Below are 72,089 nucleotides of genomic sequence, written 5' to 3'. Positions count from 1 at the left end.
CGTCCCAAAACAAAGTTGTACGACAACGGCATCCATAAAGAGCCTCAAATGGTGTCAAGCCAATGCTGCGATGGAAACTATTGTTGTAGGTGAACTCCACCAAGGGTAAATGATCATGCCACGCTGGACCAAAATCCATCACCGCCGCGCGAAGCATATCCTCTAGAGTGTGAATACTACGCTCCGACTGTCCGTCCGTCTCTGGATGATAAGTCGTACTCAAGCTCAAAGTAGTACCAAGGGCTCACTGGAAACTACCCCAAAATCTCGAGGTGAATCTCTGATCTCTATCGCTGACAATGCTCAATAGAATCCCATGCAATAGAACAATCTCCCACACATACAATTGCACCATCCAATCAAAGGTGAAATCATGGTTATAGGGAAGAAAATGCGCTGACTTCGACAACCGATCCACGACAATCCAAATAGCATCACAATTCCTGGAAGACATAGGCAAGTGGGTGACAAAGTCCATCGTCACATGCTCCCACTTCCATTCAGGAATCTCTAAGCTATGAAGTAACCCTCCGGGTTGTCTAAACTCTGCCTTGACTTGCTGACACACAAGGCATTGGGACACAAACTGATAGACACTGCGCTTCATCCCTTTCCACCAAAATCGAGTGCGAAGATACGTATACATCTTCATACTGCCTGGATGTATAGAGAATCGACTGCGGTGAGCTTGCGATAAGATCTCATCCCTCAAAGTAGAATCCTCGGGTACCACAACTCGACCAGAAAGACACAACAGAACGTCTCCCTGCAAATGGAAACCAGAAGTATTATCACCCTCAGCCAAACGGGTTAACTTCTGCGTCTTCAGATCAGAATTCTGAGCTTCCCGGATTCATCGATACAACGCTGGCTCTGCAAGCAAAGAAGAAACACGAATCCCTTGTTGTTCTTTCTTATGACGGAATGTGAATCCTAAAGAACAACACTATTCCACTGCCTTCCGTACCGAATTGGTACGAAGGGAACTCGCATAGACCTTGCGACTAAGCGCATCAGCAACAGGATTTGAAGAACCTGGATGGAACTTGATCTCACAATCGTAATCCTTCAACAGATCCATCCAACGACGCTGCCGCATGTTCAACTCAGCCTGAGTGAACAGATACTTCAAACTCTTATGATCGGTGAAGATCTCAAATTGTTCTCCGTACAAATAGTGACGCCATATCTTAAGAGCAAAGATAATGGCTGCAAGCTCTAAATCATGTACGGGATAGTTCTCCTCGTGAGTCTTCCGCTGTCTGGAGGCATAAGCAATCACGTGGCCATTCTGAGTCAACACACACCCCAAACCCTGGAGAGAAGCATCAGTGAAGGCTACAAAACCACCTGATCCAGACGGTAAAGAAAGAACTGGAGCTTTCGTCAAACGACGTCTCAACTCACAAAAACTGTCTTCACAAGCATCAGACCAAACGAAAGAAACGTCTTTCTTCGTCAACTGAGTCAAAGGCTTAGCTATCTGAGAGAAATTCTCCACAAAACGATGATAGTATCCTACTAAACCAAGGAAACTACGAATCTCAGAAGCTGTAGTCAGACGTGACCAATTCAAAATAGCCTCTGTCTTTCTAGGATCAACAGATACGACCTCCTGAGAAATGACATGACCAAGGAACACAACTCGGTCAATCCAGAAGTCACACTTACTCAGCTTTGCGTACAACTGTCTCTCCTTCAAGACTTGCAGTACAGTATAGAGATGGTAGGCATACTCATCCATGCTGCAAGAATACACCAAAATGTCATCGATGAACACCACCACGAACTTATCCAGAAAGTCGCGGAAAACTCTGTTCATCAGATCCATAAAAACAGCTGGAGCATTCGTCATACCAAACTCATAGTGTCCATACCGCGTACGAAATGCTGTCTTAGGAACATCCTCCTGTCGAACTCGCAACTGATGATACCCAGATCGAAGATCAATCTTCGAATAGACAGAAGTACCCTGCAATTGATCAAAGAGATCATCTATCCACGGAAGTGGATACTTATTCTTCACTGTCACCTGATTTAACTGACGGCAGTCAATACACAACCGCATCGAACCATCCTTCTTCTTGACAAACAGTACTGGGGCTCCCCACGGCGAAACACTAGGTCGAATATAACCCTTATCAAGAAGATCTTGCAATTGCTTCTGCAGCTCTTTCATTTCCGACGGTGCCAATCGGTAAGGAGTTCTGGAAATCGATGCAGTCCCTGGCACTAACTCAATCACCCTTACTGGTGGCAAACCTGGAATCTCCTCCGGAAATACATCTGGAAAGTCACAAACCACTGGTATCTCTCGGATATATGGCTCTCCTAAGGAAGCGTCAATGGAGTAGATAAGATAGCCTTCCCCTCCAGAAGACTCTAAAGCACGCCGAGCCTTCAGAGCTGAAACCACTGGCATCGGGGGTCGCGCTCCCTCACCATAGAAATACCATGACTCGTCATCCTCTGGACGAAACTGAGCAAACCTCTAATAGCAATCCACTATCGCTCGGTAGGTAGTCAATAGATCTATCCCAATGATGCAATCGAAATCCTCCATCGCTAGAATCATCAGGTTAGCACTAAGCTGATGTCCCTCAAAATCCAAAACACAACCCACAACTAGACGCTTGGCTAAAACCTTGCTCCACATAGGAGTAGAAACCACTAGCAACACATCTAAAAGAATAAACGGCAATCTATACTTCTTAGAAAAATGTGCTGAGACAAAATAATGCATGAAAACCACACAAACTACAGGTATCTGCGATCATCCGATCACTGTCAGCCTCTGCCTGTTCCTGATTAAGCGCAAAGACCTGACCCTGGGCACGTGACCTCAAAAAAGAATGACCCCGAGAAGGAGTCTGAGTAGGCTGTCTCTGAGACTGCTGCGGCTGCTGGCGCTGCTGCGAATACTGCTGCTGGAAAGGTGGCTGCTGGTACTGAGGTGGCTGAACAGATGCCGTAGAACCTCCGGAACCACTCACTGCCCCAATCAGCATAGGACAATCTCTCTTCATGTGACCCTCCTGGCCATACTGGAAACATGCAGTGGTCGATCGACCACACTGCCCTGGCGGATGTCTGCGTCTGCACTGACGACAACGGTTCGGCCTTTGACCACCAAAGTTATGCACTACACCAGATCCAGAGGAAGAAGAAGAAGTACCTCCTGGCTTCTTGAAGGACTCCCCCCTAGGGCCCAAAGCACTAGCACTCCTGGCTTCCGAATACTGTCCTCGGCCTGGTGACAACGGTCCACCAAATCCTTGTAAGTCCCATCGCCGCCCACAGCAACCATCCGATGAATATCAGGGTTCAATCCTTGAAGGAAATGATCAAACTTTGCCATAGAACTTTCAACAACATGAGGACAAAAAGGTAGCAGATCAAAGAACTTCTGCTGGTACTCCTCGATCGTCATCGTCCCCTGTCGCAAACTCAACAACTCACTGGCTTTTGCCTGACGAAGAGCTGGAGGAAAATACAGTCTCTGATAAGCAGTACAAAACTCAACCCAAGTAGCTACACCTCTAGCTGCTATGAACGGTGCGGAAGTAGATATCCACCACTTCCTCGCCCTGACCTCAAGCATAAAGGCAAGAATCTCCATCCTATCCTCAGCTGTGCAACGGAACTCCTAGAAGCACTGCTCCATCCTCTCAAGCCAATCCTCCGCCTCTTCAGCTGTCTCACCTCCAGTCAAAGGCTTTGGGCTAACCTCCTTGAATCTGCGCATACTCACTCGCTTGCGCTCCTCTGGCTGACCACGACGACGTCTACGATCATCTGGATCGCCCCAACGACCTTCGCCTCCGCTATCGTGGCTCTCATCGTAATCTGCCATCTGTTGCATAAGAACAGATAATTACTTAATCCGCTTTACGATATTCCCAATGCAATGCGTCGCTCTGATACCAAAAATATAGTGACCCAACCCGGATCCACTACCTAATCAGAGTTACAGTAAAAGCGCACGCAATAAAAGCTTAAAGCGTAATGTGCGGAAAATTAAAATACAACAAATCCAATCGGCAGAATACAACCGACGATATCACAAGTGTATAAGTACTGTTATACAACCAAATCGAAGGTTCAGGGTAAATAAATCCCTACTGTAGTGACCCTTACCCGGATCACCTACTAAACAGAACTTACGCATGCAATAAGCTTAAATAAACAGATATCAGAATAAAACTGCGGAAACTATAAACAATATACAATCCCAAGTAAAGGAATCTGTAATTTATCCAATAATATACAACCAAATCGAATAGCTGTATAAACCCAAACAACAGTAATAAAACCTAGACGAAGCTCCAGCTGGCCAACCACTGACTAGCCCCTCCTGGATCCACCCTCCTCGTCCAAACGCAAACCTGCCCCATGGAATAGGGTGTCCAAAAAAATACTGAGTACGAGACGTGAGCATAAAATGCTCAGTACGAGAGTATGAGTATACATGCATGCAAAGTGAACTCCCTATAGACTCGAGGTCAAGGATCAGATAACAGAGACAGACCGGGCCCTGGTATGTAGCACGCTGTGCCGTCGCTTCAGGAGGTGGCTCCCATACCGAAATAACCGTGGATACGCCGGACCCAAATCGATGAAAGTCCATCCACTAACAGGATAGGGTACAACCCTACTAACAGACATCTCGAAAGAGATACAGCAAGATGCAAATGAATGCAGCATAATATCATGGAATATAAATCATGCAGTCACATAATACATGCATACTCAGTCAGGATATCTCGAACAGTACTTTCTTACCTCAAAACAGTGCAAGCTCTACCAACTCTAGGTCCACTCCTATAGTCTGCTCTACACTGCCAAATGATACTATCAATAAAGTGCTCTAAAAGCCTTAACTAAGCTATTGCATACTCCCAAATATTTATAGGAAGCAAAAGCTATACATTCGTGCGTCGTTAGCCCTTTGATGTCGATGCCTCCAGAACTTGGGCACAACTCCGCTACGACTACCGAACGCCTCGCTGACCTCCGGACCAAGCCTAAGAAGACTAGAACAGCTCCAAAAGGACTAGAATGGAAAGGAGAACTCGGAATTGGCAAATGAAAGTGAAGCCTCTGCCTTCTATTTATAGACAACGATCGGAACGTCCGAACCTCGATCGGAACGTCCGATCCTGCCATCGGAGCTTCCGAAGATACTGATCTGCCACGTGTCAAAATATCACTTGTTGACTCCGGATAGGGGTGATCGGAGCTTCCGGTCCTGATCGGAGCTTCCGATCTTGCCACATGTCATACCTGACGTAATATCGATCGGAGCTTCCGATCCTGTTCGGAGCTTCCAATCCTGATCGGAGCTTCCGAACTCTACCCAAGTAATTATGATTAATTCCTTAATTACTGATTTTGGTTACGGGCTACTACATTCTCCCCCACTTAAGATATTTCGTCCTCGAAATCAGATCTTAAGTACCGAATGCAAAAACAGAAATCGGAAACATTCTTTATTCAAATCAAACGTTTACAGAGTTTGCAACTGAATACAACTTTAAAGAATGAAATCAAAACAACTCAGGATGGTCTTTACGCATCCTGTCCTCAAGCTCCCAAGTAGCTTCCTCAGTGCCTCGGCTCTGCCACTGAACTAAAACCAAAGGAATGACTTTGTTCCGTAAAACCTTATCCTTATAATCCAGGATACGAAGAGGTTTCTCAACATAAGTCAAATCCTTGTCTACCTGAACCTCAGACCGCTGCAGAATATGAGATTCATCCGCCACATACCGTCGCAACAGAGATACGTGGAACACGTCGTGAATACTGGATAGATGCGGTGGCAAGGCTAGTCGATAAGCCAAATCGCCAATGCTCTCCAAGATCTCAAACGGACCGATAAATCTGGGAGACAACTTGCCCTTAAGGCCAAATCTGAGAATCTTGCGAAAAGGTGACACTCTCAGAAACACTTTCTCCCCGACCTCGAACTGCAAGGGCCTACGCTTGATATTAGCATAGCTGGGCTGACGATCCTGTGCAGCCTTAATCCGTTTCTTGATTTGATCTACAATATCTATCGCCTGCTGGATAAACTCCGGCCCCTCAGCCTGTCTCTCCCCCACTTATTTCCAGAAGAGTGGTGTACGACAACGTAGCCCATACAACGCCTCAAAAGGTGCCATCCCAATACTAGTATGATAGCTATTGTTGTAAGCGAACTCGATCAACGGCAAATGATCCTGCCAGGCTGAACCAAAATCCATGACGCACGCTCTAAGCATATCCTCTAAAGCACGGATAGTGCGCTCTGACTGACCATCAGTCTTCGGATGATAGGCAGTACTCAAACTGAGAGTAGTACCCATCGAACGCTGAACACTCCCCCAGAATCTAGAAGTAAACCTGGGGTCCCGATCACTGACAATGCTCACAGGCACTCCATGAAGTCGGACGATCTCCTGAATGTACATCCGTGCCATGCGATCCACAGAGTACTCTCGGCTATAGGCAATGAAATGCGCTGACTTGGTGAGTCGGTCCACCACAACCCAGATAGCATCACAGTTCCTTGGGGATACCGGCAAATGGGTCACAAAGTCCATTGTGATAAACTCCCATTTCCATTCAGGAATAGGCAGACTGTGAAGCAATCCTCTAGGTCGTCGGTGCTCTGCCTTGACCTGTTGACACACCAAACATCTCGAAACAAACTGATAAACACTGCGTTTCATTCCCTTCCACCAGAAACGAGTACGTAGATCCTTGTACATCTTGTTGCTCCCAGGATGAATACTCAACTTAGTGCGATGCGCCTGAGACAAAATCTCCTCTCGCAACTCTTCATCCTGCGGAATCACAAGCCTACCAGACAAACACAGAAGGTCATCTAACTGATAATGAAATCCAGACGAGCTACCCTCGTTAGCTAGACGAGCTAAACACTGGGTCTTCGAATCAGACATCTGAGCATCTCGGATCCGTGAATACAAGGCTGGCTCAGATAATATCGCAAACATCTGGATACTCTGCATACCTTTCTTATGCTTAAAGGTAAAACCTGAAGTACAATAGTCACTGATCGCACTAGACATCGAACAAGTCTGAAGTGCGGATAGTCGCACCTTGCGACTCAAAGCATCAGCGGTGAGATTAGCAGCTCCCGGATGGTACTTAATCTCGCAATCATAGTCCTTAAGCAAGTCCATCCAACGTCTCTGCCTCATGTTCAACTCCGCCTGAGTGAACAAATACTTGAGACTCTTATGGTCGGTGAAGTTCTAAAATTTCTCGCCATACAGATAATGACGCCAGATCTTCAAAGCGAACACAATGGCTGCTAACTCCAAATCATGGACTGGGTAGTTGTCCTCGTGAAGCTTCAGCTGTCTAGAAGCATATGCGATCACATGCCCATTATGAGTCAGGACACAACCTAACCCCTGAATAGAAGCATCTGTATATACCACATACCCTCCAGATCCGGACGGTAATGCCAACACCGGCGCAGAAGTCAACCGCCGTCGAAGCTCACAGAAATTCTCCTCACACTCGGAGGACCACTCGAAATCCACACCCTTGCGGGTAAGCTGCGTCAATGGTCGAGCTAACTGAGAGAAGTTCAGAATGAAGCGACGATAATACCCTGCTAGACCCAGAAAACTACGGATCTCAGCAACTGTCGTCGGACGCGACCAATTAAGTACCACTTCAATCTTGCTTGGATCAACAGAAATCCCCTCCCTGGATATAATATGGCCAAGAAAGACCACTCTATCCATCCTAAACTCACACTTGCTCAGCTTGGCGTACAACTGCTCATCTCGAAGAGTCTGTAGTACCAACCGCAAGTGAGATACATGCTCTTTCGTATTACGTGAATACACCAAGATGTCGTCAATAAAGACCACGACAAACTTGTCCAAGTACTCCCTGAAGACACGGTTCATCAAATCCATGAATATAGCCGGCGCATTAGTCAAACCAAATGGCATCACTAGGAACTCGTAATGCCCATAGCGAGTACGAAATGCAGTCTTGGCTACGTCCTGATCATGGACTCTCAACTGATGATACCCAGATCTCAAGTCAATCTTGGAGTAAACTAATGTGCCCTGCAGCTGGTCAAACAAGTCATCAATACGAGGCAACGGATACTTGTTCTTCACAGTGACTCGATTCAGCTGCCGATAGTCAATGCACAGCCGCATCGACCCATCCTTCTTCTTCACGAAGAGAACAGGAGCTCCCCAAGAAGATACACTAGGACGAATGTACCCCTTGTCCAAAAGATCATGTATCTGATTTTTCAAATCACGCATCTCTGACGGAGCCAGACGATACGGTGCTCTAGAAATAGGCGAAGTACCCGGCATCAACTCTATGCCAAACTCGACTTCCCTAGCAGGAGGAAAACCCGGAATCTCATCAGGAAATACATCTGGAAATTCATCCACAACAGGAATGCTCTCTATCCCAAAACTCTCAGTGGACAAATCAACTGCATAGATAAGGTAGCCTTCCCCGCCAGACTTTAGAGCTCGACAGGCTCTCAAAGCTGATACCAAAGGCATCGGGGGTCGCGCTCCCTCACCATAGAAAAACCAACTCTCACTCCCTTCCGGATGAAAGCGTACTAATCTCTGATAGCAGTCCACTGAAGCTCGATAGGTAGTCAACATATTTATTCCCAGAATGCAATCAAAGTCGTCCATCGCCAGGACCATGAGATTCGCTAACAGAATGTTCCCTTCGAACTCTAAAGGGCAACCCATGACTAGACGCTTAGCCAAAGAAGATTGGCCCGTCGGAGTAGAAACAGACATCACTACGTCTAGTACAATGCATGGTAACTTATTCCTCTTAACAAAACGTGCAAAAATGAAGGAATGAGATGCACCAGTGTCAATAAGTACAAGAGCAGGTATACCATAAAGCAGAAATGTACCTGCGATGACTTTCTCATTCTCCTCCACAGCCTGATCATGTCTCAGGGCAAACACCTGGCCAGAAGCTCGTGGCCTCAAATGAGAACTCCCAGCAGACTGTCCCTGCGACCTCTGCTATACGGTGGCCTGAGAACCCGATCCTGAACCAAATCCAGAACCGCCTCCCCCAGACAGTGGACAATCCCTCCGGATATGAATAGTCTCTCCACAACGGAAACAAGCTCCAGAAGCTCTACGGCACTTGTCGGATGGATAGTTCTTCCCACAGTGATCACACTTGTCCTTCTTACCGTAACGGACAACACCTCCAGAACCAGAGGAAGAAGAAGATCCAGACTTCTTGAAAGTTTGGGCACGGGGACCCAAAGAACTAGAAAGCCTCGACTGAGGGAAAGACCTATTCCGCCGAATGCTGTCCTCCGCCTGGTTACAACGGCTCACCAAACCCTCGTAGGACATGTCGTCACCAACCGCCACACGGTCATGGATCTCAGGGTTAAGGCCCTGAAGGAATAGATTATACTTCATCTCTGAGCTATCAGCAATCTTGGGGCAATAGGATAGCAGATCAAAGAACCTCTGCTGATACTCATCGATAGACATGGCTCCCTATCGCAGACACAGTAGCTCGCCTGCCTTCGACTGTCGGAGTGCATGAGGAAAATACCGTTTTTGGAAAGCTGTGCGGAACTCGGCCCAGGTGGCCACTCCTCTCGCCGCAACAAAAGGTGCAGAAGTAAACCTCCACCACCTGCGCGCATGCCCATCCAGAAGATAGCCAAGGGTCTCCACCTTCTGCTCCTCGGTGCATTGGAAAGTCTGAAAAGTCGTCTCCATGCGGTCCAACCAGTTCTCCGCATCCTCCGGAGATTCACCTCCAAATAAGGGCTTAGGACCCATAGCTAAGAATCGACGCACAGTGAAACGCTCGTCGTCATGATGACGATGACGCCGTTCTCAACGAGGCTCCCGGTCGGCATCACCCCAACGCCCACCAACACTGCCATGAGAACTCCGGTCGTCACGATTTGACATCTACAAAAATACCTCAAGATGAGACTAAATCCCAAGAATTCTTTTGCATACTCTGATACCATAAATGTAGTGACCCTTACCTGGATCACCTACTAAACAGAACTTAGGCATGCAATAAGCTTAAATAAACAGATATCAGAATAAAACTGCGGAAACCATAAAAAATATACAATCCTAAGCAAAGGAATCTGTAATTTATCCAATAATATACAACCAAATCGAATAGCTGTATAAACCCAAACAACAGTAATAAAACCTAGATGAAGCTCCAGCTGGCCAACCACTGACTAGCCCCTCCTGGATCCACCCTCCTCGTCCAAACGCAAACCTGCCCCATGGAATAGGGTGTCCAGAAAAATACAGAGTACGAGACGTGAGCATAAAACGCTCAGTACGAGAGTATGAGTATACATGCATGCAAAGTGAACTCCCTATAGACTCGAGGTCAAGGATCAGATAACAGAGACAGACCGGGCCCTGGTATGTAGCACGCTGTGCCGTCGCTTCAGGAGGTGGCTCCCATACCGAAATAACCGTGGATACGCCGGACCCAAATCGATGGAAGTCCATCCACTAACAGGATAGGGTACAACCCTACTAACAGACATCTCAAAAGAGATACAGCAAGATGTAAATGAATGCAGCATAATATCATGGCATATAAATCATGCAGTCACATAATACATGCATACTCAGTCAGGATATCTCGAACAGTACTTTCGTACCTCAAAATAGTGCAAGCTCTACCAACTCTAGGTCCACGCCTATAGTCTGCTCTACACTGCCAAATGATACTACTATTAATAAAGTGCTCTAAAAGCCTTAACTAAGCTATTGCATACTCCCAAATATTTATAGGAAGCAAAAGTTATACCTTCGTCCATCGTTAGCCCTTTGATGTCGATGCCTCCAGAACTTGGGCACAACTCCACTACGACTACCGAACGCCTCGCTGACCTCCGGACCAAGCCTAAGAAGACTAGAACAGCTCCAAAAGGACTAGAATGGAAAGGAGAACTCGAAATTGACAAATGAAAGTGAAGCCTCGGCCTTCTATTTATAGACAACGATCGGAACTTCCGATCCTTGATCGAAACGTCCGAACCTCGATCGGAACGTCCGATCCTGTCAGCGGAGCTTCCGAAGATCCTGATCTACCACGTGTCAAAATATCACTTGTTGACTCCGGATAGGGGTGATCGGAGCTTCCGGTCCTGATCGGAGCTTCCGATCTTGCCACACGTCATACCTGACGTAATATCGATCGGAGCTTCCGATCCTGTTCGGAGCTTCCGATCCTGATCGGAGCTTCCGAACTCTACCCAAGTAATTATGATTAATTTCTTAATTACTGATTTTGGTTACGGGCTACTACACCTACCCTCTACAACCTCATACCCTCTCAAGCTCAATCCTGCTGAGAACCGCCTGGACCGTCCAGCCTCAAACCTGCCCCACCACAAGGTACACAACGAATACCCAAACACAGGGGCGTGAGCTAGAACGCTCAATACGAAGCAATGATATAAATACAAATATGCGCACACTGATGATTTAAAACTCAAGTGAAAACACTTGCTCATGGCGCCGAGAATATACAGTACCGGCTAGAGAGCGACTCCGCGGGGTACTCGTATACTCCATATTAGGGCTGATCCAACCCCATCCTGACCCAAATCCAAAACAGGATACAAGCCCTATATGAAAACTATCATACGTGACTCGAGTCCAAAAATGAGATCATAGTTCCCTATGGAGACTGTCAATGACTCACATCTCTTCGGATGCAGTCATACGTAAAATCATGCATGTGCTAAGATGATAAAACATGCTAAAACATGATAAAGCATATAGCACATACTCATGCAACATACATGCAAATATATCATGCCGGCTATCTCGGTCAGTACTTACGTACCTCTAACACTGCTGGACAAACCTAGCTCCACTGGCCTATACTCCAAGCCTACTAGTCCAGTCTACTGCTACTACAATGCAAATATCCATGCATCAACAATAAAGCTCTAAAAGCCTTAACTAAGCTAAAGTGTACTCTTAAATATTTTTAGAATGCCAAATCTATACCTGCGTCCGTCGTTAGCCCTTTGCTGTCGATAGCCTCAAAACTAGGCCATAGCTCCGCGATGATGCCTAGATCACTAAGACACTTCCGGATTACCGATAGGACGCCTAGATCTCCCTAGATCTGAGTTAGAAATCTTAGGAATTAGAGAGAAGAGAGGGAAAGGTGCACTCCAAATGAACCCTCGGCCCTCATATTTATAGTGTAGTGACCCTTACCCGGATCACCTACTAAACAGAACTTAGGCATGCAATTAACTTAATAAAACAGATATCAGAATAAAACTGCGGAAACCAATAACATTATACAATCCCAAGTAAAGGAATCTGTAATTATCCAATAATATACAACCAAATCGAATAGCTGTATAAACCCAAAACAACAGTAATAAAGCCTAGACGAAGCTCCAGCTGGCCAACCACTGACTAGCCCCTCCTGGATCCACCCTCCTCGTCCAATCGCAAACCTGCCCCATGGAATAGGGTGTCCAGAAAATACAGAGTACGAGACGTGAGCATAAAACGCTCAGTGCGAGAGTATGAGTATACATGCATGCAAAGTGAACTCCCTATAGACACGAGGTCAAGGATGAGATAACAGAGACAGACCGGGCCCTGGTATGTAGCACGCTGTGCCGTCGCTTCAGGAGGTGGCTCCCATACCGAGATAACTGTGGATACGCCGGACCCAAATCGATGGAAGTCCATCCACTAACAGGATAGGGTACAACCCTACTAACAGACATCTCAAAGGAGATACAGCAAGATGCAAATGAATGCAGCATAATATCATGGCATATAAATCATGCAGTCATATAATACATGCATACTCAGTCAGGATATCTCGAACAGTACTTTCGTACCTCAAATACCAGGTAGGCACTACCAGCTCTAAGTCCAAGCCTAAAGTCCGCCTACACAGCGAAATGATACTACTATCATTACAGTGCTCTAAAAGCCTTAACTAAGCTATTGCATACTCCTAAATATTTATAGGAAGCAAAAGTTATACCTTCGTCCGTCGTTAGCCCTTTGATGTCGATGCCTCCAGAACTTGGGCACAACTCCGCTACGACTATCGAACGCCTCTCCGACCTCCGAACCAAGCCTAAGAAGACTAGAACAGCTCGAATATGACTAGAAATAGGGAGGAAATCCGGAATTGGCAAGGAGAAATGAAGTCTCGGCCTTCTATTTATAGACAACGATCGGAGCCTCCGATCCTCGATCGGAACGTCCGAACCTGGATCGGAACGTCCGATCCTGCCATCGGAGCTTCCGAAGATCCTGATCTGCCACGTGTCAAAATATCATTTGTTGACTTCGGATAGGGGTGATCGGAGCCTCCGGTCCTGATCGGAGCTTCCGATCCAGCCACACGTCATGGATGACGTAATATCATCGGTGCCTCCGATCCTCATCGGAGCTTCCGATCCCAATCGGAGCTTCCGATCGTCCCTTCGGAGCTTCCGATCCGTCCAATCCCCAATTTATTTAATTAGCATTAATCCTTTAATTACTCAATTAGGGTTCGGGCTACTACATTCTCCCCCACTTAAGATATTTCGTCCTCGAAAACAGATCTTAAGTACCGAATGCAAATACAGAAATAAGAAACATTCTTTATTCAAACAAACGTTTACAGAGTTTGCAACTGAATACAACTTAAAGAATGAAATCAAAACAACTCAGGATGGTCTTTACGCATCCTGTCCTCAAGCTCCCAAGTAGCTTCCTCAGTGCCTCGGCGCTGCCACTGAACTAAAACCAAAGGAATGACTTTGTTCCGTAAAACCTTATCCTTAAAATCAAGGATGCGAAGAGGTTTCTCAACATAAGTCAAATCCTTGTCTACCTGAACCTCAGACCGCTGCAGAATATGAGATTCATCCGCCACATACCGTCGCAACAGAGATACGTGGAACACGTCGTGAATACTGGATAGATGCGGTGGCAAAGCTAGTCGATAAGCCAAATCGCCAATGCTCTCCAAGACCTCAAACGGACCGATAAATCTGGGAGACAACTTGCCCTTAAGGCCAAATCTGAGAATCTTGCGGAAAGGTGACACTCTCAGAAACACATTCTCCCCGACCTCGAACTGCAAAGGCCTACGCTTGATATTAGCATAGCTGGCCTGACGATCCTGTGCAGTCTTAATCCGTTTCTTGATCTGATCAACAATATCTATCGCCTGCTGGATAAACTCCGGTCCCTCAGCCTGTCTCTCCCCACTTCTTCCCAGAAGAGTGGAGTACGACAACGTCGCCCATACAACGCCTCAAAAGGTGCCATCCCAATACTAGTGTGATAGCTGTTGTTGTAAGCGAACTCGATCAACGGCAAATGATCCTGCCAGGCTGAACCAAAATCCATGACGCACGCTCTAAGCATATCCTCTAACGTACGGATTGTGCGCTCTGACTGACCATCAGTCTCTGGATGATAGGCTGTACTCAAACTGAGAGTAGTACCCATCGCACGCTGAACACTCCCCCAGAATCTAGAAGTAAACCTGGGGTCCCGATCGCTGACAATGCTCACAGGCACTCCATGAAGTCGAACGATCTCCTGAATGTACAACCGAGCCATACGATCCACATTGTACTCCCGGCTATAGGCAATGAAATGCGCTGACTTGGTGAGTCGGTCCACCACAACCCAGATAGCATCACAGTTCCTCGGGGATACCGGCAAATGGGTCACAAAGTCCATAGTGATAAACTCCCATTTCCATTCAGGAATAGGCAGACTGTGAAGCAATCCTCCAGGTCGTCGGTGCTCTGCCTTGACCTGTTGACACACCAAACATCTCGAAACAAACTGATAAACACTGCGTTTCATTCACTTCCACCAGAAACGAGTACGTAGATCCTTGTACATCTTGTTGCTCCCAGGATGAATACTCAACTTAGTGCGATGTGCCTGAGATAAAATCTCCTCTCGCAACTCTTCATCCTGTGGAATCACAAGCCTACCAGACAAACACAGAAAGCCATCTGACTGATAAAATCCAGATGAGCTACCCTCGTTAGCTAGACGAGCTAAACGCTGGGTCTTCGAATCAGACATCTGAGCATCTCGGATCCGCGAGTACAAGGCTGGCTCAGATAATATCGCAAACATCTGGATACTCTGCATACCTTTCTTATGCTTGAAGGTATAACCTGAAGTACAACAGTCACTAATCGCACTAGACATCGAACAAGTCTGAAGTGCGGATAGTCGCACCTTGCGACTCAAAGCATCAGCGGTGAGATTAGCAGCTCCCAGATGGTACTTAATCTCGCAATCATAGTCCTTAAGCAAATCCATCCAACGTCTCTGCCTCATGTTCAATTCTGCCTGAGTGAACAAATACTTGAGACTCTTATGGTCGGTGAAGATCTCAAATTTCTCGCCATACAGATAATGACGCCAGATCTTCAAAGCGAACACAATGGCTGCTAACTCCAAATCATGGACTGGGTAGTTGTCCTCGTGAAGCTTCAGCTGTCTAGAAGCGTATGCGATCACATGCCCATTCTGAGTCAGGACACAACCTAACCCCTGAAGAGAAGCATCCGTGTAAACTACATACCCTCCAGATCCTGACGGTAATGCTAACACCGGCGCAGAAGTCAACCGCCATCGAAGCTCACGGAAATTCTCCTCACACTCGGAGGACCACTCGAAATCCACACCCTTTCGGGTAAGCTGCGTCAACGGTCGAGCTAACTGAGAGAAATTCAGAATGAAGCGACCATAATACCCTGCTAGACCCAGAAAACTACGGATCTCAGCAACTGTCGTCGGAAGCGACCAATTAAGTACCGCTTCAATCTTGCTTGGATCAACAGAAATCCCCTCCCTGGATATGATATGGCCAAGAAAAACCACTCTATCCATCCAGAACTCACACTTGCTTAGCTTGGCGTACAATTGCTCATCTCGAAGAGTCTGCAGTACCAACCGCAAGTGAGAAACATGCTCTTTCGTATTACGCGAATACACCAAGATGTCGTCAATGAAGACCACGACAAACTTGTCCAAGTACTCCCTGAAGACACGGTTCATCAGATCCATGAATATAGCCGGTGCATTGGTCAAACCAAATGGCATCACTAGGAACTCGTAATGCCCATAGCGGGTACGAAATGCAGTCTTGGCTACGTCCTGATCACGGACTCTCAACTGATGATACCCAGATCTCAAGTCAATCTTGGAGTAAATTGATGTGCCCTGCAGCTGGTCAAACAAGTCATCAACACGAGGCAACGGATACTTGTTCTTCACAGTCACTCGATTCAGCTGCCGATAGTCAATGCACAGCCGCATCGATCCATCCTTCTTCTTCACGAAGAGTACAGGAGCTCCCCAAGGAGATACACTAGGACGAATGTACCCCTTGTCCAAAAGATCCTGTAGCTGATTCTTCAACTCACGCATCTCTGACGGAGCCAGACGATACGGTGCTCTAGAAATAGGCGAAGTACCCGGCATCAACTCTATGCCAAACTCGACTTCCCTAGCAGGAGGAAAACCCGGAATCTCATCAGGAAACACATCTGGAAATTCATCCACAACAGGAATGCTCTCTATCCCAATACTCTCAGCGGACAAATCAACTGCATAGATAAGGTAGCCTTCCCCGCCAGACTCTAGAGCTCGACAGGCTCTCAAAGCTGATACCAAAGGCATCGGGGGTCGCGCTCCCTCACCATAGAAAAACCAACTCTCACTCCCTTCCGGATGAAAGCGTACTAATCTCTGATAGCAGTCCACTGAAGCTCGATAGGTAGTCAGCACATCTATTCCCAGAATTCAATCAAAGTCGTCCATCGCCAGGACCATGAGATTCGCCAACAGAACGTTCCCTTTGAACTCTAAAGGGCAACCCATCACTAGACGCTTAGCCAAAGCAGATTGGCCCGTCGGAGTAGAAACAGACATCACTACGTCTAGTGCAATGCATGATAATTTATGCCACTTAACAAAACGTGCAGAAATGAAGGAATGAGATGCACCAGTGTCAATAAGTACAAGAGCAGGTATACCATAAAGCATAAATGTACCTGCGATGACTTTCTCATTCTCCTCCACAGCCTGATCATGTCTCAGGGCAAACACCTGGCCAGAAGCTCGTGGCCTCAAATGAGAACTCCCAGCAGACTGTCCCTGTGACCTCTGCTGTACGGTAGCCTGAGAACCCGATCCTGTACCAGAACCAGAACCACCTCCCCCAGACAGTGGACAATCCCTCCGGATATGACCAATCTCTCCACAACGGAAACAAGCTCCAGAAGCTCTACGACACTTGTCGGATGGATGGTTCTTCCCACAGTGATCACACTTGTCCTTCTTACCGAAACGGACAATACCTCCAGAACCAGAGGAAGAAGAAGATCCAGACTTCTTGAAAGTTTGGGCACGGGGACCCAAAGAACTAGCAGGCCTCGACTGAGAGAAAGACCTGTTCCGCCGGATGCTGTCCTCTGCCTGATGACAACGGCTCACCAAACCCTCGTAGGACATGTCGTCACCAACCGCCACACGGTCATGGATCTCAGGGTTAAGACCCTGAAGGAACAGATTATACTTCATCTCTGAGCTATCAGCAATCTCGGGGCAATAGGATAGCAGATCAAAGAACCTCTGCTGATACTCATCGATAGACATGGTTCCCTGTCGTAGACTCAGTAGCTCGCCTGCCTTCGACTGTCGGAGTGCAGGAGGAAAATACCGCTTTTGGAAAGCTGTGCGAAACTCGGCCCAGGTGGCCACTCCTCTCGCCGCAACAAAAGGTGCAGAAGTAAACCTCCACCACCTGCGCGCACGCCCATCTAGAAGATAGCCAAGGGTCTCTACCTTCTGCTCATCGGTGCATTGGAAAGTCTGAAAAGTCGTCTCCATGCGGTCTAACCAGTTCTCCGCATCCTCCGGAGACTCACCTCCAACTAAGGGCTTAGGACCCATAGCTAAGAATCGACGCACAGTGAAACGCTCGTCGTCATGGTGACGATGACGTCGTTCTCGACGAGGCTCCCGGTCTGCCATGAGAACTCTGGTCGTCACGATTTGACATCTACAAAAATACCTCAAGATGAGACTAAATCCCAAGAAATCTTTTGCATGCTCTGATACCATAAATGTAGTGACCCTTACCCGGATCACCTACTAAACAGAACTTAGGCATGCAATTAACTTAATAAAACAGATATCAGAATAAAACTGCGGAAACCAATAACATTATACAATCCCAAGTAAAGGAATCTGTAATTATCCAATAATATACAACCAAATCGAATAGCTGTATAAACCCAAAACAACAGTAATAAAGCCTAGACGAAGCTCCAGCTGGCCAACCACTGACTAGCCCCTCCTGGATCCACCCTCCTCGTCCAATCGCAAACCTGCCCCATGGAATAGGGTGTCCAGAAAATACAGAGTACGAGACGTGAGCATAAAACGCTCAGTGCGAGAGTATGAGTATACATGCATGCAAAGTGAACTCCCTATAGACACGAGGTCAAGGATCAGATAACAGAGACAGACCGGGCCCTGGTATGTAGCACGCTGTGCCGTCGCTTCAGGAGGTGGCTCCCATACCGAGATAACTGTGGATACGCCGGACCCAAATCGATGGAAGTCCATCCACTAACAGGATAGGGTACAACCCTACTAACAGACATCTCGAAGGAGATACAGCAAGATGCAAATGAATGCAGCATAATATCATGGCATATAAATCATGCAGTCATATAATACATGCATACTCAGTCAGGATATCTCGAACAGTACTTTCGTACCTCAAATACCAGGTAGGCACTACCAGCTCTAAGTCCAAGCCTAAAGTCCGCCTACACAGCGAAATGATACTACTATCATTACAGTGCTCTAAAAGCCTTAACTAAGCTATTGCATACTCCTAAATATTTATAGGAAGCAAAAGCTATACCTTCGTCCGTCGTTAGCCCTTTGATGTCGATGCCTCCAGAACTTGGGCACAACTCCGCTACGACTATCGAACGCCTCTCCGACCTCCGGACCAAGCCTAAGAAGACTAGAACAGCTCGAATATGACTAGAAATAGGGAGGAAATCCGGAATTGGCAAGGAGAAATGAAGTCTCGGCCTTCTATTTATAGACAATGATCGGAGCCTCCGATCCTCGATCGGAACGTCCGAACCTGGATCGGAACGTCCGATCCTGCCATCGGAGCTTCCGAAGATCCTGATCTGCCACGTGTCAAAATATCATTTGTTGACTTCGGATAGGGGTGATCGAAGCCTCCGGTCCTGATCCGAGCTTCCGATCCAGCCACACGTCATGGATGACGTAATATCATCGGTGCCTCCAATCCTCATCGGAGCTTCCGATCCCGATCGGAGCTTCCGATCGTCCCTTCGGAGCTTCCGATCCGTCCAATCCCCAATTTATTTAATTAGCATTAATCCTTTAATTACTCAATTAGGGTTCGCGCTACTACATATAGACAACGTTCGGAGCCTCCAAACCTGGTTCGGAAGGTCCGAACTCGATCGGAACTTCCGATCGCCCCTTCGGAGCTTCCGATCGCCCTATATTACGTCAGCCATGACGTCACCTTGCTGACATAAGCAATGACGTGTACACTGAGTCCGATCGGAGCTTCCGATTTTGCCTACGGAGCTTTCGATCTCGATCGGAGCTTCCGATCCTGGCTTCGGAGCTTCCGATCCACTTCGGATCCTCCGAACTCCTCTTCGGACCGTCCGATCTACCTAAGACTATTTAGGTACATTTTAGTAATTAATTACCTTAATTACCTATATTAATTGCGAGTCACTACACGTACAAAAAAGATAAGAATGCAGAGTTTGCTAACTTAAAGCAAGGCAACTTGAATATAGAAGAATATGTGGCTAAGTTCTCCGCTTTGTTGAAGTTTTCTCCACATGTAGCTGAGAATGAAGAGGCGAAATCTGATCAGTTCATCAATGGACTGAATCCAGATGTATTTATGTTGGTGAACTCTGGGAGGCCTAACAACTTTGCTGATGAACTTGATAGAGCAAAGGGAGCAGATGCTGGTTTGATTAAGCAACGAGGAGAATCGTTTGTTGCACAGCCTCAAAGGCAGCCACAACCCTCAGCTCAGTTTCAACAACCATCCCCCAGATTTGAGGGAGGTAGCGCAGCAGTGGTAAGAAAGATTTTTTGAAAGAAAGAGGAAAGCAATTCAAGAGATTAGGGAGCAGTTTATCTAGCTCTAGTGGACAGAGACAGATGAGTTCAGGTTATTCAGGAATTTATTGCAGCAAATGTGGAGGGAGACATGTAAGGCCCGATCCTCATATAGACGGCGATTGGAGCGTTCGATCCCATGTTCGGAGCATCCGATCCTATTCGGAGCATCCGATCCCTACGTCTGAACCCTCTCAGCCAAACACTTGTCTAGCTTCTAGAGGACGCCTGCCGACAGCTGTTCGGGGCCTCCGATATCCTTTTGGAGCATCCGAATTCCCCACAGTGACGTCATGAATTACGTAATATTTCCGACAGCTGACCCTGAATGATCGGAGCCTCCGGTCTGAGTTCGGAGCCTTCCAACTCATCAGAGCTTCCGATCTTGGCTCTTGGCTCCGATCCTGGTTCAAACCCTCCGAACCTTGTTCGGAGCCTCCGATCCCTCTGAGGACTCGAAACCTTCCCGGCTATTTTTTAGTGTTCCGGATCCATTTTTGAATTTCTCAGACCCTTTTGGAAATTCCTTAATCATGTTTTACTTAATTCAACGTGATCACTTGATTAATTATTCACTAATCATTAATTCTGGAGACAAGTTACTACAAGATTAGTGGAGACTGGAGAAGTAACCACTTCCTGTATCTGTTTTCTGTTATAAACGTTTCTGCGACTCGTAACTGATTCTTGATTTCAGTCGGACTGAACCTTTCTACCAACTGAACTAACATTTGACTTACTGTTAAACTGGTTGACTTCTAGTCAAAGTGAAGCTCTTAGCCGTTTCCTAACTTCTAGTCAAGCTGTGACTTCTAGTTGACTGAAGCTTTCACTCGACTATTGATTTCTAGTCGTGGTGACGCTCGATTACCTGTGGAGCTCATCCACTCGACTCTTTACTTCCAATTGAGTCTCCCGTTTCAATTTCCTATTAACATCTAATTATCCACTCAGTTCGAGTTAAGGTTTTCAGTATATTTCAACTGAGTGTCTCACTCAGTTAGCTGCGCCAGTGGCACGCTCAGTTCAACAGAAGTGGACCAAGTGAGAGATTGTTTTTCAAAAATTAATCCAAAACGTTAGAACAACCTTTATGTTTGAAAATCTGTGTGGATATACGTAAGAATGTAGATTCTTGAAATTCCTATCTTAATATTTCCAAAGAGTTTAAAGACTGTTGCCTAGACCTGGCCACGGTCCGGGTTCGGGTCGAACCCGCCGGGTTCGGGTTGGCATTTAGCCAACCCTTAACTGGCCCGCCAATGGCCAGTTCCGGTCCGAGTCTGTGAACCGGCGGTTCCGGTCCGGGTCTGGTTAACCGCCGGTTCAGGGTCCGGGCTAAACCGTGCCATTTTTAAGAAATAAAAATAATTGCAGCGCTGGGGCGCTGCTCCTTCGAATTTAATTCGAAGGTTCAGCGCCCCAGCGCTGAATTGGCGGCGCTGGGGCACTGCCCCTTCGATTTAAATTCGAAGGTGCAGTGCCCCAGTGCTTAATTTGCAGCGCTGGGGTGCTAAACCTTCGAATTAAATTCGAAGAGGCAGCGCTAATGCAGTGCTGGGGCACTGCACCTTCGAAATTTAATTTTTTAAAAATTTTTAAACAAATTTTTAATAAGACATATTCTTTAAATAATCTCAATCTAATATTTCATATCTCCATAATGAAAATCTATTACATTTATTAAATAAACAATATATTAAAATTTCAACATCTTAATATCTTATGACTTAATATTACAAATCTATTACATTTTATTCTACTTCACTCACATTTCCGCCCGTCATAGTTCCGGATGTTCCTTCGGTATCATCTTGGTCTTTTTCATCACTTTGAATATGTTGTGTTCGAGTAGCAGCTTTTGACCAATCATTGAGCAAACATTGGGCTTCCAAGTTTTCCGGCCTTAAGCTATAACGCCTCTCGTCCAATGTATTTCCTCCAATACTAAATGCTTGCTCCACTGCAACTGTTGAAACCGGACAAGCTAGAATTGTTTTTGCCATTATAGTCAAAATTGGATATATTTGTGTTTTTTGCGACCACCATTTCAAAATGTCGAAGTTTTCCTCATCTGTATCACTAAAATCAAAAGTAGTGGTAAAATAATTCTCAAGTTCCTGACTGGAACTTGAGGATCCTCGTGGACGTTTCGTCTGTTCCCTTATTAAAAGTTGTGCTTTAGTAAGTTTAGAAGAAACATTACTAGTTGCAGTGGATTGTGTTTCATGTGAAACAATTTGTCCACCATATTTGATGTTATATTCATTATAAATATCAAGTAAATGAGTTTTAATATTAAACAAAATCAATGAGATAGAAGGAATCGTTTCCGCAATAGGCTCCAAAGATTCATAGTATAATGTTAACATGTCGCTTAAGCCATCTAATTTAAGTCTAGGATCTAAAACAAAAGCACATAAAAAAATTTCAGGAATGAGCAAAAATATTTTTCCCATTTTGCTTTCATGACGAGAATACATTGAGATAAAACACTATCATTAGAATTAACATGTTCATGAAAAATACAAGCAATGTTGCAACAATGTGTTAAAACTAAATGTGAAGTAGGGTAATAAACACCGGATAATTGGTCACTAGCATCATTAAAAACTTTTAAAATTTCACAAATACTAGTGCATATGTTCCATTGATTTGAAAACAAATAAATATCACGAGCTTGAACAAATTGATGAAAAAATGTACATAATAAATCTTTATATTCAAAAGAGGATAATAACAATTTATATGTTGAATTCCAACGATTTGGAACATCTCGTGCAAACCGCTTAGGCTTCATACCATTTACTCTACAAAATTTTCCCCATTGCTTCATAACTTGATGATGCGTCCATAAATAATGAATAGCGTTCCTAATTAGTTGAATATGTATGCCTAAACTTTTTAGTCCATCTTGAACACACAAATTTAAAATATGACATGTGCATCTAATATGAAAAAATTTGCCACCTAGTGATGGTTTACATATTTCAAGAAGCTCACTAATACTAAAAGTATTTGCACTAGCATTATCAAAAGATATTGAAAAAACTTTGGTAGTTAGACCATATTATTTTAAAATAACAAATATAAGTTGCGAAATATTTTGTGTCGTGTGTGATTCGTTGAAACATCTATATGCAAGCAACCTTTTTTGAATGTTCTAATTATTATCAATCCAATGACATGTAATACCCATATATGAACAACTTTTCCAATGACCACTCCAAATATCGAAACACAAAGAAACTTTATTATTCAAAGTATAAAATTCCTTAATTAATTCTTTCTTTTGATCAACGACTAACTTTTTCATTGTACGTTTGAGACTATTTCTTGGAATACGTCTAATAGAAGAATTTGCACTTGTAGAAAGCCAATTTTTAAAAGATAATTTATCCCTAAAACTAAAAGAAAGTTGTTCAACCGCACAAAATTTAGTCGTTTCTTCTCTAAATCTAGCTTCGTTATATTTAAATAGTTGAGATTCATTACCCGATTGAGAAGAGAATGCCAGAATTTGAGTTTGACCACGATCAATACCAATTTCCACCGGATGATTTTTCTCGATATGCCGCGTCAAAGTTCCATAACCACCTCATTGTTTAAATTTGTAACATTTTGAACAATATTTGCATTTGGCTTGCAAATCACCGGAGGGAAGCGTCATCTTGTCGAAGTGTTTGGTGAAGATATCGGATGTCGGGCGAGGCAACGCTCGAGTTTGTCTTTGAGAGGCCGCCGGATCGTTCATACTTTCTTGACTTGCATGATGACGTGGTGGTGGTGGTGGTTGTTCAACTTGTTGTCTTTGTTGCGCCTCTTGTCGAATTTCTTGAATTTAATCATCGAAATATTCAAGATCAAATCCATCGACATTGAATTGAGGATACTCGACCTCGGGTGGTATGGTGCTCTTTTCCTTTCCTTTTCCTTTGTCACCCCTACGACTTGATCCTGCTCCGAACATTTGTAATTGTATAAATATGAAAATAAATCAACAATTGACAATAAACCAATAATCGAAACTTGATATTTTTGATAATTCAAGAAATTAAAAGGAATTGAGAATAGAGAGAATGAAGAGAGAATTGTGTAAACAAAATGAAAGGACGTTGGGTGTATTTATAGATAAAATCATAAAAAGTAGGTTTTTTTTAAAAAAAATTAGCCGGTTGACCCGGCGGGTCGACAACGGCCACAAGATCGTGGCCGTTGAATGATCCAACAGCCACTTGCTAGTGGCCGTTGGATCTGAGCGCCCTGATGGGCAGGGCGCCATGTGTCCAACCCACCGGGTTACCGGTTTTCCTAAGGGAAAACCGGGACCGGACCGCCTAGTGGCCTGGTTAACCGGCCCGTTGACCATGGGCCGGTTCCGGGCCCAACCCGGCCCTTGGCCAGGTCTACTGATGCCCCATCTTTTTAAGTTCTTTTGTAAACTATGACTTGGGCAGTGTTCTAACATGAATGGAGTGATGTTTTATCAAAAAATAAAAATAAAAAATCCCATCTTTAAAGTCAAATTCAACGAAGGTTGGCTATAAATATACAACAACAATAATTTATCCTTCTCTCCATATCCCATATTTATCCCACTTCCCTCCTTCCCCAGTTGTTGATTTACTGAATTTAATTATTAAAGTCATATTATAATCAAATCCCGTCAAGAAAATCCACAAATCAAGACCAGGCATTGCGGAAGTCTCCACCCAAAAAAAAAAAAAACAAGTTTAAGAAGAAACAAATAGATCACAATCCAAGCATGAAACAGCTCGTTTCCTCCTTTTGGGAATGCTTTCATCCCTCCCCTCTTTTGGTAATGAACTGTAATGGCGATGATGGCGAAGAAGAAGAAGAAGAAGGACACGGTCGGATTCAAACAATCCAAAGCCCCAATCTTCGTGTGTTTTCTTACAATGAACTCAAAGCTGCCACCCAGGGATTCAAGAACAAGATTGGTCAAGGTGGTTTCGGTTCTGTTTACAAGGTAATAACATATATATATATATATATATATATATATATATATATATATATATATATAAAATAGCAATGAAATCGCATATTACTGTTGTTTCCCAGTTTTGTATGTGATGAATCCTGGAGGTCAACTGTGTGAAAAATCCACAGGGGAGGCTTATAGGTGACAAGTTCGTGGCAGTTAAGGTTTTGGCAGTGGAAGTAGAATCAATGCGTGGGGAGAGGGAGTTTGTGTCTGAGATTGCTGCATTGTCTGATTTAAGACATGAGAATCTCGTTACTCTCAAAGGGTGTTGTGTAGACGGGGCTCAAAGGCTTCTGGTGTATGATTATATGGAAAATAACAGCCTCCACCATACGTTTTTGGGTATAAAATCATATCCCTTTAACTCTTTTCTAGGGATGAATTTGAGATGTGGTGATGATCTATGTGCGTGTGTTTTGGAATCCTTGCTAAATCCTCGTACCTGTGACTCTTGATTTGCACGTGTATGTATGTATTATCCTCGTATATATGCCGAACTCGGTTGATTTGAGCTTCATTCGTTTTGTGCGCATTAGGACTCGTATCTAATCAGATCATGAGGTTCATCTATGTTTTATTGATGAACAGGGAGTGAGAAGAACAGGGTGAAATTTACATGGGAATTGAGGAAACGTGTTACCTTAGGTACTGCGGAAGGACTACATTACCTGCATGAAGAACTCAATCCTCATATCGTGCATCGGGATATCAAGGCGAGTAATATCCTTCTGGATAAGAATTTCACACCAAAACTCGCGGATTTTGGCTTGGCTAAGCTGTTTAGGGACGACATATCGCACATTAGTACTCGTGTGGCTGGCACATTGTGAGTAAGAACTGGAATTAGTTACTATTGGGATGTTTCTTATTGAATGACATTCGATTACTTGTTCGAATTTTGTTGCTGATGGGTGTTTCATCTGTTTTTCTTTTGCGGGAAATTGTTAAAAGAGGGTATCTATCACCAGAATATGCCCACAGCGGTCGTCTTACCCGAAAATCAGACGTTTACAGCTTCGGAGTACTGCTGCTTGAAATTGTCAGTGGCCATCCTGTTATGAATTACCACCTGCAACATGGGGAGCAGTATCTAGTAGACAAGGTACCAAGAAATGAACAAAATTCAATCTCTATACTACAAACTACAATCCTTAGCAGAAATTGAGGAAATGTGTCTCTCTTTTCACACACATGTATCCCTGTTGCAGGCATGGGAACTGTATAATGCCAAGAACCTTGTAGAGCTGGTGGATTCAGTATTAAACAGAGATTTCCCTGAAACAGAAGCGGTGCAGTTTTTGAAAGTTGGGTTGCTTTGTGTGCAAGAGACCACCAGGCACAGGCCTGCCATGTCCACTGCTATCAAGATGTTGAAAAATGAGATTGATGCCGAAATCGTCGCGATATCACGGCCTGGGCGCATAGCTGATCTTATGGATGTTAAGATACAGCAGAAGCATTTGGCACATTCTTCTTCTTCTTCACCGGCATCCATCAGTACAGGGAGTTTTCCGGCAGGATGATGATCGATTCCTAAGACGTGCCAGCATAATCTTGGAGCTGAAAATTCTGGCAATGTAAATGGTACAGATATTGAGGTACGTAAGACTCTCAAATGTGTTGTTCGAGTTTTTCAATTGTTGGTTCATGGTAAAATGTAATATTTTTCCAAGTAGAAATGTTGTATAGAAACATATTATGCATTCTTCTAAAAGAACTTCCTTACAGTTCCCATGATCGAAGCAACTCATTTTTATGAACGAATTCGTGAAATCGTAACATATTAAGATCATATAATCGAGCAATAACAATAGAACTCAAATTTTTAAACCATTCACAGAAAACTACCATGTCTCAATCGCTGTTCTACATAGGCAACTACACGATTTAACACGAGCAACCAGTCCCTCCTATTGCTTAAACTTTACCCTCAGTAAGAACTAGTGAATGGTTCCTATTTGTGGAACATTATTGCACATTTCATAGAAAAATCTAACTAAAACTCTATAAAACAGAAAAACAAGGAGAATATATACGTGATGATTACTAAAACAGCGTGCATAGCTCCTGGCAAGCCATTCGCAAAGGCCACCAGCCCTTCGATGGACTCCACGAATGGCATACAAGGAGCCAGGCACAGCGAACTTTGTAGTTTGATACATGAACGATAATTCAATGGTCGGAATGCCGTGAATCCGGCCTACCATATACATGGACAATCTTAATGAGATAGGATTATAGAAGATGTATTGATATAGATAAATGAGAATGGTTACCTGGAGATGCAAGTGTTGGAATAAAAAGAATAAAAATTAGGGCCCATATGAAATTTTCCTTATCAGTCACTTTTCCTGCCAAAAAGAAAAAAAAGAAGCTTTTGAGTTGGCAGCAATGTATAAAGCTAATTCACTTAACCTGTAACCATCGTTTCTTGTTTCATCTTTTATCACAATATAGGCACTAAAAGGCCCCATGTCCAACAAAGAACCTAGGTCCAATATTTCATTTTTCGATTGAGTTTCGGGTCGTTAAATACTAAGAAATTGTCGAAAATGCCTTGAAAGTATCTTATAATCATGGTTCAAATGAGCACAGTTGTATACAGAAAATCAACTTTCAGTTGTAAGGATGGAAGGGGAGTGTTATTTAGACTCAATATCATGTTAATCTCACTCTATCTTTAATATTTATACTAAAAATTGACAATAATACCCTTTAAATGATTGGTTTTATTTTTGCGTTAATATATATTTGTTTATAAAATTTTCGTAACAAATGATTATTTTAAATTTGTATTACATATCTTCGAATTTTTTTTAATTATATCTTAAAATTTTAAAAATTTTAATTAAGAATAATATCTTCAAAAAAATTACTAATGTGAATTTTTTTTCATATTTAATATATTTGAATATTTAAAATTTTACAAAATAAAACATAAACATAATAATTTAATATTTAATATTTATCTACATAACATAAATAAAATTCAAATGATATCTTTAAGATTAAATCAAGTTGTTAATCAAGGGTATATTAAAAAATAAAAAATATATAATAACATAAAATTCATAAGTTTATCTTATATTTTAAGATACTTTGTATATGATATCAAATATAAATAAAATTTTGGTAAATCAAAATTTTTTTCATCCATTATTTCACATATTTTTGTGAAAAAAATTGTCTAATATTTTGTATAACCATACTAACATTTGGGATAAATTACAATTATTTTATGATCAAAATAAAATATTTTAATTATTTTATTTATACATGATAAAATATTATGAAAAAAATGTAAAAATATTAATCTTTAAGTTGTTGACATATAAAAGTATTGTATTAATTACCTTTAAGGTTAAACAAGTTTTTATTATATAAGAAAATATATTATAAGGGTAATCATGTATATTATTTATGTAAGGTAGAGTATTATTAACAATTTTTAAACTTAAAATAACACTTCTCAAAATATAAATATCTATACTATTCAATAAAACAAGAAATTGAAACATAATACATTTAGTATATTTATATAAACTTCAAAATTTACTCCTATTAAGTGTAATGATTTGAATCGGATCACCTACTAATCAGAAACTTAGGCGTTCATTTAAACTTAAACAGAAAACAATCAGAAAAAATCGCGGAATCTTAAACAAAGGATATTTCGGCAGAATACAACCGAAATAAACTAAAACCCAAAGAAAATTAATATACAACATAACCGAAAAAATATAAATACGAAAATAATAATTTAAGCTAAAACCACAGGCAACCCCCAGTCACCAACTATGTACAGGTCCAACTCCTGAGCCAGCTGCAACTTTTCCGTCGAATGTGGTGTCCATGGTAACAACACAAACGTGACATATAATAACATGCTAGCATTTATAAACACATATTCTAAACCATAAAAATCTCTAGGATAATGCATAAATGCAATGCATGTTTCAAGGAATAGGCTATCAAATCGGATAATAATAAATCTTAGTTATTGGGATCCCAGGGAATAAAATCTTTAACAGACCACCGACTTTCCCAATCGAGGTGACTTCAAATATCTCAATCCCCTAATTTTGGTGCAACGATAGTGAGTCATCTAGCTCTGGAAGTAAATTTTCATTCCCGTGTCACTCAACTATAGCTCTCCAAACGTCATATGCAATCTAGGCCAATCATCCCTCTATGCTTTTCAAGGAAGAGTTCAAGATGAATACAACATAATATTGATGAATTAAATACTGTAAAACATCTTGAACAACCAAATCAACTAATCAAGCAAAGCAACAACAACAATTAAATCTCATAAGAGCATATAAACATTTAAGTATGTGATTTTGGAAAACTCGATAATCATAAACGATCTCGAGTTGTTCTTCCTATCTTATCTAATGTCTTTTCATACCTTTCAATCTCAAATCTGAAATATTCAAACTTGCAAAGCTTTACTCAAACTTGGCTAAATCTGCTTCTTTCAATTCTTGCTTGTTCTATTATCTCTTTGATCTACTTCTTGATTCATCTTCTTGTCGACTTGAATACTTCGACTTGGTTTGATGATCTTCAACTCAAGTCTGAAAGGAAGTATTATACAATTCACAATCAGCTTCCAATCTTATTCAATACATAACAACCTCAAAACTTGATCAAAGAACCAGAATTCAACCGACGACATATCGATTTCGAAACAATAAATCTAACAACTCTGAACTTCATTCCTAAAACATTAATTCAACATTCTATGAATCATATCATCTTCATTTCTTCATAAATATTTCGAAATCAGCGTTTTACAATTTCAAAATTTCATCAAATATAAACCAACGGCGTAACGGTTCGAATTCGGTAATTTCAAATCATTATCAACATCATATCAACTATCTAGACATAATATCATCACAAATTCTTCAGCTCATACACGTGAATGATAGCCCCTAATCTTCAGATTTCTACAAATTCTTCAAATATTCGAAAACATATCGAAACGATGATCTTTTCTCGATCCATCTTAGATATGTTATCGTCGTATATACTAGCACATGTTTATACAATCAAATCTTAATTATAACAACATCTTAAAATTCAAACATGGTAGAACTTCTTAAAACTTACGTCAAAACATAGCACTCTAAGCCGTGATCGCAAATATACGATCGATTTAAAATTCTACCAGGTGAATCGATTTTAAATCAAAATTAGAAATGAAGAAATCAACTTTGGAAGCATTTCTCTCCACCTTTTTGCCGTCTCACTCTTTTGGCTGATGAAGATGGATATACACGCATGCAATATATCTATGCCCAATGTGTAATCCACTTTCTTACCTAAATTGTGGTTTAGTCCCCGAACTTTTCAATATTTGAAATTTAGTCCTTTCTCGAATTTCAAATTCATATTAAATCCTTTTTAAATTCCAACTCAAAATTAAACTCTTAAATATCATAAATAGTCAATTCAAATATTCTAATCTTTTAATTTAAGAATTCCAGAATTTAAATCTTAAAATCCGTAAATCCTCAAATTAAATATTTTCTACCCGAAATTTAAATCTCTAATTCCGAAAATTCTCAAATTCATATTTTCTCATATTCGGAATTTAAATCTCAAAATTTTAAATTATTTATTTAATATTTTTGGGCCTTACAATTCTTCCTTTCTAAGGAATGATTTCGTCCTCGAAATCGTAGTCAATCTTTGTGTTGAATCTCGTCAACTATATTGTTGACTGAAGTAATACTTACTTCAATTCTGTGAGCTTTAGATATCTTTTCTTATATCTTATCTTATTCTTCTTTGTAGCCGCTTCTTCAATCATATTTATTCTCATTGTTCTGTACTCACTGATTCAGTTTACATCTGAGCTGCTCTTACTCTTGATCAAAATCCGCATCAGTTATTCTGTGTAGCTCAACATCTTATCGGCTTCTGCTTCATTTCATCAAATCCACAAGGAATAGTCTAGCTGATGTTCTTCAGCTTATACACAAGGATCATGTCTTATCTGTCTAATTAATATAGACATAGTATTAATCTAAATTGCTAATTCCATCTAGAATGCTCACGATGATCAATTACAAGATCACTTCTGGAATCTCTTCCTGAATCCGATGATGCTCTGGAAAGAACTTTCTCGTTGATCACTCTGTTCAAGCTTCAAAATCGGTATCTGTTATTCATGTGTTAACTCTGTCTATTCTGCTTTGTTCTTGTTCTGTTCAGATCAATCTTTACTTCTCTATATTTTCTCGACTTATATCTGGTCTGATAGCTGATATTTCTGAAATACTATCTCAATATATAGACTATTCTGATTTTCTTATCATCTTATAATCAAAACACTGTCTCTATATCTATCAGATAGCTGTCACAGGAATTACAATAATCAAGTGGCAAAAGTCAATCAGCTAGTACCGAATCTAGTACTACAGTTATAAGTATATCCTCGGAAATCTGGATAATCACATCTGATAGTCCACTAATCGAAAGATGATATAATGAAATCACATACAACCAAACACTCAGAACATCTGACAATCAGTGCCACAATCTATCAAATAAATCTAAAGTTTCTATCTCGACAAAAGATTTCAATAATTCCTGTAATCTCATAACATTACTCATCTCTTAACAGCTATATAATCATACCTGTATCACATCTAATATAGCGTATTCTTGAATCTGTCGAAATCTACCACAATCTAAATCGCAAAATCATGATGATTTGAGTAGTTTTGAACTAAAATCTTTCAAAAATTTTATCTTATTTTGGCTCTGAAGTAATTACACTGTTACATAAATCACTTTGTCTCTTCTTTTCTGTTTCCTTTACTGGAAATTTAGTATTGGAAATTTTCAATTCTGTCGTATCTGTTTTCATTTTCTTTCACCAATACTACTTTTCAAGTAATTCATACATGTAATTCATACATTTTTCAAACAACTTGATGAATAATAAATCTATTGAAATATGTCTCTTTCAGAATCTGATATTCCATTTCTAGAATATCTAACATAATCAGTGTAGCGACCCAACCCGGATCCACTACCTAATCAGAGTTAAGAGCATAATTAAGTATGCATTAAAATAAATCGCTGCGGAAGACTTAAATAAAAGCAGACCGGCAGAATACAACCGGTTAAACAAATTCGATTATACAACCCAATCGAATAAATAAGCCTAAAGAGCAAAACCTACAGCTAATCCTGCTGTCTTCACTGGTCACTGACTACTCCAAGCTCCTGGTGCTCAATCTTGCACCTACACCTGCCCCGTCGAATGGGGTGTCTAGATACACAAAAAAGACTGGATGTGAGCTCTAAGCTCAATACGAAAGCACGGGTAAAACATACAAATATGATGCATGCAAATGAAAGGGTATTCATATCTGGGATAACTGTATACAACTGCTCAGTAATGGCACCTAGGAAATGAGTGGTACAACCCGGGGAGCAAACCCTGTGTACACTGCTCATTCCTATCGGACGTAGACCATGTCTTACAGATGCCAGTGCCGGCTAACCCGTCGGTAGCGGGGCGCTCGACATCAACCATTCGAACAGGGCTGAGCGGCCCTCCATATCTCATCTCAAAGATGTACAGGCACAATATGATATGCACATGCCGCATAATAATATTACACACAAATGCAACATATAAGCATGCAAAACCCGCTGTCTATATCAGTCAGTACTTACGTACCTTTCTACAGGCAGTCCTAGTAGTCCCACTCTAGGTTCCATGTCTACATCAGCCCTACAATGAAAATACCCATGCATCATTAATTAAGCTCTAAAAGCCTAAACTAAGCTATTTCATACTCCTAAATAATTTAAGGAGAACATAGCTATACATGCGTTCGTCGTCAGCCCGCTGATGACAATTGCCTCAAAACTAAGCCACAGCTCTGCTACGATGCCTGGATCGCTATGCCACTTCCGGAATCCCAATAGGATGCCAGGATTTTCCTAGATCTGAGTTAGAAGGCTAAGGAATCGAGAGAGAAGAGAGGAGATGAGCGAGTTGAAATGAATCTCGGCTCCTCTATATATAGACACGGAACGGAACGTCCTTTCCTCAACGTTGCGTCCGTTTTGCCTGACGAACGTTGCTTCCGATCCCCATCGTTGCTTTCGATGTCCCATCAAGTGTGTAAGCAATGACGTAATATTTTTGACGTCATGGGTGACATCACTGCCAGAACGTTGCTTCCATTCATGAACGTTGCTTCCATTCTTGGTCACCCTTCGGGCCATTTCCGATCATTCTGAATCAATTTCTGAAGTCCGTTAATCCAATAGAAACTCCCTTAATCATGTATTAATAATTCAAAACATGATCACATGATTAATTACTCATTAATCATTAATTCTAGATATGGGTTACTACATTCTCCCCCCCTTAAAAGATTTCATCCTTGAAATCTAGGGTAAATCCTCGAGAACGTACTAGAAACCCTTGCTCGAGTGCCTGGTCGAAATATCCTCCGACACACTCAGACTCTTGTCGAATTCCTTCCAAGATCCATTAATGCTGAACCGCATTAACATCCTCCCAACTGAAGATTACTGCGCTGTTGGTTGACATTCAAACTTCCTTGGCACTAACGTATCACAACACTGATATGTCTTCCATACTGACCACGATCTTTCTGACCACAAAGGATACAAACACCCGCTTGATCGAGATCATCATTCCAAGGAATATCTCAGACTGACGAATACCAAATCATAACCTGACTGGTTTACTGCATACGTTGAATCACCAAACTAGATCTAATCATCTAATGGTTCCAAAAAATTTCTCGGTGCTCAACACCTCTAGTCAGGAAACATCATTCCCAACACTGTGCTGACATAACAATGTCCGAATTTCTCCTCAAGAGAATCTAGTTGTCACAAAGTCATACTTCAACATAACTGCTTATCACGATTCCCTAGACTGATCATCCTTCCCATGCCCTACCGAAGAGAACGAGCTTCCAAAGCAATCACTGGGAACTCAGACCATCCAGTCTAGTACCAATTACAGTTCATGTTTCTTAGTATAACTCAGCACTGTGCCCTGATTAAAACTATTATCGCTCGCCAATAATGACGCTAAGTCATCTCCTGGCGATTGGCATGTGGAACCACGTATATACTGCAATGGATATCATCGTATCTATGATTTTTTACATCATATCGACCATAGGTTATTCACCCATGAATTCGATCGATGGACATCCTCCTGATAGTTATACATACTCGCAATCATTGTGCACACTTCAAGACTAAGGCAATCTCCCACCAATATGCTCGACTGGGACATTCCACAGTACACAGACATATGGAAACACTTCCTGTTCCGTCTCGACAATCGACAGTTACATGCGCCTGGTATAACTCAACTCGGAGTCTCTGGTGATACAATCATCGCAATCCCAAACTACTATGGTTGAACATAAAGATCCTGGAAACTAAATTCCAATGGATTCTCAACAGTCAAATCGCTCCTTTTCCTCGAGGCATCAGCCTTAGCGCTGAAGGACTAATTCATCTATTCCTTAGTCACTCCGGGAAAACACTTATGCTCGAAGTAACTTGTCACACAAAACACCTCTGATTGTTGTTCATTGCTAAAGCGCAATATCTTTGACAATCAGTCTGCATGGTTGTGACTCACTGACTCGAAAAAACAAATTCGATCCATCAAGATCCCCAAAGGAAAACCACGTTGATTACTAAGTCGATCAACGACTGCCTCGATCATCTCAATGACCTCACGCACCACACGCTAGAAACTAGTGACACACTCTGCTGGATCTCGAGAACTAGACCCCAGCTAATGTCACGCCTCACGATCAGACAACTAATGTTCCCTTTGCTAATGTCCATTAGCATTTTCAACTACTCGTCGGATCCAAATACAACGGTATACATAGCTGTCCTCACAGGAACACTTCCTCGACATGTCCGGTCGACAACCTTCACTATTGTTGTTCAATGGACAACTCCCACATGAAACAACAACATGATCCTTTCCTGACCATTGCTATCACTAAGTAATTGATTGGATCAATATCGGTTTCCTTCTTAACAAGAATGCAAAAATCGTAGGGAGCCACCAACTCCCTTGCTTGAATCCACTTGTCAAGTTATCGCCTAACTTGACCATACAAGTCCAAATGCAATCGTGCTCGATTACAGAAATCCCCAAATTATTCGTCTTCGGCAATCCTAAAGACTCTAATCATCCAAAGTGCCGAATGCTCTGAGACTGTACCAAGTACTCATCTCCTAAGCACTAAGCGACAAAATACTATCCCGAGTATTTCTCGATTGTTATATCCAAATCTTCACCGATTGGATTTACCCTATTGATCTCGTCGAACTACTGATGCTCGCACACGTCCGATCAGACAACCACAAATCATCTAAACATACGTGGCTCAATCAATAACCATGACTCAGCTGCCACGAAGAACTATTTCCAAACACTTGGAATACCCAAATTGCTCTGGTTTCAACACCCCCATACTTGATAATAAAAATAGCTATTAGCAGCCTATCGACACAATCTCGTGCCTTACTACTGACAGTTGCCTCGTACACTGAACTTAATCAACCTAACTCTGATAGAGTTAGCCAATAGCCACTAGCCCCTAGTAGTCACTAGCACAGATCCCGTGCCACCTTAGCACTACTAATCGTTGTCTTGTTCACTCAAGACAAACACCAAGACAAACTAAGCCCATTTTCATCCCATGGAAAATCCTACGCTCAACATCTGAAAAATATCAGACAGTTCTTAGTGCAAACATTGGACTCACTATCCTTGCCTCATTCATTAGAATGAACACCACGGCTCGTCAAGTCCTAAAATAATAACTAACGAATCCCAAAGATTTTCACAATCTTCGAACACTCTTCTGATTATATCCCTCGTTAAGACTGTGTAACAATTTAATACTAAGGTATCTTACCACGATAACCCACTTGGACAACCACCAAGGCTTCACGATCATAGGCCACATTTTCCTCTCATCTTAAATAGTCTTGTACAATCCTCAACATCTTATATAATCCATCACATATGAAATCAATCATCATGGAGTAGTCCTCGCATTTGAGTTGAAGTTTTAAAACAACATCCCATCCAAGTTCTTGGATGACTCCTATCAGAGGGAAACTCTAACCACAACTCTGATGACAACCTCTAGTTACCGCTGGTAGAAATTCGTCCACCTACTAGATCCACACGTCTAGCAGTAACTTAAAGGTTAAAACTTATCTGCTCAAAATACACACTTGTCAAGGAAATCCCTCCAAGACTGGTTCTCATAGCAGAACACTCAAACTATATCTCTGGCACACTAGACGATATCGAACCATCGATATCAAACCTGATATCTTAATCCAAGGTCATACTTTGTCGTGACTTCTACCAAATCCCTAGAATGAGTAGCCTTTCCACCGCCAATCCTGAAGCACGGAGGCTCCCAGGTACCCTCTGAAGTACAAGGACTCCCAGAGTAACACTGGCATAGGGTCGCGCTCCATCACGTCTAGTCATGGTCATAGCCCACAACTCTCGGCATATACTGGACCTGGCATCTCAATGAAAAACCCATCATCACAAGTCTCAACCTAATGAAGGTCAGACAGCCTACTGTTCTAAGGAAACAACCTAGAACAAAGCACAATGTTCTAAATCGAACAATACTCTTAATGCCTCTAGATGAGTCCACTCATCGCTGGCACTATCTTAGTATTCCGACTAACTAGGTCAATCCTAGGAAAACACTTAGACTAACCACAAGTCAAACAATCACAGTCGGCCCACTCAAATCCCATGAGTTACAATAGTTGAACACTAATCAACTAAAACCACGCCAACCTTTCGCACAATCATGCAATCATCCACGAATTGCTGGATAAATAAAACATGTATCATTTATTTCAAGTTATGTACAATTATCTTTATTACAATCTCATGTAATAAAAACAGTATTCAAAATACAATGAAATGTACAACCGAACTTGAAATGATACAACCATAGTATGATAATTCATTACGACTGAAATACTGTTTACAACTACAACAATACAGTATTTAAATCATCGTACAAGTCTTCGTTCCTTGAGCATGAAGCTTCTAATTGACACACGCATCGATACAAGCATACTACCGACAAATCCTCTCGGTATCCCGTCCTGCCAAGACTTCCAGAGAAATAACTCGAGCTCGCTAACCAGCTATGCTCAGCGTCAGTGCCTGTCAGTCGACCTCTTCTGCTCACGATCTAGCGTCAGCATTCTTCTTGTAACCAAATCATGCTTTTGAACATGAAGTTTCCCGTGTGCCTACCGAACGCATCGATACAAGCATACTGGCAAAACTATGTTCCGCATGAGTTTAATGATCTTACGCTTGAAACCTACTATGCCTTTAGGCACTCGAGGCATTCCTTGGTAAAGGTCTATCTGACAATCTCTCCAACTACGACTGGAGAATCTTCAGAGTAGTGTCATCATGGTAATGACTATATAGATGCAAGCATCAAGTAAGTCTCCACCAATCCTCTGCCACTGCCTCTGGCATTCGGTACTCGATCCAAAGCTAGGATCCACATGAGTAGAAATCTCGAACGCTCGGACATGATCCATTACTCCTGTTCGCACTTGCTGGTATCCCATAAGACAAATCTTCAGAATTCCTGCCGATGATGATAGTCTCTGGGCAAACTAATCGCCGCATCATCACCTCTTCCATGGTCTCATCAATCCTATAAGGATAACCCAAAGTTACATTACTATATCTCAAGTCTCTTGCATGCAATGCGCTCTGATACCAATAAATGTAGCGACTCAACCCAGATCCACTACCTAATCAGAGTTAAGAGCATAATTAAGCATGCATTAAAATAAATCGCTGCGGAAGACTTAAATAAAAGTAGACCAGTAGAATACAACCGGTTAAACAAATTCGATTATACAACCCAATTGAATAAATAAGCCTAAAGGGCAAAACCTACAGCTAATCCTGCTGTCTTCACTGGTCACTGGCTACTCCAAGCTCCTGGTGCTCAATCTTGCACCTACACCTGCCCCGTTGAATGGGGTGTCCAGATACACAGAAGAGACTGGACGTGAGCTCTAAGCTCAATACGAAAGCATGGGTAAAACATACAAATATGATGCATGCAAATGACAGGGTATCCATATCTGGGATAACTGTATACAACTGCTCAGTAATGGCGCCAAGGAAATGAGTGGTACAACCCGGGGAGCAAACCCTGTGTACACTGCTCATTCCTATCGGACGTAGACCGTGTCTTACAGATGCCAGTGCCGGCTAACCCGTCGGTAGCGGGGCGCTCGACATCAACCATCCGAACAGGGCTGAGCGGCCCTCCATAGCTCATCTCAAAGATATACAGACACAATATGATATGCACATGCCGCATAATAATATGACACACAAATGCAACATATAAGCATGAAAAACCCGCTGGCTATCTCAGTCAGTACTTACGTACCTTTCTACAGGCAGTCCTAGCAGTCCCACTCTAGGTTCCAAGTCTACATCAGCTCTACAATGCAAATACCCATGCATCATTAATTAAGCTCTAAAAGCCTAAACTAAGCTATTTCATACTCCTAAATAATTTAAGGAGACCATAGCTATACATGCATCCGTCGTCAGCCCGCTGATGACAATTGCCTCAAAACTAGGCCACAGCTCTGCTACGACGCCTGGATCGCTATGCCACTTCCGGAATCCCAATAGGATGCTTGGATTTCCCTAGATCTGAGTTAGAAGGCTAAGGAATCGAGAGAGAAGAGAGGAGATGAGCGAGTTGAAATGAATCTCGGCTCCTCTATATATAGACATGGAACGGAACGTCCGTTCCTCAACGTTGTGTCCGTTCCGCCTGACAAACGTTGCTTCCGATCCCCATCGTTGCTTTCGATGTCCCAAAAAGTATGTAAGAAAAGACGTAATATTTTTGACGTCACGGGTGACATCACTGCCAGAACGTTGCTTCCATTCATGAACGTTGCTTCCGTTCTTGGTCACCCTTCAGGCCATTTCTGATCATTCTGAATCAATTTCTTAAGTCCGTTAATCCAATAGAAACTCCCTTAATGATCTATTAATAATTCAAAACATGATCACATGATTAATTACTCATTAATTATTAATTCTGGATACGTGTTACTACAATCAGACTACTTATTCACTTCATAATCCATCTACTCTGATCTGCTTTCTTGTCTCATATCTTAATCTAGTGTTCTCAATAGAATTTTCATTTCTTAATGAATGGAAAATCATGTGTGAGGACCTCGATTCTAATCATCTAATACAATCATCCATAAAAAAATGAGTCAAGACAATCAAATTTTTTTTAAAAAACAAAAACAGTGTCTCGCTCGAACAAGAAAATATCATTTAAAACTCGGTCTTAGACATATGTTGATTCTAAAAATAATCGGGGTTTAAAATATATGCAATACAATAAAATCGACAATAAAAGCATGCTTCAAAAATTAACCGAGTTCTAAAAGTTATTCGACTTTTAAATCGACGCCTCACATCTATCATTCGATCCCGAGCTAACCACGTCGGCTCTGACTAGCTCCTGCCCCACCTGTTGTCAAGTACACATACAAAACAAGACAACAGGAGGATAACTCCGGTGAGAATAAAATCCCAGTAAAAACGACGTAACATGTAATATCAAGTAAGTATATTAAAATCATAATATACATTCATATTCTTCAATGAAAATGCAAATGAAATGCATGTGTTTAAAAATCGGGATTATGAAATCAGATAATCAAAAGAATATCGGAAAATCGGTTGGGATCCCGAGGTCAAGATCACGCAACTAACCCACCTACGCTCCCGCTCGGGATGGTGCTACGCGTCTCAAACCTCTAGACTTTGGCGCAACTATAGAAGTATGCTGACACTGGAGGAACTCAACATCCCAGGCCACTCGATATAGCTCCCAAACATCTAATTCGAATCTGGGCAACTTAGCCCTCTAAAAATCAAGGAGTTTGGCTCAAGATGAATGCATATGAACCATATGCAATTTAATCAAATCAAAAATAATAAATATGTATATTCAGACATCAATGTATCGAAGATGCCCACACCTTCAACTCGTATATTCAAACTCATGAATATAATATCAAAAATCATTGAAGTAATTCAAATAAGCAATCTCATACTTTTCAAATCGAATATATACATTACTTCAAACAATTTCATATAGACAAACTCATGTCTTTCAAGTAATATCAAAAATCAATTAAATCATTCAAATTCTCATTCAATATCAAATAATCAAATAAACATGCAAGTATATGATTTTAATCGGTAACTCGGGAATCTCAACTCGCTCGAGTATTTATTCCCTTCGAAATCAACGTCATCTCATACCTCAATTTTCCAAGTCTGGAAAAGTCCAATCCCTAAACTGCTGATCTCTGCCTTTAAATATCCTCTACTAGCTTCCAATCTGCAAAAAATCACATAATATAAAAAAGTCAACCATAGTCAACTCTGGTCAAACTTTGACCAAAAATTCGTCAACTTTATCGCGTTCTCACCGCTTCACTGTTTCGAATCTCGACTCGAAACTTGGATATTTGGATCTATCACGTCGAGACGATCAAAAATGGTTAACTCTCCAGAGGTCACCGAAAAATCGAAGAAGACGGCGGCGACAAGGGGCACGGCGGCGGTGATCCAAACTTCGTCCAAAAATTATGAAATTTTCCAGATATGTAGAGCTCAAAGAGACGATTCCAACCATCTAAGCTACGCCCAGAACGAACGTTTGACGCGCTGGCAATCGGTGAAAAACCAGGCAGTGGCGATACACTTTTTGAGCTTCGATCTACGTCATTTATGCACCAAAATGCTCTCATGAGCTAAGGAAATGTTCCCCACAACTCAAAGAATCGATTACTAGCTTTAAAACCAACAAAAATGAGCTCGAATCATGAATTTCCGACGAAGAAGACGATGAATAGTACCTATGCAGATCTAGTCCGTTCGTCCTCAGTTTCCCGATGATGCAACCGTCCGATCGTTGATTTGTTTATACCAATAGAATCTTCTTGTTCTTAGCTACAATTTGACCGTTCGGATTTTCGATCAGAGCTTCGGTGAGCGGCCGGCGAGGGTAAACATGACGCTGCTACAGTGATAATCAGGAAATTCGAAAATTGGGGCAAAATTTCTTACTCTGTGTTTTCTCTTTATGAGTTTCCCGTGCTTGATTTTCTATTTATAGCAACCCAATATTTTTGGGTCTCGAACTAATTTATTTGATACCCAAATGGTAAAATTAGTCTCAAATCTGATATTTTTTTGATACACACACCCAACATCAATTAATACCAATTTTGAAATTATTGACTTTGACCAGTCAATTGGACTCAAAATTTTCCAAATTAAATACTAAATCCAATTTAGACTCTGACTAGTCCACTCGGTCAAATATTCTTCCAAATTAATTTATCTGACATAAATAATTATTTTTATTTCAATATCTCAATAATTATTCCAAAATGCCAAATATTCCAGATCTCTAAAAATAATCAAACTCATTGATTAATTGACATGTGTATTTTGTAAATACACTCTATAATCTCATTAGCAATAATGATTATTTCATCAACTCAATAATTATTTCAATTGCTAATTAATTCGGTAATTAAATTTTTGGGGCGTTACAATTCTCCCCTCTAAGAATTGATTTCGTCCTCGAAATCGTATGCAATCTGAGCACATCAGATAACGATCTGAAAGAGTCTGTACTCGATCTCATTGCAATAAAGAGATTCGGATTATCTATCCCAAATCTTGTTCTAGCTTCCAAATGACTTCTTCGATTATTATTTTAGTCATCATACTGAAACAACTAGAATGAACTTGTTCTAGAACTACTCTCTTTTGGTACGCAATCTGTATCTTTCATTGGTTATCGATCAATCAAAGTAGTTCAAAATTTCATTCAATTCCGTCTCATCTCTCTAAAGTACAAAGGAACGAATCTTGTTCCCTTATTAAAGTCAGAATCAAGACTTACAATTCTGACACATCTGTCTCGCACTGTTCTGATTCTATTCGGAATCATAATCACTTTCTTTGACATCTATGACAATATCAGGTCAAATCTGACTCTACAGCTGATGTACTCCAGAACATCATTCTCGAAATAAGAAAAATTTGTAGTAATCATCGTACATAGCTTCGAAAAGAGTCATCTCTAAACTCTTTTGATAATAGTTCAAATCGAAACATTCAATCAAAGTCATGAATCTAGCCAACTAGTGCCAAAATCTAGTACTACGTCTCATAGAATGTCCTCTCAAAAGGTATGAATAGTCTGTTCTGACTATCGGGCAGTCTGAAATTAGTATATTGTACTCTGATGAGATGAGTAACATGATCTCTAGAACATTCAATTTTGACTCAATATTAATCATCGGATCATATCTGTCTGTCAGCTGATAAGGAATCGACCAAAATTCTTCGAAAACCTCTAACGAGTCAGTAATCCAATCCTTTATCGATCATCAATCTTAATCTAAACTCAATACACAGTTTGGAATTTAGAGAAAACTTACGTCAATCAGACAGTTCATAACATCTCAAACTCATATACTGAGTTAATCTTAATCAAATCGATATTCCTCTAATGTCTTCAAGTCAAATTCGATCAATCAAACAATTCGCACCATTCCCCAAAAATTCGATATAAGCAAGTTCTTTCTTCGCTATCATTACAAAAGATCGTATAATCATCGGCAATTCACAATCTGTTTTCGCAATCATCGGACAATCCCAATTCAAGAAGTTTTGAAGTTCAACAAATTCTTCCAATATCAATTCAGATATAATGAATCATTCAGTCAAAATCCAAATTCCAAGATCTCTCGTCCGATCAAAATCGAATTAATCTCATCATATATAAGAACAATATTCAGGTATTCATCTGACTACTCTGAAATTCAGTACCAGTTTCACTAATTCAAGTTTCATCTTATTCTTATTCGATCCATCTGATCTCAAGTGTTAGTAATTCCCGCCATCGAGTTCGAATGCTAAAACGAGATTAAACATCTCTACTAACACTAAAATTACTATCTTATTTCTAAATTCAAAATTCTACACTTAGTCCAACAATGAATTTAACCGCAAAATTCCATAAATTCCCGAAACAATCATCACAAAATCCAAATATCAAAAGATAAATCCGATATCACTGATTCATTGAGTGAATCCTGTCAATTGATTCTAAAATATCTGAAATGTTCTTCAAAATCCAAATTCAAATCCGAAGGGTTCGCTAGACTAATTCAATATCATCACAATTCATCTATTCGAATCCACTGCAATTATGATCCAAGGTTTCACCCAAGGTGCCAAAAATTGAACGATCTTCGGACTTAAGTTGTATCTGATATCGGTCCAAAAATAAATTCTAATAGTGCTATAAATCCCTATCAGTTATGAGCCAACCAAATCGTTAATACTGAAGATATACATCGAATAATCGCTGACTCTCAGAGACATGATCAAATTAATATTAAAAAAAATCTCTCAAGTCATGATTATCAAATAGAAGGAATTCTGGACAACAAACTCTGCTAAGTGAAAACAACTCACTTGCATTTCAAAATCGAGGGTGAATACATCAAATCAGGCTCGAAGAATAAGGAAAACGAGTCAATCAATCAATATCAAATCAAGGGATTACGAGGAATCCACACGTACTCATCGATTAGGAATCCGTCCTAAGGCATATTCTAATGTCGCAACAAATAAATCTAGATCATCAAGAAATCAGATAGTCGAAATGAAACGTCCTAAAACTTCTACTGGAATTTTTTTTTGTTATTATAAACTCTCTAACTATAAAATAATGAATATATATATATATGCCCATACATATATATATCATACTTAAAAATAACTTTACTTAATTTAAAATACATGTACATAATAAATACAATAAAAATACACGCATGCAATTAAATACTTAAAATTAATTACTAAATATTCATTTATAAAAATTCCATAATGAAATTTCTAAATAATAATTCTACACCAAAAATCGATGGAAACATTAAAATAAATAATTAAATCTAACAATCATGCATATACTAAAAATCTAAAGTAATTAATCGTGTGCGGAAATACATATTTTAAATCTCAAATGGTCACGGTTACTAGCCGCCTGGATACTTATACGCCCTCGCCACCAGTCGGAAACACATTAACTTCATTAACATTATGCTCACCTGCACCATTTAAATCTAGTGAGCCTAAAACGTTCTATCCTTAAATAACGAGATGAAACCACATACAAGCACACATCATATAAAATACGTGAATAATAATTATACGTGCATGATCTTAAAATTATATGCATATAAACATGAAATAACTAATTATACAGCTTAATCATCATGCAATAACATAAATAATCATTCTTCATAATTCTCATAAAAATGACTTATCATGATTTCTTAGTTCTCAACAGGTCGTATCCATGTCGGTGGCCTCATACTAAGCTATTGATCAATCTAAAAACCAACGTATGCGGCGGTGTGGTTTCCACCTCTGTGCTGCTACTTCACCAACCCTCTCAACTAGATCCATAAGCTCATCATACTTATACATCATTAAGAAGGTCACCGAGCCCAGGTATCCTGCCTCCAACCACATCACTTTCCACCTTCACTTCAAGTTCCATAAAAAATATTTTTCATAACATGCTCTTAAACTTATCATGAAAATTCTTAATGATGCATGAACTTAAAATTCTCATTTATTTCTTTATTTAATGAAAATTTGCCCGTAAATATATACTTAATTTATTTTCTTAAAAATCATACTTATATAACTAATAAAATACATGCATGAATTAAATATATATTTACGGTTCATTTATTTTTCCAATGACCTGTTCGAGCTGCTGACCACTAGACTTAAACTCAAAAATTCTTAGACTATCCCAAAAACCCAAAAGCCCAACCTGATCTGGTCCATTAAGCTTCATGGGCCCCCAGGCCCATGAGAAACTAATGAGCTTGCTTAAAACATAATTTAAGCCCATTAACTAATTAACTTAAAATTTAATTAATAAAATTATTATTTAACTAGTAATTATAAACTAGGCCGATAAAATTATTAAACCCGACTCAACTTGGCCCAATAATTCTCATGGATCACACGGCCCATGACAAATTAGTGGACTCAACTCCATAATTAATAAAGCACATTAAATTAGTCCAATTAATTAATTAACAAGCACAACCCATTAATTAATTACTTAAACTCTTAATTAATAAAAATAAAATACCCCAGCCCAAAAAATAAAACCCGGACCCGGATCAAACTAACTCGACCCATTATATTTTAAACCCGACCCGGACTCGAAAAGTGGAGCCCGGCCTGCCAAAACATAAGACACAACCCTAGCTTACCGCTCCCTAAGCCCAACTCGAGGCAGCCCTGAGCGGCTTCAGAAAATCTGATTGTGCTGCCTGCTCAGGCCACCTTTGGCTGTGAAACCACCTCCCATACTTTTCCAACACCCATACGGTTCTAACCCAACAAATTTGACCTTAAACTGAGCCCTTTAGAAGGAGAACGAACCAATAAAACAGAGCCCCTATGCTGCTGTATGTGCAGAGCGCGACCGCTGCATTCCGGCCATTCGGCCGCCCCTCTCCGGCCACCACCGGCCGGAGAACCACCTGTACTACCTTTCCCTTTATTTTTCAGTTCTAACCCAACTGGAATCAGACCTTAACTCGCCCTGTGGCAAACCTAGTCTTATTTACGGCACATGATGTAATATAAAGATCTGAATCTGCTAATTAATTGAGATTTAATTAACGATACCTTAACTTTCCTCTGATTTTTGCTCAAAACCAGAACACAGAGTTAACAAATGGAAGAAAACCAGAAGGAAAACCAGTTTTAAACAAAACATAACAAAACTCAAATCTTCAAACATAAATCACAATTTACAAAGAACCAAACGCAAATCTAAGAGCACAACTGACGTTGTACAGCGTAAGAAGAAAACAGCAGGGAAACAAAACAGAAGAAGAAAATTGTACGAATATCGGAAGGTCGGCTAGTGAAATCCTAAGCAAAACCCAAGCATGCGTAGAACACAGATAGATCGGAAATTCATTCGAAAAATCTGACCAAGAGTGGCGAGATTTCTATACAAGAGTAAACTATAACCATTAAAAGAAATAGGAATTCAAAAAAATGCATAACCGTATAACACAATTGAATCTAGTAAATCCAATGCAAGGCCAAGAGTTACCTGCAGCAGTTTCTATCGATGAATCCCGCGCTGAAGTGTCTTTGATCGTGCGCTTAAAAGAGAGAAGAGCAGATTAATTTCTCTGCAAAAATGTTGTCTGATAACCCTCAAGAAGCAAGAAATCTTGATTCTCCATCGCTGGCTCCAATGGCTGCAGCAAACTCAGATGAGATTTAATAAAATACATCGCTTTTTACAAAAGCATTGTTTTTAATTGTTGTGTTTGATCATATTTGTTGTAGTGTGATATCCCACACATTAATCAAATACACCATAACAAAGAGCGCAAAGAAGGATCACACACTTGTGCAAGCGCTAGCTGTGGCAGCGCACAAACTGTTGCAGCAAGTGAACCAGCAAGAATCCAACAACCTACTAAGAAATCATCGTCAAAGTGAATTTTTTCTTGATTCAAACAAGCAGCTCGAACACGGTGACCAGATTCTTGATGAGGCTAGCACTTAGCGGTGGCCTACAAAAAAGAAAAAGAGATCAATATGTCAATGTATCCGAGTAATAATAATAGTAAATTATAATATCAAAATTGGACATTGTGGAAAGTGTAAAAATAATTAAAAAAGAGGTACAACTCCAAATTTCAACTATTGCAAAATCTACTTGGCAAATTAATAAGCAGTAATTGCATAAATAATTTTTATTCTTAATACTGAAATGAAAATCAATTATTAGGCAAAATCTTGGTTCACTGCAAGGAAATAATCCTCTTCCATTGACAAAAAAAGTCAAATTCAACACAAGACATTATATTCTTACCACAGAAGGAAGCTACATCATTTACAACAATTTGGAAAACTCTAAGTGATCGATATGGAGATTCGATCAAACCATGATGATCATTTACAACAATTTGGAAGACTCTCTCTCGTCCTCTCTGGTTGCAAGCTACAGTCAGAATAGGTGGTTTCAGCAAGAGGGCGATGGTGGTGACCAGGTCCCATCCAACGAAAACTTTAAATTGTATATGTAAATTTTTTAAAGAAACTTCAAGTTTGATCCCAAATATATAGTTGGTTGACACTCCTAGCCTTGTCTTAACCACTTTTTGGATCCACCCCTACTATGATTATACTTCTATAAAACCTGGAGCCCATTTTTTTGTTATTTAATAGTATGTAACATATTTTAGAACCTCTTATTGAACAGGAAACTGTCGAAGAAAGCCCAGAAAGAAAACAACCTTCAATGGTGTTTGAGTGGATTGCTTTGAGACAATAATCACTTATTTATTATGAAGGTAAAAATAAACGCAGCTGGATTTCTCAGAAAATGCAAGTATACCTGACAAAGAGGCTCAAGCCAGAGAAACCAACCCAGAATAGCTTGCGCATATCGTAGCTTATGCCTGCGAAGATTTAATTGTGCTAAAATCTGAACACCAACAGTTGTGCTAGCCCGAATCCAACATCAAAACGACTCAAAATCAGGAAATAGATGCTCCAAGAACAAAGCCAAACCCCCTACAGATGATTCAAAACAGCCGCCCTGCTCCCAATCAAACCCTAGTAACTCACGACAGACGGGAAATCCATGAAGCAGCAAGTTGAGCGTGGAGCAGATGCGAAATCCTTGAAGAAAAAATCTATCTATGAAGCTAGGAAAATCAGCAAGAATCGAAAGAAAATAGGAAAAGGCAGAGGAAGAAAGGGATTCGAAAAATTTTTAGAAAGTGTAATCCGGAAAGTATGCAAAGAAGCTGGGAGAGCAAAACATATACAAGAGCAGCAAAAATCGACGAATGATGGGAACGCAGCAAGTTGGAATTGAACGAGAGAAAAATGGAGAGGATGAAATCGCGAAGGGTTTGGGAATTTTGGGCCGGACCAAAAATCTAAATAACATGGAATTCATGAATTAGAGGCGAAAATTATATTATGTGACAAACAAGATATTAAATCTAGAAACTCCAACGGGAGGCAGCGGCACAACGCGGCGGAGGTTCAAACCAACAAAGAGACTGATTGAGCGAAGGGGAGAGACGATCGATTGATCAAAGCTGGAAAACCAAGAAACGACCAGAAATAGCTCAAATTCGAGAAAGAACAAGAAGCCGCGTAGCTCCAGTCGCGAACGAGGCGTGACAGTTTGAGCTTTGGTCCGAGATTACTCAATATTTTGGTATTAAATTGAATCCAAGTACGAACGCTTACATTTTCTAGCTTCAATCGATAGCTTTCCGGCGGCTAGGGCGGCGAATCGACGGCATGATGAGGCTGCTAGGGTTTGGGGTGAAATGGGATCGCGAGAATGGCTTTGGGAAGGAGAGAGTGTTGGAAAACGGTGTTCAGATCAATCAGAATTGATACCCGGTGCAGCGGAAGTTTTAAAATTTTATATGGAACTATTCCATCTCATGAATATCAAAACTTTACGATTAAATTGTGCGTGTAAAAATTAAATAACAATTAAATATTTACCTTGAATCTCGAAACGAGATTATGGACACCAACAGATAACTCTACTCTTGTTGTATATCCCAGGAACTGATGAACGAACAATTCTTCAATCAGGTCCACGAATAGAAGTTTAATCCCTCTAATAGACTGCACTAGAAAGTCTATCAAAAGTTTCTGCGAAGAGATAGAACAGATATGATCTGCTAATTCAGACTGCAAATTCGAAATTCGTAGACTAAAAATTCTCTAAGACAGAGAGAGGGGGGGCGGACGAAATTCCTAGACTGGAGGCTAGGGTTTTTCGAAAATTTGATAGTAAGTTGTGTGTAATTTCTGTACTGCAATAACTTATTTATAATGTGGGCTCTTAACAACTTAGGGCCCATTAGTCATAAGTTCAAGCCTGACAAGCAAAGCCCACATGTTCAGAAATTAATATAAAATTCATCGTGACTCAGATTGATAAACAAATTTCACCAATGTGCACAGAAACCATTTCTGCATCTTTTAGAGTCAAGATAAATTTTCTGAATCCGAATTCAGTGGTTTCCAAAAATGTCCATCACTATGTCATTTTAGGAAATCTTACTCCCTCTACTCTTAAATAAGAAGTCCCACTTCTTTATTCACTAAATTTAACTCTTTAAATTTAATTATCTCAACGGGGATTAAAAACCCATTACTTGTGTGACCCTCGATGGTTCAGGGATACAGCTAGCCATGGGCTCACAACTCCTTGTGACTCGGAACAATAATTTCCGACTTGCCCATCGAATCATGGTAAGAGCGCCTAGCAACATCGCCCCATGATTCCCTAGGTATCACTGATAGTGTATGAAAGAACCAATAGATTTTGGTTAGCGTACAGTACGGTCCCTTCATCCATATATCCCGATCGAATCAACAACTATTGGTAAATCGAGAGTCGTTCGAGATTCGATAACTATGCAATGCATCTTGAAGATCAAATAGTGACATCGCATGTGCTACTAAGAAAACATTTCTTAAAACACATCATGTCTCTGGCCAGAGATTCGTCACACTAATATCTCCTCAGATTGCATAGGATATCCACACTAGCAAGTATGTGGTGAATCCTTGACAACAAAGCATCGACTCCTATATGTGTCGTAACTGTACCCAATCCCGACACCTGATGACCCCAATAGAGACGGTAAACGAGTCAAAGTACAGTAATAGCATATAGAGTCTCAATGATGTTTCAAGTAGTAAGGACTAATGGTGTACAAGCAAAACCGCGGACTTTATCCACTCGATAAGTGATAACCACTTGGAATGTCCGGATAGGGTAGTTCGATCATTCATCGTATGTATATCCATTTGCATGCTTTGAACATCTCTATGTTTCATACCAATGAAACGTGGTACTCGGCATCGCAAATGCTAGTCTCAATCTTGAGCGGTCCTTATTCTTATTAACGGACGGCTCAATCGACTAGGAACTGTTTAGAATATACAGTGACTATAAGATGTGTTTCATGATAGCCATCCCCATGTGCCACCACATCTTACATACACTATAGTATATTCAAGGTCTTCATCTAAACATCTTATATTATGTCACAACATAATAATATGATAAAAGATAAAGTAAATGCCATTATAAAAGTGTAAATTATATTAAACAAAAGATTGTTTATACATAGAGTCATAAAAGCTCTTATCCACAAGTTGGCTCACCGGGCACCCACTCTTTCAATCTCCCACTTGCCCTAAATCCATCTAGTCATACTACGTAGTCCCATTGCTTCGCGATGTTTGTCAAATAATGGTCCTGGCAAGGGCTTAGTAAGTGGATGAGCGATATTGTCTGCAGAGGCCACTCTCTCGACAGTGATGTCTCCTCTTTCCACGATCTCCCGGATGATGTGGTATTTCCTCAGTACGTGTTTGGATCTTTGATGAGACCTTGGTTCCTTTGCCTGAGCAACGGCACCCGTGTTGTCACAGTACACAGGAACTGGACCAACAGCTTCAGGAATGACGCCCAACTCTTGGACAAAATTCCTCATCCAAACGGCCTCTTTAGCAGCAGCTGATGCCGCAATGTATTCTGCCTCAGTGGTGGAATCCGCTGTGGTGTCCTGCTTGGAACTCTTCCAAGAGACAGCACCGCCATTGAGCATGAACACAAATCCAGAGGTTGACTTCGAGTCATCCACGTCACTTTGGAAGCTAGAGTCGGTGTAGCTTTCCAATCTCAATTCTCTTCCTCCATATATCATGAACATATTCTTAGTCCTTCGTAAGGACTTAAGAATGTCCTTCACGGCTTTCCAATGCATTTGACCGGGATTGGCTTGATATCTGATCATGACACTCAGAGCAAATGCTACATCCGGTCTGGTAGATATCATCCCATACATGATACTACCTATGGCTGACGCATATGGTACATGTGTCATTTTCTCTATCTCTTCATCAGTCTTGGGACACATGGACTTGGATAGAGAAACTCCATGACATATAGGTAGATGTCCTCTCTTGGACCCATCCATTGAAAACCTTTTCAATATGGTTTCGATGTAAGTTGATTGAGTGAGTCCTATCATTCTTTTAGATCTATCTCTATAGATCTGAATTCCTAGAATATAGGATGCCTCACCTAAATCCTTCATCGAGAATCTACCTGATAACCATATCTTTGTTGACTGCAACATCCCTACATCATTCCCAATGAGTAAGATGTCATAAACATAAAGTACTAAGAATGTCACAGCATCCTTAACTTCTTTCTTGTACACGCACGGTTCCTCCGGGTTCTTGATGAAACCAAAATCCTTTATTGTTTCATCAAATTTCTGGTTCCAACTTCTTGATGCTTGTTTGAGACCATAGATTGATCTCTGAAGCTTGCATACCTTATGCTCGCTTCCCATGGATGTGTATCCCTCAGGCTGCGTCATATAGATCTCTTCCTTAATGTTTTCATTAAGAAATGCAGTCTTCACATCCATTTGCCATATCTCATAGTCATACCAAGCAGCTATGGCAATAAGGATTCTTATGGACTTGAACATTGCAACTGGTGAAAAGGTTTCATCATAGTAAACTCCTTGTCTTTGAGTATAACCTTTCGCCACCAATCGTGCCTTGTAGGTCAATACCTTACCATCAGGCCCAAGCTTTCTCTTGTAGATCCATTTACACCCTATTGGAACAATTCCATCGGGAGGATCTACTAAAGACCAAACTTGGTTTGTATGCATCGAATCTATTTCCGACTGCATAGCTTCAAGCCATAAATTTGAATCCCCATCAGAAATTGCTTCCTTGAAGTTTCTTGGATCACATCCAACGTCGGGTTCATCTTGATCCCCTTCAAGAAGAAGACCATATCGAATAGGAGGTCTAGAAGTCCTCTCGGATCTTCTAGGTATAGGCGTGTCCTCTGAAGATTCTTGAGGTATGGGATCATTATTTTGTATTTCGGGTTCTTCTCGAATTTCTTCGAGTTCCATCATCTCGCCTTTCTTATCCAATAAGAACTCCTTCTCCAAGAAGGTGGCATTCCTTGAAACAAACACTTTTGTTTCAGTAGGATGATAGAAATAATATCCGATTGAATTCTTCGGATACCCTACAAAATAACATAAGGTGGATCGACTATCCAACTTATCTCCCACTGTCTGCTTCACGTAAGCTGGACATCCCCAAATCCTCAAGTACGAATACTTAGGAGTTTTGCCATTCCATAACTCGTATGGTGTTTTATCCACAGCTTTGGTGTGGACGTTGTTCAACAACAACACCGCCGTTTCAAGCGCGTAGCCCCAAAACGAAGGTGAAAGCTCAGTGAAGCTCATCATGGATCGAACCATGTCCAACAAAGTTCGATTACGATGCTCCGATACACCATTCAGCTGAGGTGTCATAGGAGGAGTCCACTGAGAGAGAATCTCATTCTCTTTTAGATAGCTCAAAAACTCGGTACTTAAGTATTCTCCACCTCGATCCGATCGAAGTGCTTTAATACTTTTACCTAGCTTGTTTTCTACTTCAGCCTTGAATTCTTTGAACTTTTCAAATGCTTCAGACTTATATTTCATTAAATATAAATACCCATACATTGAATAATCATCAGTAAAGGTAATGAAGTAGGTGTGACCAAATTTTGTACCAATACTAAATGGTCTGCAAACATCCGTATGGATCAAATCCAATAGATTTTGACTACGCTCAGGTTTTCCTTTGAAAGGAGATTTAGTCATTTTTCCTTTCAGGCAGGACTCACAAGTAGGTAGAGAGTTAATATCAGACATATCAAACATGCCCTCTCCCACTAGCTTGTTCATCCTCCTTGATGAAATATGACCTAGCCTAGCATGCCAAAGGTTTGCCGGGTTTTGACTATCGATTTTCCTTTTGTTCGTTGTTACCGGTTTATCAACATAATTTATTGGAACGTCTTTTAATTTTAAGTTATATAGATCGTTTTCAAGTTGTCCATTTCCAATCAAACATTCATTCTTGTAAATATTGCAAATCTCATTCACAAAATTGCAAGAAAAACCATCTCTATCAAGCATAGAAACAGAAATAATGTTTTTAATCAAGTCTGGAACAAATAAAACATCTCTCCAAAGTAACTTAAAATCGTTCTGCAAAATTAAATAAACGTCTCCCACAGCTTTGGCTTCAACTCTAGAACTATTTCCGAGCCTCAGCTGGGTCTCACCCATTCTAAGCTTGCGACTTCTTTTCATCACCTGCAAATCATTGCAAATGTGAGATCCACATCCGGTATCCAATACCCAAGAAGTAGTATTAAGTGAAACATTTATTTCAATATAAAACATACCCTTCGCAGTTCGCAACTGCTCTAGATACTCCTTGCAGTTACATTTCCAATGACCGGGTTTCTTGCAGTGATGGCAAACATCCTTGGACTTTTCCATGTTTGAAGCCTTTGTCTTGTTCTTCTTCTCGGGTCCGGTTTTCTTGGATGGGGCAGAACGTTTCTTACCCTTTGTACTTGGCCCCTTCTTAGCAGAAGAAGAGGAGCCCACCAAGAGAACCGGTTTATCCTTCTTTAAAGTGGCTTCATAAGTTACAAGCATATTGACCATCTCTTCAAGGGAGGCCTCTATATTGTTCATATTGAAATTCACCACAAAACCGTCAAACGATGAAGGAAGAGAGAGAAGTAATAAGTCCACATTGAGTTCATGCTCCAATACCAAATCAAGCGTTACCAACTTCTGAATTAGCCAAATCACGCGTACCCCATGATCACGGACCGAAGTCCCTTCACGCATGCGACACGTCATTAACTCTTTTACAGTAGCGAACCTTTCAGCTCTCGATTGAGTCCCAAAAAGTTCCTTGAGTTGTACGTGAATGTCAGCAGCATTCACGGTATCCTCAAATCGCCTCTGGAGTTCATCAGACATCGAAGCTTGCATATAGCATTTGGCCTTGATATCATGGTCCCACCATTTATCAAGTTTGGCCAACTCTTCCGGACTTATATCAGCTGGTGCTTCCTTCGGAGAAGATTTTTCTAACGCGTAGAACATCTTCTCCGAGGTCAAGACAATCTTCAACTTACGGAACCATTCCGTATAGTTTGCGCCAGTCAGTTTATTTTGTTCAAGAATAGAGAATAGTGGATTGAGCAAATTCATCTTAATGAAATACTGAAAAGAAACAGACAATAATCAGTGATTGTTTAATTAATTTACTAAGACATAAAATAGGCAAAATTTATTTTATGAATCTCACTCCCACTATTTTAACGATTTCACTACCCTCTAGTGAAAACGGGAAACTGTTTTCCTTAGTGGGAACATGGAGTCCAATTGACAAACTATGGTCCCGAATAATATCAGCCAACCATAATTTTCAAAAGGTAGAGACCAATTGCTTCCAAAGCAACCTCCACGTTTTTACCTCATGTCCAATAAGGGCCCAATAATATGACGCCTTTTATTGTGACATGTCAAGATGACCCATCGATATTAAGTTGTGATGGACGGTCGCCATGTGGATCCCCAATAATATGAGCAAATCCCATGGGAGTTCCATCCAACTTACAACATGTGTCGATCCAATGTACAGCTTTCCGACGAACGGGCTCCCCCAATAATATGAGCCGGACCGTATCCGCGGGTAGCATCTCATACATTGATCGTTGATGGAAGGTAGGAACATTTAAACAATATTTAAATTTCCTTTATTTATCTTGATATCAATTTTAAATCATATTTAAAATGAGGGATTTTAATTTTGAAAATTTGTCTCATCATTTAAAATTTGTATGCTTGCGGGATTAATACAATTTAGTCTAAACATGCATACAACAATAATATCATATATTATTTAGGATGATCGATTCCATTTCTAATCGACCCGTGGTTGCCAATCACGAGTCTAAGTCCAATCCTAGGTAATATGCAAATATGCAATGCAATCCTATTACATTGTGCTTCCAATTTACATTTCTCCAGTCTTTATTGTCTGCTGGGCCCACCTTCGTCTTCAAATCTTCATCTCCCACTAAGTATAATGTATTTACAATAAATAACTATGACAAGTAGGGGATACATTTTAAGGGGTGGGAACGGGCCATAAACCAGGCCCACTTTTATTACTTATGGCAATTCATATTGGGCCATAAACCAGGCCCATTAATAAATCCAACAACAATAAAAACAAATGTAAATTCCCTAACATACACCTACAAAATTGGTCATGGTAATCGATCATCCTTGTCCAATAATATTTAATTCAAAATTAATTTATTGGATAACATGCAATGACAATTAAATTAAAAAGGATAAAATCATATTCCATATATAAAATCTTATTTTACATACAAAATCATATTTTACCTTTTTATCAAATAAAATCATATTTTACATATAAAATCCAATTTTATACATAAAATCATATTTTACACAATATTTCCATAAGATCATATCTTATCATCAATTGTACCATAAATAATTAATATCATAAAATCTGATTTAATGGATAAAATCTATAAATTTTCCAAAAATTCAAATTTATCCAAAAATCAATTTTAAAATTTTCGGACTCGAACAATTCGATCCGACGCCTCGTGGACCAATCAAAAACAATTTTCGATCGGACCAAAAATAGAATTTTAACATATTAAAATTTTAATTAAAAATAAAAATTAATTTTCCCTGGCCGCCCAGGACGATCCCGGGCAGCCCGCGCCCCAAAAGGGGCTCGGGCCGGGCAGCGACGATCGCTGCCCAGGGGCAGCGACGTTCGCTGCCCCAGGTTTGCCCATTAATTTTAAAATTTTAAAATCTTTTGTTTCAAAAACCCAAGGCTTAAAATTTTTTTTTGTACAATCGATTAATTTAATCGCTTGATCTGAGCAACCTGTCTCTGATACCACTGTTGGAAAACGGTGTTCAGATCAATCAGAATTGATACCCGGTGCAGCGAAAGTTTTAAAATTTTATATGGAACGATTCCATATCATGGGTATCAAAACTTTACGATTAAATTGTGCGTGTAAAAATTAAATAACAATTAAATTTTTACCTTGAATCTCGAAACGAGATTATGGACACCAACAGATAACTCTTCTCTTGTTGTATATCCCAGGAACTGATGAATGAACAATTCTTCAATCAGGTCCACGAACAGAAGTTTAATCCCTCTGATAGACTGCAATAGAAAGTCTATCAGAAGTTTCTGCGAAGAGATAGAACAGATATGATCTGCTAATTCAGACTGCAAATTCGAAATTCGCAGACTGAAAATTCTCTAAGACAGAGAGAGGGGGGGCGGCCGAAATTCCTAGACTGGAGGCTAGGGTTTTTCGAATATTTGAGTGTAAGTTGTGTGTAATTTTTGTACTGCAATAACTTATTTATAATGTGGGCTCCTAATAGCTTAGGGCTCATTAGTCATAAGTTCAAGCCTGACAAGCAAAGCCCGCATGTTCAGAAATTAATATAAAATTCATCGTGACTCAGATTGATAAACCAATTTCACCAATGTGCACAGAAACCATTTCTGCATCTTTTAGAGTCAAGATAAATTTTCTGAATCCGAATTCAGTGGTTTCCAAAAATGTCCATCACTATGTCATTTTAGGAAATCTTACTCGCTCTACTTTTAAATAAGAAGTCCCACTTCTTTATTCACTAAATTTAACTCTTTAAATTTAATTATCTCAACGGGGATTAAAAATCCATTACTTGTGTGACCCTCAATGGTTCAGGGATACAGCTAGCCATGGGCTCACAACTCCTTGTGACTCGGAACAATAATTTCCAACTTGCCCATCGAATCATGGTAAGAGCGCCTAGCAACATCGCCCCATGATTCCCTAGGTATCACTGATAGTGCTTGAAAGAACCAATAGATTTTGGTTAGCGTACAGTACGGTCCCTTCATCCATATATCCCGATCGAATCAACAACTATTGGTAAATCTGTAAGAGTGGGTGCCCAGTGAGCCAACTGTGTGGCTATGGGCTTTGTTGACTCTTTGTATAAACAATCTTTTGTTTAATATTATTTACACTTTTATGGCAATGACTTTATATTACTTCATATTGTTATATTGTGATATACTATTGTTGTTTTGATAAAGACCTTGAATATACTATAGTGTATGTAAGATGTGGTAGAACATGGAGATGTCTATCATGAAATACATCTTATAGTCACTGTATATTCTAAAACCGTTCCTAGTCGATTGAGCCGTCCGATAATAAGGATAAGGATCGCTCGAGTTTGAGACTAGCATTTGCGATGCGGAGTACCACGTTTCATTGGTAGGGAACATGGAGATGTTCGAAGCATGCAAATGGATATTCATAGGATGAATAGTCGAACTACCCTATCCGGACTTTCCAAGTGGTTATCACTTATCGAGTGGATAAAGTCCGCGGTTTTGGTTGTACACCATTAGTCCTTACGACTTGAAACATCATGGAGACTCTATATGCTAGTACTGTGCTTTGACTCGTTTACCGACTCTGAGGGGTCATCAGGTGTCGAGATTGGGTACAGTTACGACACATATAGGAGTCAATGCATTGTTGTCAAGGATTCACCACATACTTGCGAGTGTGGATATCCTATGCGATCTGAGGAGATATTAGTGTGACAAATCTCTGGCCAGAGTACTTGATGTGATTTAAGAAATGGTTTCTTAGTAGCACATGCGATGTCACTAATTTGATCTTCAAGATGTATTGCATAGTTATCGAATCTTGAGCGACTCTCGATATACCAATGGTTGTTGATTCGATCGGGATATATGGATGAAGGGACCGTACTGTACGTTAACCAAAATCTACTGGTTCTTGTAGGCACTATCAGTGATACCTAGGGAATCATGGGGCGATGTTGCTAGGCGCTTTACCATGATTCGTTGGGCAAGTCGGAAAGTGTTGTTCCGAGTCACAAGGAGTTGTGAGCCCACGGCTAGCTGTATCCCTGAACCATTGAGGGTCACACAGTGTAATGGAGTTTTAATCCCCGTTGAGATAGTTAAATTTAAAGAGTTAAATTTAATGAACTAAGGAGTTGGACTTCTTAAATAAGAGTAAGGGAGTAGGATTTCCTAAAATGACATAGGGATGGACATTTTTGGAAACCACTGAATTCGGATTCAGGAAAATTTATTTTGACTTTAAAACGTGCAGAAATGGTTTCTGTGCACATTGGTGAAATCGTTTCATCAATCGGAGTCACGATGAATTTTATATTAATTTCTGAACGAGCGGGCTTTGCTTGTCGGGCCCCAGCTTATGATTAATGGGCCCTAAGGTGTTAGTGGCCTGCATTATAAATAAGTTATTTCAGTACAGAAATTAAAACAACAGGTCATTATTTTTGAGAGCTGAATTTCGAACCCTAGCCTCTTAAAAAAAACCAATCGGCCGCCCCCTTCCTACTCTGCCCGAGAAATTCCGGTCTGTGATTTTGAATCGCAGTAAGGAATAACGAATCAAATTCGTGTATTCTCTTCGCAGAAAACTTCTGATAGATTTTCTAGTGCAATCTATCAGAGGGATTAAACCTCTGTTCGTGGACCTGATTGAAGGCGTTCATCGGTTCCAGGGAGAGACAACAAGAGCAGAATTGTTCTGTTGGTGTCCATTAATCTCGTTGCGAGATTTGAGGTAAAATTTATTTAATTGTTATTTAAATTTTACACACACAATAATTCAATCGTTGTATGGTTGATACCCACACCATGGAATCGTTCCATGAGAAAATTTTAAACTTCCGCTGCACCGGGTATCAATCGTAATTGGTCTGGGAACTCGCCAGTTTTCCAACAGTGGTATCAGAGCCAGGTTGCTCAGATCAATCGATTGAATTAATCAATTGTACAAAATTTTTGAGTCTCGGTTTTTGAAACAAAATAAATATTTTAAATAAAAAAATTTTTTTTTTCGGGGGCGAAACCCGGGCAGCGATTGGATCGCTGCCCGGAGGGGGCAGCGACCAGGGGCGGCGCACGGCGCCGCCCAAAGGGGGCGCACGGCGCCGCCCAGGGCGGCGATCGTCGCCGCCCAGGGCGGCGATCGTCGCCGCCCAGGGCGGCGATCGTCGCCGCCCAGGGCGGCGCACGGCGCTGCCCAGGGCAGCGCTGTGCGCTGCCCAGCGCAGCGCTGGGCGCTGCGCAGGGCAGCGCTCGGCGCTGCCCAGGGCGGCGCACAGCGCCGCCCAGGGGCGGCGCTCGGCGCCGCCCAGGGCGACGCACGGCGCCGCCCAGCGGCGGCGCCAGGCGCCGCCAGGGCAGCAAACGTTGCTGCCCTAAGGGGGCAGCCGGGCTGCCCCGGCCCGCGCCCCGGGTGCGGGCCAACCCGGGAATGTCCCGGGTGGCCCGCGGGAAAAATTAATTTTTTAATATTTTTATTAATTTTAATATTTAAAATTTTATTTTTGGTCCGGTCAAAAATTGTTTTTGATTGGTTCACGAGATTTCGGATCGAATTGTTCGAGTCCGTAAATTTTAAAATTGATTTTGGATAAATTTGAATTTTTGGAAAATTTTAATATTTTATATCCGTAAATTGAATTTTGAAATCAATTATTTTGGTACAATTGATGATAAGATATGATCTTATGATATATTAGATAAAATATGATTTTATTTGTAAAATTGGATTTTATAGATAAAATATGATTTTATTTGATATGGAGATAAAATATGATTTTATATGTGAAATGTGATTTTATATAAAATATGATTTTATCTTGTTTAAATTTGAATTGCCACAGCATGTTATCCAATAAATTAATTTTGAATTAAATGTTATTGGATAAGGATGATCGATTGCCATGACCAATTTTGTAGGTGTATGTTAGGAATTTACATTTTGTCTTTATTGTTGTTGGTTTTATTAATGGGCCTGGTTTATGGCCCGATATGAATGTCATATGTAATAAAAGTGGGCTTGGTTTATAGCCCGTTCCCAACCCCTAAAAATGTATCCCCTACTTGTCATTGTTATTTAATTGTAAATACATTAGATTTAGTGGGAGATCAAGATTTGAAGATGGTGGGCCCAGCAGACAATGAAGACTGAAGAAATGTAAATTGGAAGCATATGTAATAGGATTGCATTTGCATACTGCATATTACCTAGGATTGGACTAAGACCCGTGATTGGCAACCACGGGTCAATTAGAAATGGAATCGATCATCCTATATAATATGTGATATTATGATTGTATGCATGTTTAGACATAAATTGCGTGAATCCGGCAATGCATGCAATAAATTAAATATGATGAGACAAATGTTTTTATAAATAAAATCCCTCATTTTAAATATGATTTAAAATTTATATCAAGATAAATAAAGGAAATTTAAATATTGTTTAAATGTTCCTACCTTCCATCAACGGTCAATGTATGTGATGCTACCCGCGGATACGGTCCGGCTCATATTATTGGGGGGGCCCGTCCGTCGGAAAGCTGTACATTGGATCGACAAATGTTGTAAGTTGGGTGGAACTCCCATGGGATCGGCTCATATTATTGGGGGATCCACATGGCGACCGTCTATCACAACTTAATATTGATGGGTCATCTTGACATGTCACTTTAAACGGCGTCATATTATTGGGCCCTTATTGGACATGAGGTAAACACATGGGGGTTGCTTTGGAAGCAATTGGGCTCTACCTTTTGAGAATTATGGTTGGCTGATATTATTCGGGACCATAAGTTTGTCAATTGGACTCCATGTTCTCACTAAGGAAAAAGTTTCCCGTTTTCACTAGAGGGTGGTGAAATCGTTAAAATAGTGGGAGTGAGATTCATAAAATTAAATTCGCCTATTTTATGTCTTAGTAAATTGTTAAACAATCATTGATATATGTCTGTTTTTCCTTTTCAGTATTTCATACAATGAATTCGCGAAATCCTTTATTCTCGATCCTCGAACAAAACAAGCTGACTGGCGCCAACTATACGGAATGGTTCCGGAAGTTGAAGATTGTCTTAACTTCGGAGAAAATGCTCTACGTGTTAGAGAAAGCACCTCCGAAGGAAGCACCAGCTGACATAAGTCCGGAGGAATTGGCCAAACTTGATGCATGGTGTGACCATGACATCAAGACCAAATGCTATATGCAAGCCTCGATGTCTGATGAACTCCAGAGGCGATTTGAGGACACGGTGAATGCTGCTGACATTCACACGCAACTCAAGGAACTTTTTGGGGCTCAGTCGAGGGCTGAAAGGTTCTCTACTGTTAAGGAGTTGATGACGTGCCGCATGCGTGAAGGGACTTCGGTCCGTGATCATGGGGTACGAGTGATTTGGCTCATACAGAAGTTAGCGACCCTTGATTTGGTGTTGGAGCATGAACTCAATGTGGACTTGCTGCTTCTATCTCTTCCTTCTTCATTTGATGGATTCGTGATAAATTTTAATATGAACAAGATAGAGGCCACCCTTGAAGAGATGGTCAATATGCTCGTTACATATGAATCCACACTTAAGAAGGATAAGCCAGCTTTCTTGGTGGGCTCCTCATCTTCTGCTAAGAAGGGGTCAAGTATGAAGGGCAAGAAACGTTCTGCCCCACCCAAGAAAGTGGAACCCGAGAAGAAGCAAAAGACAAAGGCTTCAAACGATGGAAAATCCAAGGATGTTTGCCATTACTGCAAGAAGCCGGGTCATTGGAAGCGCAACTGCAAGGAGTATCTTGGGCAGTTGGGAACTGCAAAGGGTATGTTCTATATCGAAATAAACATGTCACTTAATACAACTTCTTGGGTATTGGATACCGGATGTGGATCTCACATTTGCAATGATTTGCAGGTGATGACAAGAAGTCGCAGGCTTAGAATGGGTGAGACCCAGCTGAGGCTCGGGAATGGTTCCAGAGTTGAAGCTACGGCCATTGGAGATGTTTGTTTGATTTTGCAGAATGGTTTTAAATTATTGTTGAGAGATGTTTTATTTGTGCCAGATTTAATTAAAAACATTATTTCTATTTCTATGCTTGATAGAGATGGTTATTCTTGTAATTTTGTGAATGGGATTTGCAATATTTACAAGAATGAATGTTTAATTGGAAATGGACAACTTGAAAACGATCTATACAATTTAAAACTAAAAGACGTTCCAGTAAATTGTATTGACAAACCGGCGACAACAAACAAAAGGAAAATCGATAGTCAAAACCCGGCAAACCTTTGGCACGCTAGACTAGGTCATATTTCCTCAAGGAGGATGAACAAGCTAGTGGGAGAGGGCATGTTTGATATGTCTGATATTAACTCTACCTACTTGTGAATCCTGCCTAAAAGGGAAAATGACTAAATCTCCTTTTAAGGGGAAGCCTGAACGTAGTCAAAATCTGTTGGATTTGATCCATACAGATGTTTGTGGACCATTTAGAGTTGGGACTCAATATGGCCACACCTACTTCATTACCTTTACTGACGATTATTCAAGGTATGGGTATTTATATTTAATGAAATATAAGTCTGAAGCATTTGAAAAGTTCAAAGAATTCAAGGCTGAAGTAGAAAACAAGCTAGGTAAAAGTATTAAAGCACTTCGATCGGATCGAGGTGGAGAATACTTGAGTACCGAGTTTTTGGACTATCTGAAAGAGAATGGGATTCTCTCTCAGTGGACTCCTCCTATGACACCACAGCTTAATGGTGTATCGGAGCGTCGTAATCGAACTTTGTTGGACATGGTTCGATCTATGATGAGCTTCACTGAGCTTCCACCTTCGTTTTGGGGCTATGCGCTTGAAACGGCGGTATTGTTGTTGAACAACGTCCACACTAAAGCAGTGGACAAAACACCATACGAGTTATGGAATGGCAAAGCTCCTAAGTATTCATACTTGAGGATTTGGGGATGTCCGGCTTACGTGAAGCGGACAGTGGGAGATAAGTTAGATAGTCGATCCAGCTTGTGTTATTTTGTGGGGTATCCGAAGAATTCAATCGGATATTATTTCTATTATCCTGCTGAAACAAAGGTGTTTGTTTCACGGAATGCCACCTTCTTGGAGAAGGAGTTCTTATTGGATAAGAAAGGCGTGATGATGGAACTCGAAGAAGTTCGAGAAGAACCCGAAATACAAAATAACGATCCCACACCTCAGGAACCATTGCTGGACACGCCTGCACCTAGAAGATCCGAGAGGACTTCTAGACCTCCAGTTCGATATGGTCTTCTTCTTGAAGAGGTCAAGATGAACCCGACATTGGATGTGATCCAAGAAGCTTCAAGGAAGCAATTTCTGATGCGGATTCGAATTTATGGCTTGAAGCTATGCAGTCAGAATTGGATTCGATGCATACTAACCAAGTCTGGACTTTAGTGGATCCTCCCGATGGAATTGTTCCAATAGGGTGTAAATGGATCTACAAAAGAAAGCTTGGGCCTGATGGTAAGGTATTGACCTACAAGGCGCGATTGGTGGCTAAAGGTTATACTCAAAGGCAAGGAGTTGACTATGACGAAACTTTTTCACCAGTTGCAATGTTCAAGTCCATAAGAATCCTTATTGCCATAGCTGCATGGTATGACTATGAGATATGGCAAATGGATGTGAAGACTGCTTTTCTTAATGGAGACATTAAGGAAGAAATCTATATGAAGCAGCCTGAGGGGTACACATCCATGGGAGGCGAGCATAAGGTATGCAAGCTTCAGAGATCAATTTATGGTCTAAAACAAGCATCAAGAAGTTGGAACCAGAAATTTGATGAAACAATAAAAGATTTTGGTTTCATCAAGAACCCGGAGGAACCTTGCGTATACAAGAAAGTAGTTAAGGATGCGGTGACATTCTTAGTACTTTATGTTGATGACATCCTACTCATTGGGAATGATGTAGGGATGTTGCAGTCAACAAAGATATGGTTATCAGGTAGATTTTCGATGAAGGATTTGGGTGAGGCATCCTACATTCTTGGGATACAGATCTATAGGGATAGATCTAAGAGAATGATAGGACTCACTCAATCAACCTACATCGATACCATATTGAAACGGTTTTCAATGGATGGGTCCAAGAGAGGACATCTACCCATGTGTCATGGAGTTTCTCTATCCAAGTCTATGTGTCCCAAGACTGATGCAGAGATAGAGAATATGACACATGTACCATATGCGTCAGCTATAGGTAGTATCATGTATGGGATGATATCTACCAGACCGGATGTAGCATTTGCTCTGAGTGTCACGAGCAGATATCAGTCTAATCCTGGTCAGATGCATTGGAAAGCCGTGAAGGACATTCTTAAGTACTTGCGAAGGACTAAGAATATGTTCATGGTTTATGGAGGACGAGAACTCAAACTGGAAGGCTATACCGACTCTAGCTTCCAAAGTGATGTGGATGACTCGAAGTCAACCTCTGGATTTGTGTTCATGCTCAATGGCGGTGCTGTCTCTTGGAAGAGTTCCAAGCAGGACACCACAGCGGATTCCACCACTGAGGCTGAATACATTGCAGCATCAGCTGCTGCTAAAGAGGCCGTTTGGATGAGGAATTTCGTCCAAGAGTTGGGCGTCATTCCTGAATTTGTTGGTCCAGTCCCGGTGTACTGCGACAACACGGGTGCCGTTGCTCAAGCAAAGGAACCAAGGTCTCATCAAAGATCCAAACACGTACTGAGGAAATACCACATAATCCGGGAGATTGTGGAAAGAGGAGACATCAGTGTCGAACGAGTGGCCTCTGCAGACAATATCGCTGATCCACTTACTAAGCCTTTGCCAGGACCATTGTTTGACAAACATCGCGAAGCAATGGGTCTACGTAGTATGACTAGTTGGCTATAGGGCAAGTGGGAGATTGTAAGAGTGGGTGCCCAGTGAGCCAACTGTGTGGCTATGGGCTTTGTTGACTCTTTGTATAAACAATCTTTTGTTTAATATTATTTACACTTTTATGGCAATGACTTTATATTACTTCATATTGTTATATTGTGATATACTATTGTTGTTTTGATAAAGACCTTGAATATACTATAGTGTATGTAAGATGTGGTAGAACATGGAGATGTCTATCATGAAATACATCTTATAGTCACTGTATATTCTAAAACCGTTCCTAGTCGATTGAGCCGTCCGATAATAAGGATAAGGATCGCTCGAGTTTGAGACTAGCATTTGCGATGCGGAGTACCACGTTTCATTGGTAGGGAACATGGAGATGTTCGAAGCATGCAAATGGATATTCATAGGATGAATAGTCGAACTACCCTATCCGGACTTTCCAAGTGGTTATCACTTATCGAGTGGATAAAGTCCGCGGTTTTGGTTGTACACCATTAGTCCTTACGACTTGAAACATCATGGAGACTCTATATGCTAGTACTGTGCTTTGACTCGTTTACCGACTCTGAGGGGGTCATCAGGTGTCGAGATTGGGTACATTTACGACACATATAGGAGTCAATGCATTGTTGTCAAGGATTCACCACATACTTGCGAGTGTGGATATCCTATGCGATCTGAGGAGATATTAGTGTGACAAATCTCTGGCCAGAGTACTTGATGTGATTTAAGAAATGGTTTCTTAGTAGCACATGCGATGTCACTAATTTGATCTTCAAGATGTATTGCATAGTTATCGAATCTTGAGCGACTCTCGATATACCAATGGTTGTTGATTCGATCGGGATATATGGATGAAGGGACCGTACTGTACGTTAACCAAAATCTACTGGTTCTTGTAGGCACTATCAGTGATACCTAGGGAATCATGGGGCGATGTTGCTAGGCGCTTTACCATGATTCGTTGGGCAAGTCGGAAAGTGTTGTTCCGAGTCACAAGGAGTTGTGAGCCCACGGCTAGCTGTATCCCTGAACCATTGAGGGTCACACAGTGTAATGGAGTTTTAATCCCCGTTGAGATAGTTAAATTTAAAGAGTTAAATTTAATGAACTAAGGAGTTGGACTTCTTAAATAAGAGTAAGGGAGTAGGATTTCCTAAAATGACATAGGGATGGACATTTTTGGAAACCACTGAATTCGGATTCAGGAAAATTTATTTTGACTTTAAAACGTGCAGAAATGGTTTCTGTGCACATTGGTGAAATCGTTTCATCAATCGGAGTCACGATGAATTTTATATTAATTTCTGAACGAGCGGGCTTTGCTTGTCGGGCCCCAGCTTATGATTAATGGGCCCTAAGGTGTTAGTGGCCTGCATTATAAATAAGTTATTTCAGTACAGAAATTAAAACAACAGGTCATTATTTTTGAGAGCTGAATTTCGAACCCTAGCCTCTTAAAAAAAACCAATCGGCCGCCCCCTTCCTACTCTGCCCGAGAAATTCCGGTCTGTGATTTTGAATCGCAGTAAGGAATAACGAATCAAATTCGTGTATTCTCTTCGCAGAAAACTTCTGATAGATTTTCTAGTGCAATCTATCAGAGGGATTAAACCTCTGTTCGTGGACCTGATTGAAGGCGTTCATCGGTTCCAGGGAGAGACAACAAGAGCAGAATTGTTCTGTTGGTGTCCATTAATCTCGTTGCGAGATTTGAGGTAAAATTTATTTAATTGTTATTTAAATTTTACACACACAATAATTCAATCGTTGTATGGTTGATACCCACACCATGGAATCGTTCCATGAGAAAATTTTAAACTTCCGCTGCACCGGGTATCAATCGTAATTGGTCTGGGAACTCGCCAGTTTTCCAACAAAATCGAGAGTCGTTCGAGATTCGATAACTATGCAATGCATCTTGAAGATCAAATAGTGACATCGCATGTGCTACTAAGAAACCATTTCTTAAAACACATCATGTACTCTGGCCAGAGATTCGTCACACTAATATCTCCTAAGATTGCATAGGATATCCACACTAGCAAGTATGTGGTGAATCCTTGACAACAAAGCATCGACTCCTATATGTGTCATAACTGTACCCAATCCCGACACCTGATGACCCCAATAGAGTCGATAAACGAGTCAAAGTACAGTACTAGCATATAGAGTCTCAATGATGTTTCAAGTAGTAAGGACTAATGGTGTACAACCAAAACCGCGGACTTTATCCACTCGATAAGTGATAACCACTTGGAAAGTTCGGATAGGGTAGTTCGATCATTCATCGTATGTATATCCATTTGCATGCTTTGAACATCTCTATGTTCCATACCAATGAAACGTGGTACTCGGCATCGCAAATGCTAGTCTCAATCTTGAGCGGTCCTTATCCTTATTAATGGACGGCTCAATCGACTAGGAACTGTTTAGAATAAGATGTGTTTCATGATAGCCATCCCCATGTGCCACCACATCTTACATACACTATAGTATATTCAAGGTCTTCATCTAAACATCTTATAGTATGTCACAACATAATAATATGATAAAAGATAAAGTAAATGCCATTATAAAAGTATAAATTATATTAAACAAAAGATTGTTTATACATAGAGTCATAAAAGCCCTTAGCCACAAGTTGACTCACCGGGCACCCACTCTTTCAGAGAGAAGTGTCGTTTCCATTTTTTTTTTCCTTGTATTCATTTTAATTTTTATTTATATTTTTTTTAAAATTTTTTTTATCTACAACCCTTTTTAAAAAGTGTTGTAGTACATATAAAAAATAACGCTCAAAGACAACGCTTTTTTAAAGCATTGTCTTAGATCTAAAAAAAACGCTGAAAGACAACGCTTTGTTTAAAAAGAATTGTCTTTTATGAATTCAAAAAAAATAACGACAACGCTTTACCTTAAAAGCGTTGTAATTTAAAAAAAGACAACGCTTTTTTACTTAAAGCGTTGTCTTTTAAGTGTTGTGTTTGAGCATTTTTGTTGTAGTGGTAATTCAGATGTGGGTCCCGAAAGGACTAATCCAGTTCGGACCCAAATAGATAAGGGTATCATGGTTATATATTCTTCTTGCAGCTACTATCAGTAAAATCAGTCGAGAATAATAGTCCAATGGAAAAGGCAACATGGTATCTTGACAGTGGATGCTCCAGGCACATGACTGGAAATAAAGAACTGTTATCCGAAATCATACAATACAAAGGGCCTAAATTCTTTTTCGTGATAATTCAAAGGGTAAGACTGTGGGTAAGGGTAAGATTACTCATGGTAACATTATTATCAATGACGTATTGCTTGTTGATAACTTATGTTATAATCTGATTAGTATTACTCAACTATGTGATAATGGTTATATTGTTGAATTTCACAAGCACACATGCATGATCAAATCTAGTAATGGTGAAATATCTAGTAATGGTGAAATCATGTTCATCGGACTAAGAGAACAAAACACTTATAGGCTAAATTGGCAAAGTGAACAACCATTAGCTCCTACGTGTTTTGTTGCTCAAAATGATAAGCAGTGGTTATGACATAACGGCTCAATCATTTGAATTTTAAGTTCATTAAACATCTAAGCAAACATGATTTGGTTCTTGGCCTGCCCAAAAATGATTTAATAAAATAGAGTTTCTTTGGCTTATCAGCAGGGCAAACAAGTGAGAGCTACTTTTAAAACCAAAGGGTGTATATCTTCTTCTAAATGCTTAGACCTGTTGCACATGGATCTATTTGGTCCTATACCGGTCAGGAGCTTAGAGGGAATGAGATATATCTTAATGATTGTGGACGATTACTCTTGTTTCACTTGGGTAATTTTATTATCGTCCAAAGATCAAACAGCTACTCACCTGATAAAGATTTTTAAATGTTTGTAAAATGAGAAATGTACTGGGATAGATCGGATCAGAAGTGATAGAGGCACTGAATTTTTAAACAAAACCCTTGAATCCTATGTAGATGACCAGGGAATCAAGCATGAGTTGTCTTCTGCTCAGACCCCACAACAAAATGGTGTTGCTGAGAGAAGAAATAGAACTCTTAAAGATGCAGCTAGAACTATGATTAATGATTCCAACGTATCTCAAAGACTCTGGGCAGAGGCAATTAACACAGCATGTTACACTCAAAACAGATCTATGATTAACAAGAAGCACAACAAAACACCATATGAGATCTGGAATGGCACAAAACCCAATGTTTCATATTTTAAAGTATTTGGTTGTACATGCTTCGTTCATGAGAACGGAAAAAACCGCTTAACGGCCTTTGATGCGAAAGCATAAGAAGGCATATTCATTGGATATTCCTCAGTCAGTCGAGCTTACAGAGTTTTTAACAAAAGATCACTGACGGTAGAGGAAACTATTCATGTTATTTTTGAAGAAGCTACTCTATGTGCAGATAAGTCTCAAACCAATATCAAAAATCTAGAAAACAGGCTATAATAAACTGTTCTAGATGATGAAATTCATCCACTGTTCTCAAACCAATATCAAATATCTAGCAAAGAGGCTAGAATCAACTGTTCTCAAACCAAATCTTCGGTGGAGTAAAATTCATCCACCCGAGCTGGTCATCGGTAACCCTATTGCCCCTCTCTGTACACGTAATCAAATGATTAACGAATTATTGAATGCAAATTTCATTTCATAGCTAAAGCCTAAGCACATAGATGAAGCCTTACAAGATGCTAGCTTGATTGAAGCAATGCAAGATGAGCTAAATTAGTTCACTAAAAACAAAGTTTGGAACTTAGTTCCTCGATCGGAAAACCAAAACATTATAGGCACCAGATGGGTGTTTCGCAACAAATTGAATGAGGATGGGACAGTGATTAGAAACAAAGACAGACTGGTTGTTCAGGGATTTAGACAAGAGGAGAGTATTGACTTTGACAAATAATTTGCTCCGGTAGCAAGGCTTGAAGCCATTGGGATATTTTTTGCCTATGCTGCTTACAAAAACTTCAAAGTTTATCAAATGGATGTAAAATCAGCTTTCCTGAATGGGCTACTTCAAGAAGAAGTGTATGTTGAGCAACCACAACGTTTTATCAGTTCCTCGACTCTTAATTATGTTTTTAAGCATGATAAAGCTCTTTATGATTTAAAACAAGCACCAAGAACTTGGTATGACACCTTATCATAATTCTTATTAGATCACAATTTTGTCATAGGAACAGTCGACAAAACTCTCTTTTCATTTTTTAAAGGAGATCATATTTTACTTGTTCAAATCTATGTAGATGATATCATATTTGGATCAACTAATCCTTGTTATGCAAGAAGTTCTCTAAGTTGATGTAGGAACAATTTGAGATGAGCATGATGGGCGAATTTAATTTCTTTCACAAGATACAAGTGAAACAACTTGAGAATGAAATTTTCATAAATCAGGCTAAGTACACCAGAGAACTCATCAAAAAGTTTGTCATGGAAAATTTCTCTGCCATATCTACTCCTATGAGTGCCTCCATAAAGCTTGATAAAGACGAGGCAAGAGCACCAGTTGAGGTAACAATGTATCGAGGTCTCATAGGTTCACAACTTTACCAAACGTCCATCAGGCCTGATATTATGTTCGCTGTATGTCTTTGTGCAAGGTTTCAAGCAGCACCAAAACAATCTCATTATATAGCTGCTAAATGGAGTATTAAATACCTTAAGGGTACTACAAACGTGGGTCTTTGGTACTCCAAAGATTCAAAATTTAATCTTGTTGTTTATTCGAATGCAGATTATGCAGGATGCAAGATTGACAGAAAAGTACCAGTGGATCTTGTCAATTTCTGGGAGGCAGGCTTATTTTATGGTTCAGTAAGAAGCAAACATCAATTGCCACTTCTACAGCTGAAGTAGAATATCTAGTAGCTGGCAGTTACTGTGCTCAAATACTATGGGTACTACAACACCTTCGAGACTATGAAATACAATCAAGTGAAGCCCCCATATTTTGCGACACCACTAGTGCAATCGCAATCACTCAGAATCCCGTGATGCATTCAAGAACAAAGCACATTGATGTACAACATCACTTCATAAGAGAACATGTGCTAAAGAAGGAGATTCAGATGATTTACATATCTATTGAGCAGCAAGCAGGAGATATATTCACCAAGCCACTAACGGATGCTAAGTTTTCTTATTTTCACAATGTACTTGGCTTAGCAGAATTATGTTAAGAGAAGCATGAGCTTAGGGGGAATAATTCATTTCATTAAAATAATTTCATTACATCGATGCATAAAGAATTTTACATTAACCCCCTACTACCTCTATATTCGTAATGATCTGCAGAGATCCTGCTTCTCATCTCGCGACTCCACTCAATCATCCATCGAGTGAGTGAACCTTGACCACTGCAGACATCATCCTCAAAGCAGATGCTAGTGCAATCGTAATCACTCAGAATCCCGTGATGCATTCAAGAACAAAGCACATTGATGTACAACAACACTTAATATGAGAACATGTGCTAAAGAAGGAGATTCAGATTATTTGCATATCTACTGACCAACAGGCAGGAGATATATTCACCAAGCTACTAAAGGATGCTAAGTTTTCTTATTTTCGTAATGTACTTGGCTTAGTAGAATTAAGTAAAGAGAAGCATGAGTTTGGGGGGAATAATGCATTTCATTAAAATAATTTCATTACATCGATGCATAAAGAATTTTACATTAACCCCCTAGTACCTCTATATTCGTAATGAGCTGCAGAGATCCTGCTTCTCATCTCGCGACTCCA

At 40.5% G+C, this 72,089-nt stretch overlaps 1 protein-coding gene and 1 long non-coding RNA gene across 2 annotated transcripts; one reads left to right on the top strand and one right to left on the bottom strand.

Annotated features, from left to right (window-relative positions):
• The first annotated feature begins 24,851 nt into the window (after positions 1-24,851).
• On the top strand, positions 24,852-26,989 carry LOC140891914 (putative serine/threonine-protein kinase). Its single transcript, XM_073300606.1, has 5 exons — positions 24,852-25,239; positions 25,383-25,599; positions 25,846-26,083; positions 26,209-26,359; positions 26,466-26,989. Exons 1-5 carry the CDS (start codon positions 25,015-25,017, stop codon positions 26,778-26,780), a joined length of 1,146 nt encoding a protein of 381 aa, XP_073156707.1. The 5' UTR covers positions 24,852-25,014; the 3' UTR covers positions 26,781-26,989.
• A 19,847-nt stretch (positions 26,990-46,836) lies between these two features.
• LOC140886506 (uncharacterized) lies at positions 46,837-48,861 on the bottom strand. The gene is made up of 3 exons (XR_012151573.1): positions 48,785-48,861; positions 47,916-47,979; positions 46,837-47,088 (listed from the first exon to the last, which is right to left on the bottom strand). It is a non-coding gene; the product is annotated as an uncharacterized lncRNA (long non-coding RNA).
• Between the last annotated feature and the right edge of the window lie 23,228 nt (positions 48,862-72,089).

This window comes from Henckelia pumila, chromosome 3, assembly GCF_033568475.1.
Source record: "Henckelia pumila isolate YLH828 chromosome 3, ASM3356847v2, whole genome shotgun sequence".
Classification (NCBI taxonomy): Eukaryota; Viridiplantae; Streptophyta; class Magnoliopsida; order Lamiales; family Gesneriaceae; genus Henckelia; species Henckelia pumila.
Note: the sequence above shows the minus strand (reverse complement) of the source record. Positions and strands in the feature narration are given on the sequence as shown.

Bases quoted from the DNA above. Each gene is read 5' to 3' on its own strand.
- LOC140891914 (XM_073300606.1), top strand. From the start codon at position 25,015: ATGAAACAGCTCGTTTCCTCCTTTTGGGAATGCTTTCATCCCTCCCCT. The intron at 25,600-25,845 runs GTATAAAATCAT...ATTGATGAACAG, and splicing joins CCTCCACCATACGTTTTTGG to GGAGTGAGAAGAACAGGGTG. The intron at 26,360-26,465 runs GTACCAAGAAAT...TCCCTGTTGCAG, and splicing joins AGCAGTATCTAGTAGACAAG to GCATGGGAACTGTATAATGC.